Source organism: Haliotis asinina, chromosome 1 (assembly GCF_037392515.1).
Source record: "Haliotis asinina isolate JCU_RB_2024 chromosome 1, JCU_Hal_asi_v2, whole genome shotgun sequence".
NCBI classification, from domain to species: domain Eukaryota; kingdom Metazoa; phylum Mollusca; class Gastropoda; order Lepetellida; family Haliotidae; genus Haliotis; species Haliotis asinina.
The window spans coordinates 96,037,567-96,102,785 of NC_090280.1; the positions used below are offsets into that span (position 1 = coordinate 96,037,567).

The 65,219-nt window shown below is 39.6% G+C and overlaps 2 protein-coding genes across 2 annotated transcripts; one reads left to right on the forward strand and one right to left on the reverse strand.

Moving 5' to 3' along the window:
• Positions 1–21,032: 21,032 nt before the first annotated feature.
• Positions 21,033–30,679, reverse strand: LOC137255838 (neuferricin-like). Its single transcript, XM_067793411.1, has 4 exons — positions 30,159–30,679; positions 28,527–28,667; positions 27,661–27,847; positions 21,033–25,743 (listed from the first exon to the last, which is right to left on the reverse strand). The coding sequence occupies exons 1-4, from the start codon at positions 30,496–30,498 to the stop codon at positions 25,530–25,532; spliced, it is 882 nt and encodes a 293-aa protein (XP_067649512.1). The 5' UTR covers positions 30,499–30,679; the 3' UTR covers positions 21,033–25,529.
• Positions 30,680–34,285: 3,606 nt separating this feature from the next.
• LOC137255866 (amyloid protein-binding protein 2-like) lies at positions 34,286–60,622 on the forward strand. The gene is made up of 13 exons (XM_067793447.1): positions 34,286–34,445; positions 34,865–34,953; positions 35,805–35,956; positions 36,807–36,930; positions 38,326–38,494; positions 39,332–39,388; positions 39,925–40,025; positions 40,699–40,804; positions 41,750–41,874; positions 44,109–44,194; positions 44,517–44,707; positions 57,270–57,435; positions 58,149–60,622. Exons 1-13 carry the CDS (start codon positions 34,305–34,307, stop codon positions 58,367–58,369), a joined length of 1,728 nt encoding a protein of 575 aa, XP_067649548.1. The 5' UTR covers positions 34,286–34,304; the 3' UTR covers positions 58,370–60,622.
• The last annotated feature ends 4,597 nt before the right edge of the window (positions 60,623–65,219 follow it).

Genomic DNA, 65,219 nt, shown 5'->3' on the forward strand with positions numbered 1-65,219 from the left:
ACAGGTTGATCCGCTTGACCCGATCAAGTGAATACTGATATATTGCGTGACCGTCACAACTGGTTGGGTCTATTATTGTGAAGGGGTGCGCCTTGTCAGATGATTGTTAACATGTCCGAACAGCCGAGACACGGTTGGCATTTAACATGTCAGTGTCGAGAAATCGCCAGCAATATGCCGACTTTCTCTAAACAAACTATAGATGGTTTACTGTTTCCTATTCGGGCGTTTAGGCAGACAGCGCCCTCGATCAGCACGTTTGTACCGTTTGACCTCCAGGGTCATGCATATGTAGAGTAGCTCAGGTCAAGCTGAACACCTGTAAAGGACTGTCGCTTCAGTCTTAGTTGACAATGGAGTGGGTGGGCCATTACGCCATTGATGAGCATTGGGTAACAGTGTTGCAAACGTATTCCATTGTAGTGTGCTCAATTGAGACGGAGTTTTGTAAAATAACACAACACAATCAGCCTGAACAATTAAGCAGAGCACATGACGTTGGGAAACCACTCTTACTTTGAATATCATTATAGTTTTATTGCTTTTACACGCCACCCTAATTTCGACTGCCCTTATAACGACTTTGAAGTGATTTGTGTAAACATGTGAATTTTACAACACACTTGTTGACCTTTGCTTTGAGTTTGGCTGGTTTCACACCAAGGACTGATATCAGGCAACTACTGTATTCGTTTCCACTAGGGAATCAACAAGCAATAAGAACATTTAGGACTGATCGGCTTCTATGCCTGCAGCCTGTGAAGATGTTTTGGTGACGTATTAATTCGTAATAATTCACTTCAATCTGGAACAAGTATTTACGGATGGCAACTTCTATAATTCTGCAGCATGACATTTCGATACACGTTCTTGTATCGTTTCAAGTTTCATGCTCTAGAATTCAAGAAGTTTTCATCCATATATACTTGTTCCAGCTACTTCTAATATACAAATTCTAATATGTCACTCAAAGAAGTACTTCAATAAGTTTTATTGCAACTTTGGAGTGGGTGGATGTAATCAAATATCCGCGTACATCTTACATCATGACCATGGTGATCCATGAACATCTTCTGATGTAGTCTCGTTTGGACTGGTGCGTCGAATCCACGTAAACAGACCTTACAGACCTTACAGATATTAAGGCGTGCATGGGGTAGCGGGGTGCCCAGTGGTTAAAGCGTTCGCTCGTCACGCCGCAGATCCGCATTCGATTCCCCGCACGAGTGCGTGACTCATTTTTGGCATACCCCGCCGTGTCACTGCTGAAATATCGCTGAAAGTGGCATAAAACACAACTCACTCACTCACTCACTCTTGGTGCCTGCTCATTTGAAAGGGGTTTATGTGTGGAAATGGAATCTCCTTGTTCATTTTATCATTTGAATGGCAGATTGCGAAACTGCAAATACGCCTGAACCTAAGTATGTCTCTAAAACTTGAAAGCGTCTGGCTTTCGCAACTGTAATACGTTCAACTCTTCGGCCTTGGACTTTCTAAACTCACGGAGAATAGTTGCATAGCAGTTCTATCATGTGTATGTTAATGGTCTGACGTCAGAGGCATAGTGTACAGTTACACATTCGCCTAGTAGATTATTTTATTAATCTCTTCCATGACTTTAAGGTGCTTGACCCGGTATATCTATTCATACAGTTAACACTATCTGTCACCATACAACACACCTGGTTACCTAGTCTCTGTCACCATGACACACACCTGGTCACCTACTCTCTGTTACCATGTCACACATCTAGTCACCCACTCTCTGTTACCATGTCACACACCTGGTCACCCACTATCTGTCACCATGACACACATCAAGTCACCCACTCTCTGTAACCATACCATACACCTGGTCACCCACTATCTGTCACCATACCACACACCTGGTCACCCACTATCTGTCACCATACCACACACCTGGTCACCCAGTGTCTGTCACCATACCACACACCTGGTCACACAGTCTCTGTCACCATACCACACACCTGGTCACACAGTCTCTGCCACTATGACACACACCTAGTCACCCAGTCTCTGTCACCATGACACACACCTGGTCACCCACTCTCTGTCACCATGGCACACATCTAGTCACCCACTCTCTGTTACCAAGTCACACACCTGGTCATCCTGTCCCTGTCACCATAACACACACGTAATCACCCACTCTCTGTCACCATGACACACACCGGGTCACCCAGTCTCTGTCAGCATAACACGCACCTAGTCACCCAGTCTCTGTCACTATGACACACACCTGGTCAGCCAGTCTCTGTCACCATGACACACACCTAGTCAGCCAGGCTCTGCCATCACACCACACACCTAGTCACCCAGTCTATATCACCATACCACACACCTGGTCACCCAGTTTCTGTCACCATACCACAAAACTAGTCACCAAGTCTCTGTCACCTACCCCACACCTAGTCACCCAGTGTCTGTCACCATACCACGCTCCTGGTCACCCAGTCTCTATCTCTTTACCACACTCCTGGCCACCCAGTCTCTGACATCATACCATACACTTTGCAACTCAGTTACTCACCCCAGCAACTCACTATACCATCTTTACCAACTCGTGATCGGCCAAACCAGTACATTGTAGTTTCAAAACGTTCTGCCGAGGTCTTACTGAACACCAGATTACAAGTACTTACAAAGATTTAATGGGCAGCTGTTTTACGACCTTAGAAAAACACAATAAACCTCCAAGTCTCCAAGTAGGTCTCACCGCGGGGTTGTATCACCATGGACACGTCTGATAGTCAAGACGCATGCCTCTATATGGACAAGTCAGAACTGTGTCATGGAAACAACATGGGTTAAATTCAGGTAGTCAGCAGTTCTAGACGAACTGCTGGTGAAGATCATTCACGGCTGTTCTGAAACTGTCCTTCCACACAACTGCCGCGACAAAGTCAGTTTCCACCCACGTCTGCTGCAGAGTTGAAACCCAGCAAATGTACAGATCAACAGATTCATGCATATCCAATGACAATTTTGATTTTTAAAGACTATATTTTTGTTGATGAGTATCGAATCCACGGTGTTGACAATCTTTTGTACTTGTGTGAGTCCGCGCGTGTGTATGCTTTAGCGTGGGTTGATGAGCACGTGTTTTTATGCATACCTGTGTTCTGCTGATAACCTGTCGCTTGCTTTTCGTGACTTCTCCTGAAGTCAAAAGAAAATCTGTCTGACATGAATTTCACGAATTCGTCTGAGGTAAGCAAAGTTGACAGCTTAAAACAGTGCTGATTCAATGTTGTTTTTTTCCATAACATCGGTGATAACGTGCGGTAGATGATTTATTAATGGTGATGATCACTGAGTCACATTCCATACAAAAACATTACTACGTGACGATAAAACTCATTTCAGAGTTTATTTTTTATAACAGAACAGTTCGATCAGACTTTAAAAGATATATAGAATCGAGAGTCTCCACGAAAATAACATAATACAAGAAATATATTGATTCTGTTAGACTCATTTCAAATGAAGCTTATTTATCATCACGTGGATTGGTAATTTGTTGGTTTGGCTGTTTACACCGCCGGATGATAACTTGGATATGAAACTCCGGTACCTACGGTGCACATAACATACGATCTCTTAATGATCTTTGGACAGAGATGTCTAGCTGGTAGTGGCGCGCTTTAAAGGATGATAGAGTAGTGGTTCTGTCATAGCTTCAAGGCGACTGAAACTGACACCAGCACAACAACAGGATATTATTCTCACACAAGGCTACAAATAAAAGTAGGACAGGGCACCTTCATTCTGTAGTCCTGTTGATCTCTAGTCCGAAATGTTATGGAATGAGCCAGTATATATAGTGTACCCGATAAGAACATACAGTGAGTGGGTAATTATAGTTTTTTACAATATTCCAGCAATATCATGTCAAGTTCACCAGAAATGAGCTTCACACATTGCACCCATGTGGAGAATTGAACCCGACGCACCACTAGGCTACCCACATCCAGCACCTGGTGGTCTTCCGTTACCCATCCTTGTCGAAATATGCAACTAACGCGACCGGGTGGTCAGACTCGCTGACTTGGTTGAGACAGTACAGTAATTTTCTAGATCTGTGATCATGCTGTTGATCACTGGATTGTCTGGCCCAGACTCTATTATTTTCAGACTGCTGCTACATAGCTGGAGTATTGCTGAACGTGGTGTTAAACAACAAACACACAATCTATTGTAAACTACACCATATCATCAATTATTGTATTATATTGTACAGTGATATTAGGTCATTTCCAGTTCAAAGTGGACCCTCGGAAGGTAAAGGACCAGTGTGGTCGTGAAGCATTAAGTCTTGCAAATTCTGACATTACCGTTATGCTTGGAATGATAAATATACTTAGGGATAACCTTTCAGTCTGTCACCAATGTATACCGTTTATGAAGTGTGGAATGGTGGTGCGTGGTAGTGTGCATAGAGCTCAGCTCACAAATCAGTTAAAGTTAAGCAAGGCTGGACGAGGTGAGTGCTTGGATGGGTGACCGTGTCTGGCAGCTTGACTCGTGAGAATTTCTTGGACTTCATTCCTGCCCACAACGAAGTATATGTGACACTTGTAGTCTCACCTCAGGTAATTGAGTTTGTTCTAACATTGGCTCTGTTCTCCCAACAGAAAACCCGGCGGGATAAGTCATGCGAAGATTAACCTTCTAGCGCCTCACGGGCACAAGGATTATCCGGGGTAATAGCGTCTCTGCGCTGTAAGAATACTGTCGTTGTACATTTAGTGCAATATAAATGGACTAATTATTACTATTATAAATTGATTATGCTGTTGGTGTGTGCAAAATATTCTTGAGTCATGCTGTGTAAGCGAATGACGCAGCCAAAGCCACCAGCGTCAAACATTTGTCAGCGGTAACGTGTAAAATATCAACACAGAATTCGTTCTCTGGTTAACAACATACATCATCTTTGTAATTTAAAGCCCTAAAATGTAATACAAAGCATCGTCTCAGGCATATATAGCAGTCAAAAGGAAAGACACACCAGTGCAGCAAACTAAAAATATGTTGATATTAAACTGCTGGCTAGAATAAAAACTGACAAGGTTAAAAATTGACACAAAAATTAAGAATGCAGCGGAAAGTACAGCACGTAAAGGTAACAGGTACTGTTGTCAGGAAATAAAGCGTGTATGTTTTAGACTACGGATCTGTTTTCAAAAAGATATGGTCAGTTGTAAAATCTCTAATACTGCGTGGCAGTAAATGAACGGCGAGACAGCGTCCTGAAGGTAAATAGTCAAAATCGGAGAACAGAAATAAGAACTGTTAATCAAATCCTCTTTCAGCTGTTTTGACAATTTGCTGCTGATAAAGTAAGCTGTTGGAGAATTAGTCTGGAGAACCAGTGTTTTTGCGACCTCTTTAGTGTATGTTTTCTTGAAAAAATAGGCTGTCGAACCAACAAAGAAAATTTGAAAGTCAACATGCTTTGAATAACTGCTTAGTTAAGAAAGGCCAGTGAGAGCTGAATCAACTTTTGAACTGACGTAAATCATGAAAAAATACAACCTTTTAGACATTTGGGGGAAACGCATTCAGTAGCGTCCATCCAGGTTCATTGAGAGCCAGTTATAGTGCCCAGATAATTGTAGCTGCTAAAAATTTCAGTTTCTGTTTGTTTGTGGTTGTTTTGTTGTTGCTGGGTTTTTTTTCCAATTTCAACAGTTGTACCTGTGCATTCAGTAAGGTGCAGTGATGCATTTAGACTTATATTAAATAATAATGCCAATGATTTATCGCTCGATTCCACGCCATACCGACATGGTCTAAGCTCGTACAGCAAGATTTACATTATTACACGGATATCCCAATTTGTCTGTGAGGTACTAGAAGGTTAATAGTCGGTTAATAGACTTACCCCTCCGGGTACCCATTTTCTGGTTGGTGAACAGAGGCAATATTGAACAAACTCACAGAACTACCACCGTGGGTTGACCCACAGAATATCGTACAATGTTTCCAGTAACTCACTTTTGTGTATGTAAGCAGAGGTAGCTAATGCTTCTCATCTCACATTACATCTCAAGCCGCAAGAAAACCTGCTTTGTGTGTGATGATCATTCCTTGGGCACTTTCTGCGAATCTCGCGAGGCCCTAAATCCCGGCCCCCTTTGCGTGCGCCAACTTGTGATATCCGAGACTTTACCAGGTTTCCAGTGACAATCGTATGTTCAAAAACCAAATCCGGTTCAAAAGTGCACGAACGCCAAATATGACTTTATTAGACCGAACCAAGTGTAAACCCATGCTTGGCTGTCACCGCTGTCGACAGCCGTAGTAGCTGGAGGATTTGGGGATGGTTGAATCGGAAATGTAATTGTTATTCCTGAAAGGATTGTCGGATCTTTACTGTCAACTAACAACAATTCGAAAGGGTATAAAACGTTGTTTGCCACAGGAAGTTCTGGGGTCTCACGAAGTGCTGTGACCTACTTATGGGCTTGTAGCGCTTTCCTTCAGGTTGGAATACTGGTGTTAAACATACCCGACATTGTCTTCATTGCTGTAATCATACAATCATATATCTCTTATATTATATTACCTCGGAATTAGTACTACCACACACCTTTTGCAGGACATTGCTCTGTAATGTGTGATGTATTTTCCGTCCGTTTAGTATGCATTGTCCTGATGTTAATCGCAGAAGTTTGACAGCGGAAGCTGCGCACTTGTCTGCTCTGAGATTACGACCAGTAACACATGTCAAGCGATATTGTGGTATTGCTGAATTGTTCAGAATTGAAGGGCACACAACACTTTTGCACCACCGCAGTGATACCTTTGTATTGCTTTGTATTGATTTCTAAATAATATTAAATACAATTGTTGATTAAAGCACATTTCATTGTTGTCTGCTGGTTTCATACTCAGTTCTTCTACAGAGAGATTCTGGCTTCGGCATTTGTTTTGAGCACAGGAACCATCACGTAAGAGTGTAAAACCAGGGGAGGGGGGCTGGGGCTGGGGAGCTGTTGAAACAGTCTTTGAAAGTTTTTTAAACAAATGCTTACGACATCATTTAAGTGCATCACAGGGCCGAGAGATAGCACTATAATCCGTATGCTGGTCCGTTTGTGTATGAAACATCATCCCTTGTAGTCCATTGGCTGGAGGGGGTCCACATGCGGCCCCCCCACAGTTCTACTTCTTGGGTATTTTCTAGTAGCCATGGGTCTCTCCATCAGAAAAATGCATGTTAACATTTAATAAACTGGTTCCCGAGGTACCTATGGAGAGCATTTTTAATGCTACCCCACATGTTTTTCATACGCCATTTTTTGGGGGGAGGGGAAACAAATGCAACAATATCTTTTTGCCCTGTGAATTCACCGTAACAAACCACCACTCAAAATGTTGGTATTTGAATTCTCTTTCACATGGTACATAATATATGCAAATCAGGCGGACAAGTAGGTCACCAGAGGTCAAAAGGTCACACAATTTAGCAAAATCACAAAATCTTACTCTTGCTCCTATATGTCAATGTTCTGGTTCCAAATAGGGAATTTTACCGTTATAACACCCCAGGAAGTGAACTATGATGATGTTGTAACAAAACAGAAAGGCTAATGTTCCATTATTTAACCAATTTTCACTTCTACTGAATGTGAAATAAAGGGATAAATCTCAAACCGTAAAATAGGTTTTGAAACTGTCACATGGTCAAAGTCATTCATCATCAGAGCTGTCACTCTCCTCGCTAGACACGTATTCTTCATCTGGAGAGTTGTGGTTCTCCTTCCCATCATCATCATCATCATCATCATCATCATCATCATCATTTCCACCTAATTCACTGACAGTATCTTCTAAAATGTCAACCAACTGTTGAGGAAGGATGTCTCCATCAATCCATTGTGGCTGCATGACACCATTCTCGAATGTCCATCCGTGACCATCCATGGGATCAGGTAAAACTGGATCTGGAATATAGGCTTGCTTCCATATCAACACCTGATACTTCACTCGATTCACATGTTGTTTCAAACAGCTTTGACAGGGAGGTAGCGAACCCATCTCGAAGATCATTTTCAGATTCAATTTGGACTTGTTTCCAATGCCACATTTTGCTATCAATTTCTTGTACCACAGATTATCAAAATGCTTCTCACGTGTATCACCATACAAAGCACAGGTATATTCCTCAAGTGTTTCCATCACATGGCTGGATACGTCTGCACATTGTCCTAACTCACTGAATGCCTCTTCAAAGCGCAGGTTTTTTTTCAAAGTTTTAATGGGGTTTACCTTACCCTTGCCTTTGAAGGCGCTAGAGCTTTCACACCCAGTGAATGCGTGCAAGTTCAGTAGAGAAGAGCGGTAAATTGGTGACAGGGTGTTTGCTATAGCTGTGATATCTAGACAGGGCCTCTTGTTGCCCTTTTCAGTCTCAAATATCACATTAATGTTTTGAAGACGCTCTGCGTGGTGCAGTAAAATGAAAAATACATCTGTATCAGGACTCCGAACCCAGGCATACTTATACCCAGCCTCCTGTGCATGAAGACAATATAGGATAACCCTTGAATATGTTTCCTCCTGTGTGGACTTTAGAGTTACAATCTCCTCCTCCACGGATGTTGTCTTCCCATCAGACGTTAGCTTGAACGCTCTCCCCTCAACCACAAGTATCACACTTCGTTCTTTAAGTGAAGAGTTGTAGTCACCACTACGTATACTCCACGAAGACATCAACACTGCCACTAGTTGTTTCTTGTTCTCATCATTTGTTAAGAAGACTGGCCAACTCTGTGGTCTCCGTGTTTTTTCACTACTCACAATGAGCTTCTCACCACAACATCTCCTCTTCCTCTCGGCATCTTTTACAGAGTTGTTCTGGTACATGTCCCTGGTGCTACAGAACTGTTGAAACGTGGGGCAATAAGTGTAGCAAGATCTTTCATACCAGGGAACATCAGACACTTGAAGGTAAAACACTGAACCTTAGTCAGCTCATGACATACCCTCTGACAACTGTTCCATTCAGTTTGGCCGAAGCAAATGGTTTCATGGTGAAGACAGACAAGTCGAAAGGCTTACACTACCTGACCAAGCACATTGACGACACCCCCATATTTTTATCTGAAAATGTGAAGGGCACATTAGTCTTTGAAGATGGCAATGCCTGTTTCCATTACATCAAGGGGATACCAGCTACATTCCAAGGAATAGCACAGAAAATCTTCAACTGCATGAATAAAAGTTCAGATGTGGTCTTCAGCACGGACATGTACCAGATGAGAGCGTTCAAGCTAACGTCTGATGGGAAGACAACATCCGTGGAGGAGGAGATTGTAACTCTAAAGTCCACACAGGAGGAAACATATTCAAGGGTTATCCTATATTGTCTTCATGCACAGGAGGCTGGGTATAAGTATGCCTGGGTTCGGAGTCCTGATACAGATGTATTTTTCATTTTACTGCACCACGCAGAGCGTCTTCAAAACATTAATGTGATATTTGAGACTGGAAAGGGCAACAAGAGGCCCTGTCTAGATATCACAGCTATAGCAAACACCCTGTCACCAATTTACCGCTCTTCTCTACTGAACTTGCACGCATTCTCTGGGTGTGAAAGCTCTAGCGCCTTCAAAGGCAAGGGTAAGGTAAACCCCATTAAAACTTTGAAAAAAAACCTGCGCTTTGAAGAGGCATTCAGTGAGTTAGGACAATGTGCAGACGTATCCAGCCATGTGATGGAAACACTTGAGGAATATACCTGTGCTTTGTATGGTGATACACGTGAGAAGCATTTTGATAATCTGCGGTACAAGAAATTGATAGCAAAATGTGGCATTGGAAACAAGTCCAAATTGAATCTGAAAATGATCTTCGAGATGGGTTCGCTACCTCCCTGTCAAAGCTGTTTGAAACAACATGTGAATCGAGTGAAGTATCAGGTGTTGATATGGAAGCAAGCCTATATTCCAGATCCAGTTTTACCTGATCCCATGGATGGTCACGGATGGACATTCGAGAATGGTGTCATGCAGCCACAATGGATTGATGGAGACATCCTTCCTCAACAGTTGGTTGACATTTTAGAAGATACTGTCAGTGAATTAGGTGGAAATGATGATGATGATGATGATGATGATGGGAAGGAGAACCACAACTCTTCAGATGAAGAATACGTGTCTAGCGAGGAGAGTGACAGCTCTGATGATGAATGACTTTGACCATGTGACAGTTTCAAAACCTATTTTACGGTTTGAGATTTATCCCTTTATTTCACATTCAGTAGAAGTGAAAATTGGTTAAATAATGGAACATTAGCCTTTCTGTTTTGTTACAACATCATCATAGTTCACTTCCTGGGGTGTTATAACGGTAAAATTCCCTATTTGGAACCAGAACATTGACATATAGGAGCAAGAGTAAGATTTTGTGATTTTGCTAAATTGTGTGACCTTTTGACCTCTGGTGACCTACTTGTCCGCCTGATTTGCATATATTATGTACCATGTGAAAGAGAATTCAAATACCAACATTTTGAGTCACAGGGCAAAAAGATATTGTTGCATTTGTTTCCCCTCCCCCCAAAAAATGGCGTATGAAAAACATGTGGGGTAGCATTAAAAATGCTCTCCATAGGTACCTCGGGAACCAGTTTATTAAATGTTAACATGCATTTTTCTGATGGAGAGACCCATGGCTACTAGAAAATACCCAAGAAGTAGAACTGTGGGGGGGGGCGCATGTGGACCCCCTCCAGCCAATGGACTATTGTCATTTGTAATTTCATCTGTAGACAGACCTTCTAATATGCTATTTCTGCCCATTGAAAAGTCCAGTACATCAAAATGAGAATGGAAGACGTTAATAAGTCAATGACAATTGCAAATGTGAAACTGTCTTTAACATTATTATTTGATTTGTCTTCACTATTCCCTATGGTAGTCTTGACACAGTTCCATAATTGTCCTCTTGAATGATTCCTTAATTTTCTCAATTACCGAAATCCAGACTTTGAGTTTCCGACATCCTTGCGCACGTTCCCAACATCACCTTAGGTACAGTGAATATGCTCCTGAAACTGAATAGGTTTACCAGTGTAGTAGTAAATTGGCTCACAATGACACCTGCTTATTTGGGGCAACGAGGACATCAGCATCTGTCAAAAGGCACAGAAGCGGAGAACAGGTCTCTATAATCAGTCTGCTCTTCTTCTCTTGCTGCCCATGGTCCTGTAGTGCTCTTCTCTCGCAGCCAGTTAGCTGGCGCCTTGTGACAATTGATTACAAGCACTCATGTAACATTTGAATGTTGATGTTCATTTAAAGTTAAGAAAAGTAAACAACGGGCAGCGGTCTTACTAACGAAGTAAATCTGTCCCTCCAAAACAAAAACCTCAAATGCGGTTATTGTGGGAAAACAAGAGATGACCTAATATATAGTGGGAAGCGCACTTTAGGTTTGTATGCGGGAAGTAGAAGGGGGCTGGTACTCCCCCAAAGCCGGTTTTCATCCTGCAACCGGGAAGGGTTACGATCTTGAGGGGGATAAGGTCATCCTATCATGAAACCACTCCACAATATTCGGTCTCGGGAGTGACCTGACCCTCCTTTACCAGTAGTTGTGAGGACCACCTCACTAAATTGACCGCTTCCCAGGGACGGACGAAATTGCCAATTTTACCCCTTGTCGACTCAATATCTTTGTATAATGGTTATGTGTCCTCAGTTATGGAAACACAACTCAGTATCAGAACAATGTAGGTCTAAGGGAGGTGTGCCCTTCATTATGTTCATCAATCACGATAATTATCAACTCCCACAACCAACTGTGACTATCGAGTTTTCACTACAGGCGTTCTACAGGCAGTAATTAATTTAGCATCACCGGCCCTTGACGTTACTGACATGTCACAGTTTCTTTAATCAATACCATCCCGAATATAAGTAATAGTGACATTAAATGGTGTTTATCCTTAAAACTATAGTAGGTGTACAAAAGGCAGTAGATGTACAGACGCTGAAACTGCAGTTCCAAAAGGTACAGATCAAGGCTGAACCCCCAGTTCCAAGAGGTACAGATCAGTACTGAACCCTCAGTCCCACTGGGTACAGAAACTGAGCTTTCAGTTCCAGTGGATACAGAAATGGAACCTTCAGTCTCAAAAGGTACAGAAGCAGAACCTTCAGTCCCAGTGGGTGGAGAAAGTAAACATTCAGTTCCAACGGGACAGAAAGGTCGACCGTCAGTTACATCAGACACAGAGGCCAAACATGCAATCCAAGTGGATACAGAAGTTCAACATTCAGATCCAATGGCTACAGTCGAACAACATTCAAGTAGTTGATGTGAAAAAGCTTCTTTCTTGGGATAAATGCATTTATACAGTATGGTTCAAAATTATTGAGAATAGCTATAGCATTTCATATTATTAAACGAGAACAAATCAGATAAAATTGAATGTATTGTGAAAGTGAACTGACCTTTTCATGTTGTGTAGGTAACAATTTAATACTTTATCAAGTCTCCTTGAGCTTCACGGCACACTCTAAGACGGGTAGGCATACTTCCTATCAGAGAGGTTAGTGTCTCGTGAGTTATGCTGTCCCAGTATCGGACCACTTCTCTCTTCATGTCTTCAATGTTTGTCAACCCCTTTTGATTCACACATTCCTTCATCATCCCCCAAATGTTCTCAATGGGATTTAAGTCAGGACTATATGCAGGAAATGGTAATGCAGTCACATTTTTCTCCTGAAACCACTGCTTGGCATGTTTTGCGGTGTGTTTAGGATCATTATCTTGCTGCAAAATCCAGTCATTTCAATAAAACACGTGTGCACTTGGAAGGAGAAAATTATCTAATATGTTAGTGTAGCGTTGACTTGTCAGATTTCCCTCAAACACACACAGCGGGGTCGTTCCTAATAAGGATATCCCTCCCCATACATGAAACTTTGGGCTGTATTTAGGTCGTCGATACAACGGTGCTGACGCAGACTTTGTCCATATTTTCAAATTATTGGGATATACCCATATTGAGCTTTCATCAGTAAAAATCACATTTTCCCAGTCAAAGTTTTCATGTGCCAAACACCACTCAACACGCCTGTCTTTATGTTCTTGTTTCATGAGAGGAGAAGGAATTCCAGTCTTTTTCTCCCATCCAAGATCAATCAAATTTCTTCTAACTGTAGATTTTGATACAACTGTTGATCCCCTTTCTATCATTTCATACCTGATGTTGGAGATGCTTGCCCTTTGCTTTTTAGACGCTAAAATTCCCAGCCGGACGCGATCTGAGAAGTCCAATTTTCTGGGTCTCCCTGCTCCTTTCTGGTGCCCAAAATCCTTTCCCTCTTTAAAATTCTTCCTAATCCTATACACAGTAGAACGAGGAGTTCCTGTTCTCTCTGCCAATGTATTTACATCATCAATTCCTTGATTACACAACTCAAAAATCAACCTTCTTTTATCTTCAACAGACATTGTTGACAGAGCTGAAGAAAATGACGTCTGCTACAAATTCAGGGGAGGTAACTCTAATTGTACTATACTCAGTAGTCTAAGATGAGTTACCTCCCTTATACCATTACTTAGTTTTAAGTATCAGTGAATCAGTTGAGGTGTTAGGATAGCTCAAAGTAAGAAGAAAAATTCTCAATAATTATGAACCAGACTATACTAACTGACAAGTATGGTGGCTGATTTGGGCCATCGCTTCCTCGCCTTAAATTTTGGAGGGGAGAAAGCGATATCGCGAGACGAGAAAGCGATAACACGAGACGAGAAAGCAATATCGCGAGACGAGAAAGCGATAACACGAGACGAGAAAGCGATAGCACGAGACGAGAAAGCGATGTCATTGTGCGAGAAAGAGATAGAGCGAGAAAGCGAAAAAGCGAGAAAGCGATATTACCCACAATTCAGTCCTGTCTGGGCATTAATGACTACAAACTGGAGCTTAATCGCCATTCGTAGTTTCTCAACAGTATAAAATGGTTTTCAGTAATGTTCTTGGCATTGTTTGACTAATTTAAGATAGATGTAGACTTTCCTTTGGCATACTATTTGAATGTGAAATACCGGAAATATTCAGTTTGTGAAGTGACTGAAGGAATTACATATTTTATGCCATCACTGAACTAGAATTGTCTTAAACAACTTAATGACATCAACCATTTATTACTAGTGGGGAGGGGGTAATGACAAATAAGGCATTGTGATAGCACTAGCGCAACCTAAAACGGTGTATTCAACCACATCCAAATATTCATCCTAAAATAAAATCACTGCAACAACCCCATTAAGTGAGTGAGATTCGATTTACGTCGCTGTTAGCAAGAATAAAAAAAGCTGGAACCATTTATGTTTTTCATGGTTATCAAAAATTACAGCTGTACTTTCTTTGATTTCTTCAAGATGATAAAGTTTATTAACTGACGATCTTCACCTTTATGAACTCTACCTAAATCGCTCCTACCCAAGAAACGAAGAGGCGCGCTTGACAGTTAAGCACCTTAAATTCGTACCTAAATGTAAAAACAGAACCATTCCACGGACAGTGATGTAACCTAGGCAAAAGGATGCAGTCCAACGTTCGTCCAGTCAAACCTGAAAACATACAGTATACACTACGCAGATAAACGCTGGGCTAACTAACCAGAGTGAACGTCGAGAGGTATTTAGCAGTTGGTGTACTGAACAGTGGGGACAGTTCTGTGGGTATGCAGCTTCTTTATTATAATACAAGCAACGTTTTGGTGTAGACACTGTTATCAAGCACGTGATGTACAATACTGTAGGAAACGCTTAAGTGAGTGAGATTCGATCAAATTATGTCGCTCTTAGCAAACATCCAACCAACTGGAACCATTAACAATGATGCATGAAGCCAAGTGATCATGCAAATAACTCCTCTTTGCTCTGTAGCACATTTATCTGATATCATACATATCACCACTTGGAGTACGTTATGAACGTGTTATTGAGACAGAAAGTTGATGTCTAAAACATTCCCTTTGCCATATCTGACAGCGCCGTAACATAACTTACACTGTTTTATCTATCTCGGAATACATGTATTACATGTATATATCTAAAAGGGTACACCTGTCGTGGTCGCGCAGCATTTGATAAGCTGAATGGTGACGCATGTATCCAATTACCTTTTTTCAGTCTGTAACATTTTCGTTGTCAGACGAGGACTTGAAATTCGTTCAATATATGTAATGATCTACCTGTATTATCCTAGTATTTATAATCTGGTCAATTTATGTCAAAACTATTCGAATCTAATGACCGCAACAGATGACATTCACTGGGTCGGCGGCGGTCTGTAAATAATCGAGTCTGGATAAGACAATCCCGTGATCAACATCATGAGCATCGATCTACGTGATTGGGTTACGATGACGTGACAGCGAGCCTGACTACCTGATCCCTCCTATCACCTCTTACAACAAGCATAAGTTGCTGAAGACTAATGTAACCCCGATCTTGTTCCCTGGTAAATGGGGAGTACAGAAGGTACTGGTTGCTAAGGCTTTGCGGGGCATGATCTCATTTCCTAATACTCTTCTTTATGGCGTAACGTAAAGGTGTAGCTTAAGGATAGGGCATAAAAATCCTAGTAAAAAAACTAAAGAGAAATACTTCTGTATTTGTGGAACACGATGTTGCGGAGTATAATTTTATTGTTTTCATCAGGTGTATGAAGAAACTATGAAACGGAAAGCTATATACGAACATTTGAAACAACCGTGATAAGCTAACAAGGGAAGCCGTTTGTTAATTAGCGCTAAACTGGTAGAGTGGATGGGCAAATGGAATCCAGGGATTGTTCATCCAGGCATGAGTGATGAGATAACAATGGTGGCATTTAACAAGGGAAATGACAATAGAGAAGTGTAAACTAGGAATTAATCCAGGCCTTGTTAAACTTTTCGCAGGCTTTCAAAACACTCGTTTATGTTAACACAAACACTCTTGGTTTCTGGACTTATTGTTGGATTGGTTTATTCTCTTTCTGACGGCATCTTCATTGGCTATAAGCAGATAAGGATTAAAGGTCAGCAGAGGCTGTCCGGGGGTCGTCTCACACACCTGAGTTCACTCACATGCCATGTACTGTGATTAATCACCAGTAATCGAACATGACGCGGCGAGACCAGTTATGAGAGAGAATTTTGATTTTCAATGTCAAACTAAAGGTGGATTCATTTATCAATGGCTTGAAGGAACTCGTGACAGTAGATCATAGACCAGTGCCAACCATCTTCCAAGAAGAGAGAAACAGTAAGTCTTGTAATCATCATTTTAGATATTGATATTTTCAACTGCCAGTCACCAAAATACGTTCAAGTTGATTAACATCATCAAATCTGAACCAATGTTTCTCTTCGACCAAAAAAACAGAAAACATCGACAACTCTACGGGAGGATCGACATGCAGAAATATAGACTTTTAACTGGCACCATCTCACCACTTGTTTATGACACAGTGTCCCATCTGGTGGGATTGTAAATTGAAATGCGATTCATTAATACGTGATATATATGTAAATTTATGTGTGAGTGGTGTAAAGTTCATGAAATTGTCCGTGATATATTACATTTTAAAATGTGAGTGTGAAGTCTTCAAGCAAATTTTCTTTGTATGTGTAAATTTAAATGTGACTTTAAGTATGGTGTCAAGTGTGAGATGAACCCTGCCTAATCTGTTTGTTTTAATAACAATGCCTGCCGGCAAAAAGAGAACACGCCGTTGGATTATTGGCTAGACAAGTTAAAAGATTAATGACAAAATTGCCATAGAATTTGAAAGCATGTGCATTATATTCTATTTGACTAAAACAAATGGTGAATCAGCTTCCTGTTGGAATAAGTCATACGCAGGCAAGGCGACATGCACAGACAGGGCCGAATTAAGGTAAAAAACGCTCTATCGCTTTCTCGACTGGCTGTATCGGTTTCTCGCCTTGTTTTATCGCTTTCTCGTCTCGCGTTATCGCTTTCTCGTCTTGTGACATCGCTTTCTCGTCTTGTGACATCGCTTTCTCGCTTTCTCGCCTCCAAATTTTAAGGCGAGAAAGCGATGGCCCAAATCAGCCACCATAGAAAAGGCAGCTGGGTTCATAGGGGTTAAATGAAAAGACTATTTAGAACCAGTATAGTACTTGGTACTACAATAATTGATACATTGAATGTACAGTGACAACTTTATTTACAAAACCCATAGTACGGCCACATATAAAAATATTCTTGTTTCCCATTACCACTTGACTCAAAAATGCGAGCCAACCATAAGATTTATTTATTCTTTTTACACTAGAGAAAATTCAACTTGATTCTCAAAATATGCGTGAGTTTTTGACACTTCAAAGTTATCGGTGAAAAGGTGTACATCAAGGGGTTCGGGCTTTAAAAAATGTAAAAATAAAATACACCCGTCCGACGCATTTTGAAAAAAAAGAAACATGTGGCCTGTTAGGAGACGGGGCGACACACCGTGAAAGACAGGTGGTTTGAGAATTCATTTAACAGTGTCAGTTTGGTTGTGACCACCATTAACGTAGATACAGGATAGGCAGCACAACTCCCTGTGGATTCCAGAGGAGTCGTAACAGCCTCGGTGATGTTCCAGATGCCAGCACTGACACAGGTACTTTCAATCCAGTTGTGGGCGTTGATTAACTTCTTTCAAGACATGTTCTGTGTGAGAGGTCAGGAGACAGGACCGGTGTAATAAACTGTGTCATGTTGCTGTAAACATTGTGTTACAATACGGGTAGCATGAGGGTGGACATTGCCCCTCCCTGTGACAAGCTAGTCTGCTTGCTGCATGTACACACGCTGAAAAACGTGACAGCGTCCCTGTCACGTTATTTGTCTGATGGTTGGTTGGTTGGATGACTGATTGGTTGGTCGGTTGGTTGACTGGTTGCTTGGTTAGTGTAGCACCAAACGGTATTCGTGTGACTATTATTTCAGTTTTCATCTCAACATTAGAGACGAATTTTCAAGAGTGACAAAAACATGGAGTCAATTCTTTCTGTAGAAATTTCACTTTTCTGTACTTGTGTGTCATTGCTCTTCAAGGATGTCGACCTTCAGAATGCAAGGGTTTCGTCTTAACGCCTCCTTCTTAGAAGCAGTGATTGGACCGTGGGAGTCTGCAGGTTAACAGACATTTTCTTTTTTTTTCACAATTGGTTAAGTATTGAGGCGGCGTCGTCTTCCTGATCGTGGTGAGGTTCGATGTTGGAGATTCCCGATCGTCCTTCCCACGTAGCCGTGGTACCTAAACAAAAGCCTGTACAACCTAAGTGGCTTGATCAAGATTGTCAACGTGGTAAGAGAAAAAAATCTTTCTCTTAAACACGTTTCGGAGGTGTCGGTCCAGAGAAACTCTCACTTGCTATATTGACGCGAAGATGAATTTCAAAAGTGTATGCCGGGATAAATCTCGACAGCTTAATAACACGATTGTGCAGCAGCCGCAGAGGGTGATTGTAAGAAGTTTGGGTCTAAGGTAAAATCCCTTACAACTGGTTCGGGAGGAAGTAACTGTATTCACATGAGTGTCAAGCAGGATTTAGAGCTGACTATTCAACAGTCGTAACATATTTGTTCTTCAATCTCTATGAGAAAAAATTCTAAGAAAACCCAAACATTGATTTTATGCAGCTTTTATTGACTTTAGAAAAGCCTTTGATTGAATAAATATAGAAATAGGCTTTTATATGTTCTTCTCACCAAAGATTTCCATGGTAAAATGTTCAAGCTGCTGAAAGATATGTATCATAAGGTATCAACTTGTGTTAAATTTGGAAATAAGAGGGCTGAAATCTTTAACACATCATCTGGGGTAAAACAAGGTTGCATGCTTAGCCTAGCTCTATTTGTATGTTTCATCAAAGAGCTTGTGGGCTAAATGAATAATTGTGGATTAAGAGGAAATGTTGTCAAAGATCGTTTAAATGATATTTTGCTACTGCTTTTTGCAGACGATGTTGCCTTGTTTGATGACACTGTTATTGGTTTACAAAGAAAACTGGATACATTATATCGTTTTTGCTCAAAATGGGGTTTAGAAGTCAATCTCGACAAATCTTGTATAGTAGTATTTAGAAAAGGTGGATATCTTAAGAAATCAGAAAAATGGTTCTATAATGGAAACCAAATGAATGTCGTAGAACTAGGTGTTGTTTTTACCACAAAACTTATATGGTCGAAGTCTTCAAGCCAAAAAAGCCTCGTTTCCTATATTTAAAATATTTCAATATTTTCCAACCATATCTTTGAAAGTTGCTTCAGTAATATTTGACAGTAAGATATCCCCAATATTAATGTATGGTAGTGAAATCTGGGGACATTCATATCGTCCTCATATTGAGAAAATCCAGTGTTTCTTTTTCAAACATTTTCTGTGTGTTGATAAAAATGTTTCTTCCAATGCTGTACTTGGTGAAATTGGTAGAACCCAATTACGCGTTAAATATTACGGCAGATGTGTCAAATATTGGTGTAGAATATTACGTATGGAAGAAATTGGACATCCCAAATCATGTTATGAAATGTTAAAGCCGCAAGATGATAGTGGCGGTTGCAACTGGGTTACGCATGTTAGGCTACTTTTATTTCGAACCGGGTGTTCTTATGTTTGGATTACACATTAATGTGGGAATATAGAAACGTTTATGAGTGAATTTAGACAAAGATGTCCAGATACTGAAATTCAAAATTGGCTTTCTAGGATAACATCATCATCCTTTTTAAAAGACTATGGAGCAATCAAATCCGCCTTGGAACCTGAAAAGTACATACTGGAACTTTGTAATAATAAGGATCTTATACGCAGTTTATGCAGAGTCCGCTGTCTGAGCCATATGTTAAATGCCTGTATGAAATGAACTAATTTGTTTTCTGTCCATTCGCACATCATTGTTTTCTCCATTTGTACTCTTGGCCATGTGGTCTCTAATACTGAATACACCTCTTCTCATCAGATTAAAGGCGACTCCGCTATTTAGCAAAGTGTCTACAATGACAGATCCAAGACTGTCCTACCACCAGATTAACCCTGTGCAGCCTTTCTTCATCGTTTCAAACCTCACGGTAAACATTTACTTCCGTGAAAAGGTAAAGGTCATTAGATCGCTACCATTATTCAGTTAAAATTAGGGTCTTCAGAGGAATTTCAAAATGTCAAAAACATTTTTCGTGTGGTCAGTTTGGATTTAGTTGAGTGTTGTTAGTTTCTTGCTTAATGCCACAATCAGCAATATTCCAGCTATATGGCGGCGGTCTGTAAAAATCAAATCTGGATCAGGCAACTAAGTGATAAACATCATGAGCATAGATCTAAGCTGCTGGGATACGTTGACATGTCAACGACGCCAGCGAGCCTGACCAACCAACCACTTAGTCGCCTCTTACTAGCACGTGTTACTGACGCATTCAGGTATTAACTATTATAGCTTAACAAATACAAGAACTCCATCTGAAATTGTTCTTTATTAAATAAGAAAGGTAGAATGGCGATAAACCTACAGTGTTTTTAATCTAGAGGTAGTACAACGTACAACTGATGCAAAACGCATTCGATTCAAAAAACATTTAGAGCGATTTAAAACTACATTCAGTGAGTGAGTTTACTTTTACGCCGCACTCAGCAATATTCCAGCTATATGGCGGCGGTCTGTAATAAATCGACCCTGGACCAGACAACCCACCTCATGACAACATGAGCGTCGATCTGCGCAATTGCAAACCGATGACGTGTGTCAACCAAGTCAACGAGCCTGACCATCCGATCCCGTTAGTCGCCTTTCATGGCAAGCATGAGTTGCTGATGGCCTATTCTACCCCGGGACCTTCACGGGTCAAATTACAAACAGAGCTATTATGAATCCACTATACTGCATCGAATATCAAAACATAGTCCGTTCGTCTCCTAACTGAACCAAACCCACTCACCTTTACAACATGGCATTGTTAAGTTAACAATAAACAAGGCAGTATTTGTAATAAAATAATTATCTTTATTTGAACAAGCGATTGACTATTCACACGAGTCCGACTCATCTTTTTCACCGTCGTATTCTCATGTCGTTGTTCAAATCTTTTCGTATCAAGCGCATGAATATAAGCAACAGTGAACGGCTCAAATATCAACAGATATCAGACCTCAGCTTCAACACTCACGCGATGCACTAACGTCATAATCAATACTTCCAATACGAAATGCATGATACTGTCTGCCTTTTATTATACAATGTGTAACATTCTGTAACAACTGTAACCAAGTAAATAAGGGACAATGTATACAACCGATTAACAAACGATGAATGCTTGCGTATGAATTGAACTAGTGCTCTGTACATACTACACGAAAGAAGTTACATATCTTCAGATCTATTTCTATGTGACTATATGCGATCTGTCATGAACATTGCAACATCCACGCTTTAAGTAGTTGGCTGTAAACGTGACAACTCTGAAATCAAGCGCCAATTATTCGATGAAAACACTAGCATCAGTCATCATGTATGGTATTCACTGTGTTCGCGACAGAGTGTGAAACTTGCGTTTCTGGAAGACCTTAAAAGCTGTAGTGGTTTTCAGATCAATGGTTTTCGGATACCGTTGTTATGTTAGGGACGCTGGTTCAGCGGGATGTCTAGTCGATCTATTTGGTGTCAGGTCAATCACTGGGACCTGCAGAAATATGCCCAGTCACTCCCTGGACATCCAGGCAATCAATGGATTGACAGTCATTGATTGGGACCAAAGGACAATCATGGGTACCAACTTATAAACCTGCCCAGTCAATCCCTGGGACGCCAAGACAAAAACGAGTTGTACAATCACCGACTGTCTACCGTCCACACAATCATGGGACCTCCAATGACTGGTCGAGTCGGTCCACGTTGTGACCCGTCAGATAAGTTACTGTTCTGGGACAATGCTAGGCAAGTGTCAGTTTGCTTTAGAAAGGGACATAACTGTATTCACACTTCAAACGCTCATAAAATCATAATTATATAAATACTCTTAATATTTGTGACACTGAAGGGGTTATTTTTTCGGCACGGGTTAAACAACCATGTACCCCAGGAACTTTTCTTTATACTGGCCGTTGGTGTGAGCAAAAACGTACCACAACCAGAGTCCATTCCGCGCCGTTTTCATGACCGGAAGTGTCATTATGTTGCGTGAGATGCATTGAAACATATGAAACAAGCATACACAACCACGAATATTCCGTGATGCATAGGGTCACTTGGTTTCGGATTGAAGAAAATGGACTCGTTAGCCATTTAAAGTAATGGACATGTTTATGCATTGTGACTGTTTAGGGTACATTTCTGTGGTCTTGTAGTCTCAAATTCATGTCATGGTGTATTGATAATAGATAACACAATACATATCAAAAACAGTAGAAACATAAAACAATATAATGTGTCCAGTGACTAAAAACTTAGCACAGAGATAAAGAAGTTGGATATCCCACCAAGCCAAAATCATGTTTTATACTGATACTGATGACTAAATGATATCAACAAATGCATAACAATACTTACAGTATCACATGAAATATTCAGTATTAATAATACTTGGTTTAGATTACTCACCTACTTCACTGTAGTACTCGATAGTGGAAATACATAAGACTTAGTATTTGAAAAACAATACATCTCGGAGACTGCTCAAGGTGATGAAGCTGATAAGATATTTCAAAAGAGCAGTCACCAGGCAATGTTTTGTCTTAGCATTAATCTGCCAACATAGGCTGTGCACTGGTGATAAATGTTATAATAGCGTTATTAAAATGTCTTCAAGAAATTCAGATATACTCTCTTCTCTGTAGCAGGCCATAACCACCTACTGTATATTTGATTTGCATACTTGAATATACATTATGTGCTGACAAACCACAGACACAGCATTTTTTACAACGGGAAGAAACATGCATTCAAAACTTTGCAAATATTTCATTTAATTACATTGCTTGGCTTTGTAAACAAATTACCAAAATATACCATAACCCCAAAAACAACATCTGGCAGCACTATCACAGCTCTCAGTTGAGCACATGTATTTATTGTTTGTTGTTTAATGACACATTGAGCATCCGAATTAACTGAAATCCAGAAATCCAGAGATGAATATTGTATAGTAAAAATGACACACCATGAACCTTGGCCTAGAGCCAAGATAGTATGTTATTGTTAATGAATGGCACTTACCACTGTCTTAGCACAAGGAGTGCTTCGAAAATCTAGGCCCTGGTGTCTGCCTGACCATCCAGTGTCCTTGTCTCAAGCACAGATAACTAGTGACTTCAACAAAACCAGAATACCAGGTGTCATACATATGGAGCATAACACTGATCTTACTCTTGAAAGTTCTGGAAAATTGTAGAACAACTGTTCTGAGTGACCTTGGGCCATGTGATAGTGTAATCTTTTCAATGTAATCTTGTCAGTCACTTAGATTTCATTCCTCTTGGTTTACAATATGTATGAGACTCAGACATATTAACAATTGTTGGTTTCTTGAATTAAATTCAACATTAATATTAATAAAACTAAAAGTATCAATATCAATCAGAGCAGCATAAAAGTAAAATGAGAAAATCACCGTGTGTAAAATTATGATATGAACTTTGATGAGATGTTAACTATCTAATCACCCATACATTCCTCATAGCATAATTTGAGATGTAAAACATATACCATTATCTTATATATACAAAGCAGGGGAAATAATTCTGAATCAATGATTCACTGAACTGGAAGACTTCCATGAGAACAGTACTGTTAAGAATGTTCACATATACAAGATCTGAACACACAGGGTATAACATTCAATCTCAGTCTTTACTAATGTTACCATATTGTTAGAGTGAGTATAGTTTTATGCCACTTTTAGCAATATTCCAGCAATATCATGGCAGGGGCCATGAGAAATGGGCTTCACACCTTGTACCCAGGTGGAGAATCAAACCTGGATCTTCAGCATGATGAGTGAACACTTAAACCACAAGGCTAACGTCCCAACTCGTCAATACTGTTGTTTGAAAGAATAATCAAATATCATTCAAGATACAAGCCAGAAAGCAGGTATGATTTGGAGGTATGTTGGCTTACAAGCAAAGAAGGACAGCTGAAATATATTTTCAAAACAATGTCTTTAAAGCTTTTCTGAAAGATCATTCATTGGTCAGCACAAACATTTGTAAGATATAAATTTTGACAAAAGATCATCTTAATTTCTTTAATAGCAAAAACAAGATAAAAAGAACTAATGACACTCATCTCACAATCTTTGCTGAAACAGACTTGATCCCATTTCTGTCTTTCAAAACTTGATGTCTGATAAGCATTTCAAAGATTTATTGTCATAACAGACAAGTCCTTTGACAGCAGCTAGGGCTAAGATGACATTCAATGTTCACAATGATAATTGTAAACCGTTTTCTAAAACCTCAAGAACATCAGTGTTGAAGAGTGTCGGCCTGACAATGCTGGCATAGGCAATCTTAAACTTGTGGGAAACATTATATGTCAACAAAATTATTTGAATCATTGCCAGTCAGTCATCAGTTCTCTCATCTACAGTTCCATAATTACATGAGTACATCATGAAGAATGAAGCATGAAGCATCAGTATGACTCAGTACATCCAGGTCTCTCACAATTCCTACCTGTAAGGCAGATGGCAGGATGAGATCAAAAGCAGGGAGCAACTTAAAATCATACATGACAATTTTATGGATAGCAACTTCTTGGGTTTATTTTCACGACATTTCGGGGCTTCTCCTAGCCCCCTCATCAGGTTGAGCTGAACTGAGTTCCACAAAATTGTCATGTATTACTATGCCAACTTCTAAATGCCTCACAACTTAAAATTAGCCAAAATATTTGAACCAATCCTTGACATTGGTAAGTTACTGCCCTATCGTCTTCAGTATCGTTATTACACATGTACATCTTGTAGCGTATAAAGCCTATGTATCATACAATCTAAGTCTCACATAAGGACTACATAAAAGCCAGTGTAATTGAGATCTTAAAACAATGAGCAACTTATGAAGTCAGTAAAGACATTTGAAACTACACCGACAACCATTAGTTTTGTGTACAGCATCATAATCATAGAGGCATATCACATGCTGATCATCATAATACATCATCAATGTAAGTCAAGCAGTCCATGACACAGATCCTACCTTTCAACCAAACATTTACCATTTGTTGTGACCATTTTTCAGTATTTAAAGGTAGTTATGACTCAAATCACTTGATCATTATATTTGTTGTGACCATTTTTCAGTGGTTAAAGGTAGTTATGACTCAAATCACTTGATCATTATATTTCATTGAAGAAAAAGGGATATAATATCGTTTTTACAGTTCAGGAACTTGTCAGATATTACTTCGGGGGTGGTGGCATTAATTTTTAAATGAAATAATATTTTTATGATATCATTTTTCAAGCCCCAGCCCTACATATTACTGGATAATTTTACAAGACTCAGCTTTGGGATCACACCCAGCATAAACCTTGAAGCGGGGATTGTCAAGATCACCACGGTTTTTATGATCCTTGAGGTCAGGGTCATCTGAAGGTGGACCAGTTGTCCGGACACACGCACACCTCATGTGTTGTCGTCCAGGTTCGTGAAACTCTCGTGGAACGCCCACCCAATCTCTTTCAATGCCACCACTGAAATGTACAATAGTTCTTTAGTGACAACATCATTCCACAAGTTAAGCTTCGTAATACCATTAGCAACGTTGAAGTGTTGGTCTTCATGTCTTCATCATTGAAATGCCATTTCAGAATTAAAGAAACTTTATACACAACAACAAAACAAAAAGTAACTCAGAAATATTCCAGTAAATATTCAAGCTTGGGCCAGACAATTCAGTGATCAACATGAGCATAAATCTACCTAAATGGGTTATGATGACAATTAACCAATTGGATTAACCAATATGCCTGACCATCCGATCCTGTTCATGACTGATTATGACAAGCATGGTTTGCTGAAAACCAATTCTGACCCAGATCTTCAGGTCAAACAAAGTATATACTTAAGGCTAAAAAAAAAGTGTCAAAAAGGCTGATTGTTGTTTGGGGTTTATAATGTTGTTTAATATTTCTGAGACAGGCTTTATGCTGCCTCCAGAAATATTACAACAAGGGAAATAAGTTTCACACATTTTACTCATGTGATAAGCGAACACTTCAACAACTTTTCTACCCTTTCAACACCTTGTAATATAAATATAAAGGTAAATAAAGGTATATATAATATAAATTATTACAAAACAAACAAAAGTTTGTTATTGCCAATGGAATTCCTTCAGAACTGTATATAAATGCAACTCCAATATATTTTAGAATATCATCTAGGGACTATGTGAATGCACAAGCTCATTATCTCATCTGGATACTGCCATAGTTAGATCAAAGATTTGTTGCTATGTACCATAAGAAAAGATTTGTCACCATTGTCAGTAAGTGTAACTAATCTTGAGAGGTGAGTGAGTGAGTAGGTTGGGTTTTGTGCTGGTTTTAGCAGACTAAGTAAAGTTAGTCTCAGTGTATCTCGTTACACTCCACCACTGAGTCTAACAAAACCTAGGAGAAGGTCGCGTCAGGTAACCTTTGAGTGACCAATCACCGTTCAATCAAACACGAGACGGTTAAATAGATTTAACCAGTCAGACAACGGCTACTAGTTAGGGATCGGGGGGACTTTCAAAATATTCAGGTCACTGACACAGATTTCTCCACAAACAAAAATCCGCATAAAACACAGTTATTTGACCTGCAGTATATACGCTTTTGGGTTTCTGTTGACATGGTTACCATTAGCTAATATTTCCGCAAGATCACATCCTTGAATATTGCCAAAAACACTACTTTCAGCGACTGTTTACTCACCGTTGTCATGGTTGTACGCACGCCGTGTGCATCACCCGGAAGCAGGCGTACGCTAAATAGTATTTGGAATCGTTCGGAACGAACCTTTTCGAGATAAAATGTTCAAAAGGTATGTGCGGATGTCCACTTTCATGATTTGGTAAGCCGGGTTCTGATTGGTCAATCTCAAAGGTTAGCTGACGCAACCTCCCATGAGGTTTTGTTAGACTCAGTAGTGGAGTGTAACAAAAAGTACTGAGGATAAGTTTACTTAGACTGCTGGTTTTAGCAATATCCCAGCAATATAATTTCAGGAGACATCAGAAATCAGCTTCAAAATCACATATTGTACCCATGTGGAGAATCGAACCTGGGTCTTTGGTGTGGGCACAAGCTATAGGATACACCACCAACTCTACTTTTGAAGCATTAGTAAGAATATTGTTGAGGTCAGATTTTAGAAACACTTGGTGCAAACAACTTACAATCATCCTGTCTTGTATCAATAATGATGAGTAGGTCAAATTTATCATACCATCCTCCAAAACTATTTTGGATTACAAAACAGAGACAGCCATAATTTCAAACCATTCCGCAGTGAACTTTCTTGAGTGCTGATAATTTCTTTGAAATTTGGCACATTCTGTTTGCCATAATGGTCCCGAAACCTATTTATCCATCCTTGTCCATGGCATGCTGAGATCTTCCTACCTTTGATTGGTGCACCACAGCACTGTCCCTGTATCCTGGGCCCACTGGGAGTTGCAGGGGGGAAAGCGTCTTGTCTCAGCCTCTGTTTTCTTCTGGTTTTCTTTCGCTAACTTAAGCTGTTCCTGATAATATTTTAGGTTTTCTGTAGGCTGGCCATTCCAGTCATAGAACTCTCCCTCTACCTTCCCTGCCAACAGTTGCACAGGATAGATACCACAATATCTATACCATAAAAATATGTATGGCATATTCCACTTCTTAAATATAATATCAAGGTGATCTCTTGCAAATAAGGATTATAATTCCATACAGAAACACATTCACATACATGTACTCTGCACTCTAAATGGATTTTGCAAACCCTGTGTAACAACAGCTCTAATTCCCAGCTACTTTTGTTTTTTCAAAGACATTTAACACAAATCGTCATCAATATGTATCATTCTTTCATACATTAAGTCAACAAAAAAAAAGGCATAAAATGTGTAAAAACAGACTTTCACCTGATCTAAGTGAAGTCAAACAGAGAGAGGTTTCTAGTTTGTTGTTTCACACAGCACTAAGCAATATTCCAGCTATATTGCGGCAGCTTGTACATATTCGAGTCTGGACTTGACAATCCAGTGATCAACAACATAAGCATTGATCTATGTAGTTAAGATATGATGACATTTGTCAACAAAGTCAGCGAGCCTGCCACTGTATCACGCAAGTCACCTCTTACCACAAGCATGGTCACAGGGATCTTTACTGGTCAAAGAGAGTAACAAATTCCAAGATGTTGAAAAGACACTAGATATGAAGTCATCGAAATTGAAAACAAAGAAAATATATTCAAAGAAAACTGTCACCAGTGAAATGCTCACCTATACATTTGTAATCTTTTTCATAGAAAGTCTGCCATCCATCAAGTCCTAGCAAATCAGGAAGTTTAAGACCCTTTATGTCTTCCACTAGTCCTTCTTCATTGAATTGTCCTGTGATGAATGCCCTGGTTCCATCACGACCTGAGTAAACACATGGAAAATACATTACCTATTCCCCTATGCTGAAATGTTTAACAACACCTACATGATCTACCCCAAATTTTTAGGTTTGGCTCATCGTGGTATCATACCAAAAGTTTTTGAAAGGTACATGCTGTGACCCTGCCAGGTTAGGAGTTATTTGCAGAAATGCATATTTCTAAGCCACCTCACTCAAAAATATTACCAGCATATGATGGCAGTTTATATATAATCGAATTTACACCTGACCTTCCAGTGACTGACATCATGAGCACCAATCTAAACAACTTGCATTCAGACATGCATCAATGTAATCACCATACCACACTTTCAGTGACCTGTTTGGAACACATGGGTTGCTGAAGACCTATTCCAACCAAGATCTTTATATCTAATAACAATATATTAGTTGCCAAAGATGGTTATTACATTTAAAACAGAATAAGTCAGTTATACAATCATGCAGTGCACAAGGGGCTGTTTCTTCAGTCTTTGGAGTTAATAACACAAGCCCTATCCATTAGCTACCAATGAAGACTAAACAACCACAACTGCTTTGCAAGGCATTAGAGGGAAAACAGTGATATTACCCATGCATCCTGTCTGAGGCCCATGTTCATTGGAAGGTGAACTGAGGCATATTGAACAGTATACTTGGCTAAGGATACACTAGATCCTGAGTCAAGCGTCAAGCTGCCAACTGTCATCACCCTTACTGCAGCTCTATGTAACCAGTGGTGCATAATTTTATCTGATTGGTAACCTTTGCTGCTCAAGAGCCACATACCATCAGAGAGCTCTACAACCTTTAAGAATAGTCAGGATTTGAATTGGACTAACTATCAGCTATCTTTGCTCTTTAATCATCTAATTTCATTTAGGGCCACCAATGCATTTCAACTGATTTCAGCACAACAAAAATGGCTTATGCACATCAAGGTAAACAATCAAATGCCAATCACTTGGAACAAGCACTAAATCCTTGGGATGGCACCTGTGTCAGCCTTTTTAAAAAAAAACCCTGAATATCCTAGATCAGCTTGAAGGTGACAATGCAGATAAAGTGCAGTAATGTAACAGAATTTAACATGAGATACAACATTTACAAGAGGGTATATCAGTTGGATTGTTTGGCCAAATTAGGGGTTTGTTTTATTTGTGTTATCGCCATGTGCATATTCACAACATGGTCATGACAACTGAGTGAGTGAGTTTAGTTTTACGCCACACTCAGCAATGTTCCAGCTATGTGGCGACAGTCTATAAATGATCGAGTCTGGACCAGACAATCCAGTAATCAACAGCAAAAGCATCGATCTGAGCACTTGGGAACCATGACATGTTTCAGTCAAGTTAGCAAGCCTGACCACCCGATCCCTAGTGGTCGTCTCTAATGTCAAGCATAGTCGCCTTTATGGTAAGCATGGGTTGGTGAAGACCTTTTCTCCCCTGGATCTTCGCGGGTCTATGACAACTGATTTTAATGTTTACCAGCAAATCCATGATAGCCTCCATCTGGACCATAATGTTTCTTCCCTTTTGTAACATCATACACTTTTCCTAATACAGCCAAATAAATATCACTTCCGTCTTTTCCAATGTATTGAGACAATTCAGATTTTGAAAATATTCTTTCTGACGTTTTTGATTTTCCGCTGGAGAAAACTTTTGACCTTACAAAAAATATACCCGATTCTACCGCATTCCTTGCATATTTGGGAAGGTATGATTTAACTAATTCTTGATATGGCGTCAGACGTTCAACTTCAAGCATCAAAAATATACTGAGACAACAGGCCAACAACGAGAATATGAATACATATTTTCCCATTTTCTAAAGCAATCTGTCAGCAAATCAGATTGATTTGGGAGAAACACGCGTACAGTCCAAAACAGGTGTGAACCAGCAACAACTTAGCAACTTCCCACAGAGTTATATATGCCGTTTCTCAGATAAGCCTACTACATAAAGTTCATGGAGGCCGCCATGATGAAAATGTAAAAGTGTAACTTCCGCTCATTTGGATAATACGAAATAAGTCAAACAGAAAACGAATGCGGTATTTAATCCAGTAATACTGGCAAAAGGAGTGCAACAAATATGTGCAATAAAAACAGTGTTTGCTGGAACATGTAAGTAAGTTGTGTACTTTTAGCACATCAAAAGTATCCAGAAGTATCATGAACGATTTTGTTCAAAAAGGTTATTTCGTGGTAATTGCGTACACTCTTTGACACTTTTCTTTTGGAGAATATGCATCCTGTAAATATTGTGTATGATCATTTACAGCTTTTTATTGTTGTGCGAATGAATTGTGCATTTGAATTCATGTGGATCTGTTGCTGACAGAAAGGAGAAAATATTTCATTTTTAGACAAAACAAATCTTATGGACAGCAAGACTAGCCCAGTTCTAAAGGTTGTGAAAAAATACTAGATGTTGTTATCCATAAGATTTGTCCTGTATTTCTACATCAACTTCTAAATACTTTACAGAAATTTGATTTTAAGACCATTCAATGTCCGCACGCATAAACCCAATGTATTTTAGAGAACGATAATTTGTTAAACAACATTGTTTACATATTGAACAAAGGTACATATGCCGACAATAATTTCATATGCATCATGTATACATGCATGCAGTATGAGATATATACGCTGGTCTAATGTTCCATAGTCCCTTTCTAATGAATCATTTCAGAAACTTGTCCATCGCCTCTTCGTAGCTTAGCTTAGTTAGTGATAAAGATATTCCTAGATGCTAAGTATATGGTGCAAATGTTATAGATACGACATTTATCAGCCCTGTGTAAAAAAAGCTGGAGTGAGTGAGTTTAGTTTTACGCCACACTCAGGAATAAATGTATTCCAGTTGTAAACAATCGAGTCTGGACCTGACAATCCAGTGGTCAACAGCATGAGCATCGATCTGTGCAATTAGGAACCGATGACATGTGATTGCGTTAGTCGCCTCCCACGACAAGCACGGGAAATGTGTGGGAAGCACGGGTTGCTGAAGACCTGTTATATACCCGGATCTTCAGGGACCCCAAAAATTGGAAGATATTTGGGCAAAACATTATACTATCGTTCACGAAGAACGGATCCTGCAGTTGAATGGATGAAGAAGATATACGTGTCAATGATCTTCAGTCAGAAAAAACGTGTTGAAAGTAAAGAACGTATTTATTACACCTAATACCTAAAATCAAATAGGTTGGTCCAGAATGGGTTGGGGTGCACTTTTCAAGATTTCGCATTGGTTGCCATCTCATCTCCGGTGTCAAGGACCAACATAACACTTTTCCAACATATTTCTAGGATCATGCCATTCACTCTAAGCTAGTACAATCTCTTCGATCACAACGTCTGAACATTGTGCCCAAAACATATACTGCAGTGTATGGTGCCAGGTGCTTTGACAAATTTGCATCAGAGTGCGGAGCGATCAACCACCTACCCTGAGCAACTCAACATCTTGTGACAGTTTTAAGAAGGGCCTAAAAATATATCTATTTAAATTAACCTATAGTCAGTAGCTTTTGTGACTCTCTCTGTAAACCGCCTTAGAGTGTTTTAGTTGCCAATTTTGTATACTCATTATTATTAAGGACTGTGGAGCAATCTTCGATTACTTCTTTCTTGTGTGTGTGTGCATGTCACACCACTCAGTGCGCACAGCCATGATTTCCATGATTTTACATTTCCCCAGCAGCTGATCACGATCTGCTGGAATGATCATAATTAGGTAGTAGTAGTGCTCGTGGTAGTAGTAGTAGTAGTAGCAGTCGTCGTAGAAGTAGCAGTAGTAGTAGTCGTCGTCGTCGTCGTCGTAGCAGTAGTAGTAGTAGTAATCGCCGTCGTCGTAGCAGTAGTAGTAGTAGAAGTAGTCGTCGTTGTCGTCGTCGTCGTCGTCGTCGTCGTCGTCGTAGTAGTAGTAGTAGTAGTAGTAGTAGTAGTAGTAGTAGTAGTAGTGGAATATCTACGGGAGAACCCCGAGATGATTGTCTTTCTTCGGCAATCATCTCTATGATAATTGGGTGAATGCCTATAACCTCGGTGCCCTCAATCTGTGGCGTTCGTTTCTGTCACCTAGTGGCCCCGATCCAGGAATGTCCAAGTTGTAAATACGGCATTGTCCGAATATGGTCTGGGGTTCATCTTCAGCTAGGGTGTTTCATTGCATAAGCGTTGATAACGGTCAAAAAATGTGGGTTATAAATTGTCCTCAGCAGCCGATGCTTGAAGTAAAAGGGGTCTAAAAGGTATCGGAGGGTCAGATTCGCTCACTTGGTCGACACATATCATCGCATCCCAATTATAGAGATCGATGCAGATGGGATTGTATTGCTGAAAATGATGCATGTTTATATGTTGGAGGCAATCAGTGCATGAATAAGTGAGCGGGTGTTAGACCGAGGTTGTATTGTTTTCAGCAATGCAAGCCCCTGTGAATCGATGCTGATGCTGCTGATCACCAGATTGTCTGGTCCAGACTCGATTATTTACAGAGCGCCGCCGTATAACTGGAATATTGCTGAGTGCGACGTATGTTCCTTTGTTGAGTTTTCTCGGTTACTTTTTGTATGAGTATATTTCAGTGCGGCTATACTTACCTGCAATCAGTCCTGTATGTGACTATGACAGTAGTATATCTTCATTATCTTGTAGCTGTTATATATGTTGCATTAAGACTTTTCCGTTCTGCTTTCTTTTAGGATAGTTTTGAACCATCAGATGATAACACAACGAATTATTACTTTTCCTCACCCACAACACTAACAAACACAAAAGTATACATTTCTCTATAAATTCACGCGAAGAAAACGTACGTGCGCCTGTAATTTGTTGGGCTTGTTGATTCTGAACCTGAATAAATTAGTAACTAATTTGAAACTATATGACCAGTCTATACATTTGCCATGTCTGTCGTGTGCGTTTTGACGCGACTAATGAATAGATACATCTTTTTCTTTTGCGCGAACCCCAATTAACTCGAGTCACATATTCAACTCACTGGGGCGGCGAGGTTGCTAAGTGGTTAACACTCGTTCGTTTATCATGCCGTAGACCCGGGTTCAATTCCCCACATAGATACAAGAGTGAAGCCTATATCTGGCGTCCTCCGATGTCATATGGCTAGACTACAGATAAAAGCAGCGTAAAACTACACTCATCACGTACTCTTTTATATATGTCCTGCTTATGTTGCTACTTATTCACGTATTTTCAGTATATATATTTATGAAGGTAGGAGTGAGGGAAAATTTCAGTGACTTTGTAAAGGTTATTTACAACTTGAGTTATTTATCTTCGATATTTCAATCAAAATTTGACCAACTGGTTCGTCCAGAGAACTACGTAAAATTGATGAAACAATTAACTCCTATAGACCTAAGTGTAATAGGACTCTCAGTCGTCTCGCATAAGGTCGCTTAATTTCCAGATACTACTTGGTGGTAAAGTTAAACCAGACATGAACATTGTCCATATGAAGCAAGTTTTAATGCGCATCGAGAAAAAGCCATATTCCTGTACTTTCAAAGTAAGAATGTTTGAGCCTGGGGCGACATAGCGGTATTTGAAACAGGACTTACCTCCCTTTCAGTGACGTCACTGGTCAAGGTATCCATCATGGCGTCTGCCTGTGCGTTGCATTGGGTACCTGATTCGTTGTATAACACAGCCGTTTCAGCTATCGTAGCTTCATATCCAAGGGGCAGAAGGGATTTAAAGGTTCTACCAGAAAATGTGCAGTTTGATATTTATTATAAGGTAAGGCATATTTTGGTAAATATAAACTGTAAAGTGGGAGCGCACATTCAGTTTCCTACCTGAATTTCCTGGTATCAGGTGTCAGTTAAAGTCAACTCATTCATCAACTATGAGCCAGTTTGTTAAATGTTTATTCAGATACTATCCGATTCGTGAATTACATCGACATCTCTCGTTAACGCAGAGTTAGCATAAGAACCTTCAAAGCTCCCGATTACCAAGATCGCAGTTCGTAACTAGTAATGCAAGAGAAGTAGACAGTCACTGAGTAACACTACTTGATTACTTACAGTTTAATGGCAGTAACATTAACACAATTTTGTCCAATGGTCTAACACCAACAGGTACACTATAACTGCATTTAGATACTAGCTATGATGCAGTTTGATTGATGTAACTGTATAACTTATATTTTTCAGCTCTACAGTAAGGGGAGGCTATGTCAGTTGGGAATGGAGTTCAGCGATTTAGATACATTTGCCAAAGTTTTAAAGGTCAATGACAAAAGGTTTGTATCATTGTTTTCATATTTTTTATAAATGAAATAGTATACTGCAATGCAACAGGAAGTATACTTGATTTCAGTGTTAATTAGTGTCTGTTTATGAATAAATATGATTGTGTATCCTTTTTTCCATGTAAGTTCTGTGGTTTGGTTTACGATTAAAATCGTTCAATAATCGATTACTGAGCTTTGAGGATCAACCTGCAGATTGTGAGCAATGACCAGCACAGGTATGAATGCAGATTGACCTTGGTACTTGAAATCAGTCAGTGACGTATGCTTAGTCTTCCTCTGCTGCACATAAATATCACCATGATTGCATCACATGTATTGAATCAACTCCTAGTCACTAAACCAGGGATTGGGAAAGGCAGGGGCCATGAGCCATTTTGCACATTAGAATGAAAAAATAGCCCATTAAAAGAATTTTGAAGTTTACTATTGAAACAAGGGGAGTGTCCCATTCTAAAGTCAGGAAATGGCTAATAGTAAAAATCTTGGACATGGCCCATTGTCAAAGTTCTGTTTCCCAATCCCTGCTAAATACACTTGCCACTTATCAAGTCTTCTTTTGGTTAGAAAGCCTGCAGATCCGCATTAGAAACAGAAAAGTGTCTCCAGTACTCATGGTTCACCCTGTAAATTTCTGTGGGATTTTTTTCTTTGTCCCAGCGTGACTGATGGAAAATACATTTTCTTGTATTGATGGGGAATATAATTTATGGTGTCCTTGTCACAAACCTCAAACATTGGCACCAGGTACCCCCTTTGAACCATGTGTATGTAAGATTGGAGGCGAGTCCCAAATCAAATGATTTTGCCTTTTTACTGTAGGTTTTCTCCTTGTTTTACAGGCACCTACTACACCACTGTTTTCAAGCTTTGATGGATCATGGTTTACGGGCATCAGGAATACTGGCTGATTCTTTTGTTGTCCGTTTGTCAGAAATAATGAAGAAAGATCAATACACTAAAATAAGATATCTACAGCTTGGATTTAACTTAGGTAAGTTTGTTTATGCTGTCTATTTGTATTTAGTCAGGCTTCACGTACACTACCAAATATCAAATGATAACGGTTGGGTTGAGATCTAAATAAAAGTTGTTGACCACATGTTTGTAGAAATATCAAAATGGCTGTTCAAATATCTGGTCACATCTTTACCACCTGACCTCATCATTTCCTCTGTTTTAGGGAACAGCTTCACCATTAATATCACTGGTCGTTAACAGAATTAGTGGGCTAGTTGTCTATGAGTTGTGTCTCTTTAGACATGCCACATGGTGCGGGAAATCTGAAATCATGGGTTAGATCTCAAAGTTCACCATGGTTATTTTCTGATGTTTGCACCATACACACATTTGTATGTTTCATTAAGTTGATAAGTAGTAGATGACCAGATTACCCTTTTAGTCTTTCCTCTTGCGTGCATGAAGTTATGGGTTACAATTGATCTTCAGCAACCCATGGTCAGAGGCGTCTAACGGGATTGGGTAGTCAGACTCCTTGGCTTGGTTGACACACATAATCATATCTCAGTTGCTTAGATCGATGCCCAGGGCATTTGTTACTGGATTGTCCAGTCCACTCCAGACTCGGATACATTCAGACTGCTACCATATAGCTTCAGTATTACTAAGTTGGTGTTAAACAGCAAACCAAAAACTTTCCTCCCTCATCGAACTGGCACACCATCATGTCACTGAAATATTGTTCAGACCAGCATTTAACCCCGCTCATGGTTTTACATTTCATGTCAAAATGAAATAAAGAATATGTTAAGATCAACTCTGTGTTTTCACCAATGTTGTCATCATGTTCTCTATTGTTAGTCACTGATATTTTCTGCTTTCAGGTGGTTTTCTCAGTGATGCAGGCTGGTTTCAAGACAGTGAACGTGTGTACAAAGCATGTGCAGAAGTGTGTCAGGCAGAGACTGATACTGGCAGTCTATGTAGAGCCCTTGAATGCAGTGTCAGGTTTGTTGCAACAGAATAACAGTTTCTTGTTTATGTATGGAGTGATGGGGTAGTTGTGTGGTCACTTGTCCCCTGTAGACTTGGGTTCGATTCTCCATGTGCGAATAATGTGTGACGCTCATTTTCGATCTCATAGATGCTCAAGTAACTTGTGGCACCATTTTTCGAGTTATCCTTGAACATGTTAAACTTGTTTACCATGCTACTGTATATGTGTGTTCCTACTACTGCTTATACAAGCATGTTGTAAATCTTTGAAATAATGTTATACTAAACTAATAACTACTACTAGCACTGAGTACTAGCCTTGGGTTTCTAAACACTGATAAGCCAATCATCTGCAATGAAAACTAGTGCAAGAAATATGTTTCTTAAACAATTCTTTTGACATTAACCACAGTTCTGGGTTTCAATTGAAAAGATCATACGACATTCCTTCTAAATGCTCAAGGTCACATTCATGCATTCATTCCAAGTGACAAAGTCAACAGTCAGATATGGGAAAATACTAATTTTGGTTGTTTGACACTTCCACTCCACTTCCTCTGAATATGAACAATTGACCAGGATGTGATGTACTGCTATTTTTTGAATGGCCAGGACCATAAACAAACAGGATAACTTTTCATGGTGCTTTTTATGTAGAAACTTTTCACATTAATCAGGGATTAAAATAGAGAACTTTGACAATGGGTCATTTTCTGGATTATCAGTGATATTCTGAATTTAGAATGGACCACTGCCCTTGTATGAATAGTAAACTTCAAAATTCTAATGGGCCATTTTTTATTCTAATGTGCAAAATGGCCCATGGCCTCTGCCTTTGCCAATCCCAGCATTTCAATGATTTTTCATGTTCATTCACAGAATAGATTTTGACTGATAAGAACATTTCTGTTAAATTTGAAGTCCATTGGCCTGGTACATTTAATGTCTTGTTTGCCCATATAAACAACAATCACATTGGGATGACAAGCAAGTGTAAAGATTGATCCCCGAACTTTAAAGTCCAGGGTTAAAAAATTCTTGTCCTGACTAATTTTCCACTAGCCTTGATTTTATGACACAAAGTTTGATGTTAATGTTTTCTGGACTATTTATCGAAGAGTGATATATTTCAAAGAACCGTTGCTCTTCTTTGTTATTATTGTGAAATTTAATAGCTACATTATATACAGATGAAATGAAATCCAAGATTATTTGCAGTTTGAAACCATAAGTGGAAATTATCTAGTAGTCCACTGACAAGTAAGATACCAGTATTTGATTGCCTGACATGAAAACTGACTTGTCCCAGGCGTCGGGTGATGGGACCCCTGAAGTTGCTTAGCTCAGAAGGACTGTTGTAGTAAATACTAAGTCTGTGGTGTCAGGTAATGTTTTCTGTTGTTACAGATTATTGCATGTACAGAATGCCAACTGTAAGTACAGAGAGGCAGACCAGACATGCAGGGAAGCATTCCGACTGATGGAGATACTGGCCCAGCATGGAATAACAGTCAGCAAGTCGGCTCTCTACACAGAATGCTGTGCTTTGCTATTTGCTGAAAGTCAGTATGATGAGGTCAGTAATGGTTATGTGTCGAGCGAGTGGTTTAATGCTGCTTTCTGTAAATTTGCATGTCAAGAAATATCTTGTTTGGGAATTTTAGTAATGGGTTTCACACATTGTATCTGTATTGGGAACTGAACGGAAGCATTCAGGATCAAGGTATATTATTACCACAAGGCTTCTTTAATGCCTCCTGTGAAGATCCAGGTGAAATTGGTCTTCAGGAACCCATGCTTATTGTAAGAGGCTGGATTGGTTGATACATGTGACTGCATCCCGATTGGTGCTCATGCTGTTTATCACTGGATTGTCTGGTCCAGACTCAATCATTTACAGACTGGCGTCATAGCTGGAACGTCACTGAGTGGAGTGTTAAACATTTAAAAAAGATTAAACAAATCTAAACTTCGGTTCTTCTCCTTGTTTGCAACTGGGAGAATAATAACAATTCCTTACTCTACAAAAGAATACACATGTGATGATAAAACATTTGATGAAAGAGTCATGTTTCTTGTGTCTATGTAAAGCACTTGCATATATACAGTCAGATCCCAATGAGTCAAACGCCAGTGTCCTGAATGTTATGCAAAGCCCAAAGGTCCTTGCAGTCCCGACCATATAATCTACCATTATAGACATACCTACGTCGCAAATACATTGAAAAGTCAAATTTACTACTTGCTTCCCAGTGATTCGACTCATCAGTATTTGACTGTATGTGTCACTGCTTCAGTGTTATTTTATCTTCAGCTGATAATGGCTCAACACTTTATGTGGCTGAGAAAATCTCTGATCAATGTTGCCATATGTGTATCAACATTGTCGTTTGACTGTGCATTTCATTTCCAGGCTTACAAGTATTGTACACTTGCTCTGCATGAACTAGCTCCCTCTTTGTCTCATAAGGTAAGCATACATATATCATCAGTAATCTTTAATGGAGTAATATTAACTGACTGACATGTTGGAATTGCTTTTCCAAGTCCAGTTTTTTTTTCAGTTTTGCTGCCCCAAATAGCACTGTTTTATAGGAAATAATAAAAAGTTTGTTGTTATAATTAAGCAATGGGCACATAACTGGCATTATTATCCTAGTTTTGATAAAGTTAGTATTTTTATTTTAAATTTTGACTTTTACAGGAAACATGATGGTTCTGATAGTAATGAAATGATATGTAACTGCTTTTGTAATTGATTTGGTTTCATTGCAGGAGTGTTACATATCTTGTCAGGAATTTGGTACAACAAGTATTACAGTGCATCCATTGGGATAATATGTTTGTGCATTGCGCCATTTGTGCGTATAGGATGATCATTTCTGAGTCATGTTTAACCCTGCTGTGTCTTTTCGAAGTGATTCTTTGCAACATATTTTATGTTCTGTATATATATATCATGTACATATATATATCAGTATATATGTCTCCCTGTTTGTGTCCCAGGCTGTGGTGGATGTGTTACGGCAGTGTTCCAAGGCATGTGTTGTAAAGAGAGAGTTTGAAAAGGCGGAAGTGCTTATCAAACAAGCAGTTGCATATGCAAGGTAACTTGTACATTCTGCTCTCTAGTAACATTTCTGATGTACTACAGTGTACCAGTACAATTAGCTGGAGTCCTATGTAGATGTTATTTCATCAGCGTGTGTGTCACACTGACATTGCACAGTGAGTGTTTGAGTTCTTATGTTTCCTCTGCATGAAAGCAGAGTGGTTCAGTTACTTTGACTACATGTGCGTGCAAATCCCTGATGGAATTCCACCCCATGAAGTACAAGTATTTCAATTTTTACTCCCTTGAGTGTCATGAAATGTTGATGTGACGAACAAGGGGGTTAGTTACATGGATATAACATCTTTTTCACAATAAATGCATTATTTTGGTGTAGATTGCTTGCTTGAAAATGGTTTTGGTATCAACACCAAATCCTTGCATATGTTGCTGTAATCCAGTTGTATGTACATTGAACTATCCCCTTTGTTTATTTCAGCTTTGTTAGTGTACCATTCATTACATTTAACAACTTTCAAAAGGCAGTGTGGTATTCAGCACTTTCTAGTATGATGTCATTCCCACATTGTGACAAGAATATTGAAACATGTCAGCATCGGCATGTGTATCACCTAGTTGGTATGGTATGGCCATTAGAGACTGTTCTTTGGCATGTAACTTTAGTCGTGTTTTTCCATAATTAAAAAAATGTTCTTTTAATTTTCCAGGGAGCATTTTGGAAGCCATCACCCGAAGTATTCTGATGCTCTTCTGGACTATGGGTTTTATCTCCTCAATGTAGATTCAATACCAGGGTCTGTGTGTGTATACCAGGTAAGAGCTGTTTCTTGTGTTGAATTTATTTCCAGAGTTAGTGTTAGTGGGACACATGTAAACCTATGAGTATGACCCAGCATTTGAAATAATCACCAACCCAGTGCTGGTTGTTATTGTATCAGGCCGGAAGTTGTAAGTATTAGCAGGCCCTGGTGGCCTGCAGTAAATTATCTGTCTTTTATTTTATTTTTTTTAACGAGAATCTTTCTCACAATTTTTTTCTTTATCAGCATTTGTGAATCATCCATGATCCACCATGTTACAAAGACTTACAGTTTCACTACCTGCTATTTCATCAGTGCTCATGATGTTGAACACTGGATAGTCTGGTCCCGACTTGAATATTTTCAAGCCACTGCCATATAGCTAGAATATTGCTGAATGTGTCATTGAAAACAAACCAACAAGAAAATACACTATAATGTAACTGAAATTCTCCCTACAAACATTCTACTATTACTTTAATAATACTTTATGATTGGTGAATTATCAGCTGTGTATAATCAGGTCTCTGATTTTCTGCTGCTAATTAAATCTCTTTTCATGCACTATTTTCATTTGCTCACCAACATGGTGGACACATAAAGACTATTTAGAGATGGCAACAATATAGTGGCATTAAACAACAAACAAACAAGGTGCACTGATCATGACAGCAATTTGTATGTTTGTATCTCTGTGAAGGTTCTTGTGCATTTGTGGTAATGTAAGGTCACTAGGATTAGGACCCCTCACCTGCCATGTCACCTCTAGTAGAAGCACTGGTTCCCCTTTGAACATGTTCTTACCCAATGGTTGTCTTGCTTGTCTGCATGCTCATCTTGAATGCTATCTCAGAAATCAATATAATACTGGTAATGGTGTTATTTCTTTATTTCTGGACAACTTCATTCACTTGCAAAGATTTATGACATTTGATATATGTGTTTTTTTTGTGGCTAGATTGCCCTGGACATCCGTCAGGCTGTGTTTGGAGGTAATAATCTGTATGTGGCCATTGCCCATGAAGACCTAGCATATGCATCGTATGTGGAGCAGTACAGTTCAGGCAGATTCCAGAAGGCCAAGTGAGTATAGCTGTAATTCATGTTTACCATTTACCATTACTGGGATTACAAAAAGTAAAATTTAATGCAGGAATGTCATTCTGACAGTCTAACTCTAAGTAAACTTAGCCGCAGTACTTTTCGTTACACTCCACTACTGAGTGTAACAAAACCTTAATGGGAGGTCGCGTCAGGTAACCTTTGAGATTGACCAATCAGAACACAGCTTACCAAATCACGAAAGTGGGCATTCGCATATACCTTTTGAACATATTATTCTCGGAAAGGTTCATTCCCGAACGATTCTGAATGCTATTTAGCGTACATTCGCTTCTGGGTGATGCACAGAGCGCACATTACAACCATGACAACGGGTAGTAAATAGTCACTGAAAATAGTGTTTTTGGAATATTCAAGTATGTCATTTTGCGGATATTTTCGCTAATGGTAACCATGTCAACAGAAACCCCAAATCGTATAAACTGCAGGTCAGATAACTGTGAATATTTGTTTGTGGAGAGATCTGTGTCAGTGACCTGAATATTTTGAAAGTCCCTCCAATCCCTAACTAGTAGCCGTCTGATTGGTTAAATCTATTTAACCGTCTCTCTATTGATTGGATGGTCGTAGTAGCTGTTATCTGATTAGTTAAACCCGTTCGTCCTTCTCGCGTTTGATTGGACGTTCATAGGTCACTCTAAGGTTACCTTATGCAACCTTCTACTAGGGTTTGTTAGAGTAAGTTTACTTAGACTGGTCATTCTGAGCATTTCACGATTTTGGTTCCTTCCTGAGTGGAATATGTTTGAGATGTTTCTAGTTTACAATTCAATTCAATTCAGTTTATTGTATTCACGGCCACAGGCCCATATACAAATAAACATTGTGTCATACATATATACGTTTGAAATGGAAATATAACACACTTGGCATATATAGTTTACATTTGCTCTTTCATCTTTTCGTATCTAATGGAAATGGCATGTTTACAAAATTTACATAAGTTCCACACAGTTTCACTTTTACAATCAGACATAAGTGTCAATCAGACATAAGATTGCAATTCTTGATGTATTTCTGAGGAATATATTGTTGTCTAATTTCATTATACAGTGAGCATTTTAAAATAACAAGGAATTCATCTTCCTTTTCATTTAAGTTACAAAGTTTTCAAATCCTATCCTCTTTAGGTATGTTATTTCTACATCCTATATATACCTGTAATTGGGCGCCTCCAATTCTTAGTAAAGCTAAGTATGGCCTCATAGCTGAAAGTTGAAAATTTGTAACATATTTTTCTGGGAACATATTGTGTTTATATAAAGAATAATTGTCGTATCTAGTACTATCGGTTAAAACTGAATGCCGCTCTTGTATGGAGACATCTTTAAGCCTCATCTTTATCATATTCAAAAATAGTTAGCAATGGCCAACCTCTTGGTAAATCCATGCATATCCAAAACCCAGCTTGAATAGTGATTCTCTAATAAACGATACCCAGCTAACTCTTTTCTGTATATCTAAACAAAAACATATTGTAAGCTTTTTTGGGAAGTCTATTATCTGACATGTGGAGTAGTGATAACCAATATCTAATGCATCTAGTAAACGTTTCTACATGGACTGGGAATCTTCCACAATCACCAGTAACCATTGCATTTGGTGTATTATTTGGAACTCCCAAGAATCTTTTGCAGGCTGTTATTTGTATTCGTTCTAAAACATGAAACTTCTGGTAGCCCCACAATTCTGCACCATACACACAAATAGGTTTTATCTTCGTATCGAATATTTTAAAATACAGCTCATAAGATAGATTGCCTAGGGGTTTCATTGACCTCAGTAGCTCATATAGCACAGCTTTACCCTTAATACAGACACTTTGTACAGATTTCTGCATGTTTAGATTATATTCACGAAAACACTCCACTCAAACACATCCCAGCTGTCACCTGTTAACCATTGTTTTACGGGTAACACAGCAAGTGCTAGGGTATGTGCAGCCTTTGTCTCCCTGGCTTGCTTTAATTAGGGTCCCTTTAGCATGTTTAGTAGTCATGCTCCTTTTCACTATATATATAATTTCAGTTGCCCATGAGTGGAACCCTTTTAGATTTTGAGTTGATCTTTTTTTAAATCACAGTTGTGAAAAAAAGGTGTATTGTTCCTTGAGTTGAAGTGAGTTGATACAGTGATGTGAAATTTATAATCTCTTCAAGTGTACTGTGTAATTGTGCAGTTTTCCTTTTTTGCAGGGATCATGCAGAAAAGGCGATAGAAATTTTGTGCAATATTCTTCCAGTAGATCATTTATTACTTTCCTCTTCAAAAAGAGTCAAAGGTTAGTATTATTAGATCAGTATATTGTCCTCAGGAGTTGTTTCTCTGCTACGTGTTGTTTCCCTGCCTGGTATTTGTCATTACAGAGATACGTGTGGATGACTCTATTGGCACCATAATTGATTCTGAGGTGGATTTGAAAAGTAACTGTCTTGTTCCATTTTTCAATTAATTATCAAACCTGACCTTGCTTTCTTCTTGGTAAGAAGTGAGGTATGGGACATTGTAAGTTCTTGAGCACATATATGCCTTAAAAAGGTTCACATTGAAAATATGTTTTTGTGTTAAATGTCCACAAGACATCATATATGTTTTTTTGTCAGCTCTTATCCTGGAGGAGATAGCCATTGACAGCCATAACAAGAAGATGGAGGACCAGCTACTGCATGAGGCCCAGGACCTTCACCTTCAGTCCCTAGAACTGGCCAAGAAGGCCTTCGGGGAGAACAATGTCCAGACGGCCAAACACTATGGCAACCTTGGCAGACTGTATCAGTCCATGCACAGATACAAGGTGAGTGGATGCATATATCGGTGCAAGTGATCTGTGCGTGTTGTCAGCAGCAACTTAATGGATTGTACGCTCATTGGTTCCTTATCATTTGAAAGTGTGTTATTTGTTCATATTATCAATCACTGAATTCTCCTATGTAGACTCAAATGTTTTGTGGGGAGGGAGGGTTTGCTGTCTAATGCTGTACTCAGGAATATTGCAGCTGTATGGCTACTTCCTGTAAATAATTGACTCTGGACCAGAGAATCAAGTGATCAACAACAAGAGCATTGATCTACACAACTGGGATATGGTGGTATGTGTCAACCAAGACTGTGAGTCTGATCACGAGATCTTATTTGTGGCTCTTTCAAGGCGACAAGCATGATTTGTTGAAGACCAGTGGTAACATGGATCTTCTCGAGTATTCAAACGTTTTCAGACTGCCTTCATTACCAAGCAATGCATCAATAAAACAAGATATGCCACTGCGGAATTAAATTTCGATCAATCCTTCTATTCCATAAAACATCACTATCATTTAGAAAAATATATTTTCCGTGAACATCACCCAGATTTCCAAAGAAAATATTTACAGTCAGGCCGCGTTAATCCAGACACTTCTGTTTCTCATCAAAAACGTTCGGATAGTGAAACGTACGGACTACTGAAACAAACTTTTATGAACACAACTACAGTAGAGTTACTTCCCTTTGACATGGCAATTCAAAAACATATACGAACGTATACAAGTTTCAAAAGGCTTTATTACAGTTTGTAGACAACAACTTGAATATTCATATAACAACTAATCAATGCATGCAATCATGTCTGGATAGATTATACATACATGTAACAAAACTCACTTGTGAAAGAAATTTACATGACGATAACAGTTCTGAATGGTGGAGCTTTTTACTTCGGACCAGGCAGTTTTCACAAATCGAAGTGCTTCTCGGAGATTAAGCGTTTATGGCACTCTTGTGACTGGCAGCATTGTCACAAAGTAAGATCACATGTCAACCATGTGATTGCATCTGTCTGTCGAATGATCGTAGCCAATCACAAAACATATCCGATGTCCGAAATTGTACGCTTGCCGATAGAATGTCCGAATTCTTGACCACAGTGTTTACACATAAGATTGAAACTGGCTTTAGGGTTTTCTCTCTTTCGTGCAGCAGTAATTTCACATCTTTTACGCTTAGGGGCGGGACTTGCCATTATGACTGACAAGCGTCATGTGCAGCTGATCTCAATTTTGACACGATCTGTGTTTTATACAGCAAATAAGCATGACAGGCATTACTCAAACTAACCAAAAGTGAGACCTTCTAATTGATCAAAATCACAAACTAATGACATGTTCATCTCGGAAGTGTCACTTAACAATTACCACATGAATGGGGCGCACGGGGTGAAGGGATTATCCGAACCTTTTTGATGTACAGCCCGAGTAGTGAAGCAAAACTGTGTGTAATTAGCTAACCTGTTACTGCTGATTAACGTCTGGATATGGAGAGTGGAGCAGCGGATTATTGAATCAACAGGTAATAAGTTTACGTAGTAATCAAGATTGGTTACAACTAGTTATTTTTTGGATATCGCAGGAATCAGATTGTCGGGGTCCGAACTTACTCGGCCTGACTGTATGTCTTTTTCAAAATGATTAAACCAACATATTGATATTGTGAGTTTTCCCATTCTGCACTCTCTCATCTTTCCTACCTCTCTTTGCCTAACCCTCCTTTCCTCCTCATGTTATAAATTCTGTATGTTGTACATTGTAATTCATAGTCTGTAATTTGTTTGTGTTCAAACGAATACTTGTACAACATTGCTTTTGCTTTAATAAAATAAAAACCCAGTTACTTTAAAAGCCAACGCAATGTTCTGTGAGGACAAGCCAATTCTTGTAAATGATCCTCATTTCAGTCTGATTCGAAAAAAATGAAGCAGTTTGTATTGTTCTGTCATGGAATCATCATGATATAATATGTATTTTCAAATGATAGTGATGTTATATGGAAAAGTTGATTGAAATTTAATTCTGCAGGGGCATGTCTTGTTTCATTGATGTATTGCTTGGTAATGATAAAAATGTGGTTTCCTAATACACTTGCCTCAGGGTCCCCCAGTAAAAACTTTGTAACAGCAATTTTGAAACGAGTGCCAGTCTTCAAATTGTACCAGTTTACTAACTGAGAGATGAAATGTTTAGTTTTCTCACATATAGAGAATAAGTGCTCTAGTGTTTCTATTTCTCTGCCACATAGAGTGCAAAGGTCATCCTGATTAATTCCTATTCTACAAAGAAATGACTTCACTTGAGACTTATTCTGTTCATTATTTTGTGTTGAAAAATGGTGACAGCGTTTATTATTGTAAAACAGTCAGCAAGATAAGTGTCTGATAAAACAGCATCAAGCTTAGATTCCCACTTGATTTGAAGATTATCCAATGATATTGTCAGCTGAGTTACATATTTGTTTAATAATAGGACAGTCAGTATCGGATAATTCATCATAATGAGGTATTGCCTTAGCAAGATCAAGATACTGTTCAGGTATATACTTAAAAAATCTGAAATATAGGAGATATGTTTCATGAAGTTTAAATGCCACTTTAGAAAGTAAAAAAAGGTTTCACATCACCAGTATCTTGCTTAGTTTTCATTCCTTTTTTATACCATGCAGCAAGCAGACCTATATCAGTACATGGTATAAAATTCAAGATTGGTAGACATAAAAAGTCTCTAATGCATTCAGTCTGTGTTTTATTAGAACATGTGTAGCATACTACAACATCTCTCCAAAACAAATTTTTAACATTTCTGGCGTAAGGTAAAAGTTTTTCTCTTTCAAAGTTAGAGATCGATATCCCCGAAAGAATGATATAATATTTATCATTCTTTTTTCAGAAGAAGTCCTCTTAGGGGTAGATATATAGCATTAAAATGGCCATTTAAAATGCCTACGACAGTTGTAACAATATTGAATAAATATTTTACAAAACAAAAACTCTTTTTCATTCATTAAATGGAACTTTGAGTGGTGGCTGTGGTCTCCGAATTCGGCTTTCATGGGAATCCCCAGCCACGCCTATGGCGTAGGTGTGGGGATTTCCCTAGGGACTGTGCAGGTACCGACTTCAGCGTTGGTTACCATCCACTCCAAGGTCGCCAGTGTCGGTCATGTGGGTTCCATTCCTACGGCTATGGGAGCGTTGCCGGCGATCCGCCACCTAGCGAGTCCATAGCTTCGGGCCATTCAGCTCTGCTGGGGCCTCTCTTTCTTACAGATGTTCTCCCGACCGATCCCCCGGAGCTATCCTTAGATGAAAGATCTGAGGTGTCGTTCATGGGGGGTCGCGTCGAGGAGATCATGGAGGAAGGGGAGGACCGGGATGGGCCGAGCGAGTTTTCCTTTTCGCTCGGTGCTTCATTGAGGCAGGTTCAGGAACGCATAGCTTCCGACACCTGACCCCGAGGAGTTCCATCTACCGGGTGAGGCATTGGCCCCAGCCAAGGTGGCGGATTCTCGGCTTCGCATCCTCCCGTCCATTTTGGCAGAGGTTGTTAACCCTCTTCTCACAAGTGAGCAGTCGCGTTTTGTTTTACCGGAACTAGACCGGGTGATCTCAGCTTGTATAACCCTCCAGTGGTCGACTACTGTATCTATGCATCGGTCACCCTGGGGGGTTCGTCGGGCCGCTCTTTAGCCTCGGCTAGACAAGGGCGGCGCCTACCACCATTTACGTCTTACGTTACTGCCTTCAAATCGGCATACCATTCGTTTGAGGAGCAGTACCGTAACGCAGCTCCATGTCTTAAGGTGACAATACGCGCTGCTTACACCTCGGTGTTGCAGCGTCAGCTTGTGGACGGCGGCGGTGTTGAGGAGGAGTGTACTTCTCCTACATTCGCACAGCAACTTACGGAGGTGCGGTCTCATCTGGCACAGGATTCTAGCCCTTGCTAGAACAGCCTCACACATGTTGTGCACGGCCCTCGGTGCTTACCTCTGCTTTCCCCCCGGCTCCGGCCAAGGACTCTGCTAAGTGGGCACAGCCCTTGCAGGCGCGGAAGGGTAAGGGTAAGGGTAGGGGCAAGGGCAAGGGCAAGGGCAAGGCTGCGACGCCCCAGCAGCCTTTTCCGAGGAACGGGAAGTCTTCCCCGGCTTTCCAGTAAGTCATCCTCCAGAGCCCTTGCAAGTGAACCCGAACCAAGCAGTCAGAGTACTGCCGAAGTCGGGTATTCATTGTCTCCTGCCAAACCTCCCTGTGGGTGGCCACCTTTCTCACTTCCTGTGGGAATGGGAAAAGGTAACCTCCAACCCCTGGGTCCTATCCACACTCAGGGATGGCCACTTACCACAGTGGAAGAGAGACCCACCTCCTTTTTCCAGGATCCGTGCCAGTAGTTCTGGAGAAAGCTGAGGTTCTCCGCACCGAGTTCCAGTCTTTACTGGACAAGGCGGCAATCGAGGTGGTTCCGGGGGGTCAGGAACAAGAGGGATTGTATTCCACTTATTTCCTGGTCACCAAAAAGGACGGATGGTTCAGGCCGATTCTCAATCTAAAAGGTCTGAACAGTATGCTGCAGGTACCGTCATTCAAGATGGAGACACTACGGTTGGTGATCTCATCTGTAGAAAGAGGTGACTGGCTTACGTCCATCGACCTCAAGGACGCGTACCTGCATGTCCCGATGCATCCCGAGTTCAGGAAGTACCTGCAGTTTTCCTTCGACGGGGTATGCTATCAGTTTCAGGTGCTTCCCTTCGGCATCGCTACGGCTCCGAGGGTATTCACCAAGCTTGTGTTAATCCCAGCTACCAGCTGGACAAACGTTCACGTGAACATGCTCGGTTTTGCCATACAGTTCTCACCAGTGGGCAGAGTCGTGATTCCCCTAGCTGAATGAGCTTATGAGATCTTGATTTTGTTTAACATGAAATGTTCCTGGTGATGGGTTTTCATGAAACCATTCTTTTTTATTGGTGACGGGTACCCTCTGGTGGTGGTATTTTTTAAAAAAAAAAAAAAAGAACTACCTATAGACGGTTTTTCACTTTAGCGTTGACATGTGCTCTTATTCACCTTTGCACTGTTATTCCTGGCACTACTTTGCTGGTTTGGGGGAATAATGACAGTGTATGGCATGAGGTGTTGTCATATGTCCATCACCTTTGGGGTTCGTTGTCGATTTGCTCTTTCGACCCTATATTTACCACGCCCCTGCGTGATTGACATCAGCGGTTTGGTGATTGGGTAAGTGTATTTCTCTATCTCTCGCAGCTTCGGCAGTGTATGAGAGTGTGTGCAGGGTACACATTAGCAGACAGAATGCTGCTCCTGACTCACGTTCATTGGGAGTCTGTCTTATGCTATATATGTACCCCAAGGAGGACTTCTTCTGAAAAAGAATTATACAAACCTGTAGAGGTTATGAATTCTTTGAAGAATGTCCTCCTTGGGGTACGGCCACCCACCTCCCCACATTCATGAAAAGTGAGGTATGAGATACACGACGAGAGTTACCTGCTCTTGGCTGTTAAGGGGCCCAGGTAGAGGCCCTGTAGGGATGGTCTCACAAGACAAAAATGAGTTTTTTGTTTTGTAAAATATTTATTCAATATTGTTACAACTGTCGTAGGCATTTTAAATGAACATTTTAATGCTATATATGTACCCCAAGGAGGACATTCTTCAAAGAATTCATAACCTCTACAGGTTTGTATAATTTTCAAACCCCTCTTTTCATAATCACTTATTAAGATATTTCTTTTTATTTTGTCACATTTGCCGCCCCAAGTAAACTTGAAAAGCGTGGTATTCAAACGTTTAAAGAAACATGGAGATGGGTTGGGAAGTGCCATATAAAGGTGTGTGAAAAGGGGGATAATCTGTGATTTGATAATCATAATTCTACCTCTCAAAGTTAAAGATCTACTTGACTATGAAAATAATCACTAATAAAAGGCACCCGTGGCGAGCCACCTCCTCGTGGTGGGTGCTGGGTAACGCCAAGAGCTCGCCGACATCCCCGTAGTGGACCCGGGAGGATATTTGGTCCACCAACCCGTTTGCCGTGGGTTGCAGCCCTGTGTCGGCGGAGGAGGGGATCCTGGTGGTTGAGAGCAATAGGAGCTTGCAACCGTGTTCCTGTTGCTCAATACACCACTTCGGCCCTGACTTCGCCTAGACGGGTGGTCGAATAGGCCCGGTTCGACCAATCGGCTGGTCATGCCAAGCCCTGTGCATGGGGCATTATTATATTTATCAATGCACATATATCATTTGGAATCGTTGTAAATTTGGACTTGACTATATAATCTAAAACATTTTGAATTTGAAGTATGTTGTTCTGTAATTTGCCTAGAGTCCTATGCCAGAAGGCGGTGGCTCATGGGCCAATCTGGTAGAATTATTAATCTCTTAATTCTTCTGCTGGAGTATATCATCCGGGTATCCTTGGTGCTGCAAGCTGGAGGCCCGCTTGCTTTAGCATTGTCCTTGTGATACTCCATGGTGGGTGGGGAGCTCGGATGATGAATCATATGACACCAATCATGGCTTATGAAATACCCCCCCAAAAAACCAAACGTCCACTTGAAATTGATCCCGTTGATACTTCTCATAGACCGTCTCTATCGATTGAGTATTGGCCACGTTTCCTCGTTATTGAGACTCCGGACAAGACACCATTGAAGTTGAACCCTTTCGCAGTATCTAAGGGCATTCAAGGTATTGCTGGGGATGTCAAGAACATTAGACGCTTGCGTTCGGGTGCATTACTAATAGAGTGTGGCAAGAAACAGCAGACAACCAATCTGATGAACATTGAATCTTTTGTGGGCATTCCGGTCACGGTCTCTGCTCACAAGACCTTGAACACAAGTAAAGGTATCGTCAGAGATCGTGATCGGTTGTTTGCTGACATGTCCGAGCTTGATATAGCATGCGAAATGAAGGATCAAGGTGTGCTGTATGTGAAGCGCTTTTCCACCCGAAAAAACAATGAAACAATCCAAACAAATACCTATCTGTTTTCTTTTTCATTGCCAAATGCTCCCAAATCAGTAAAGGCGGGTTACTGCAATATCCAAGTTGAAACCTACATCCCCAACCCGCTCAGGTGTTTTAAATGTCAGAAATATGGACACGGTGTATCTACCTGCACATTGTCTGTTGTGTGTGCTCACTGTGGTGAGAAGACACACACAACAGAAGATTGTGACAGTGACTTTAAAAAATGCACTAACTGCTCTGGCGACCATTCATCTTCGTCAAAACAGTGTCCAATATGGAAAGAGCAAATGGCGATTAACAAAATAAAGTTCACCCAAAATATCTCTTTTTCTGAGGCAAAGAAACTGGTGAAGAGATCTGACCTTCTAGAAAGTTATGCTACAGTAGCAAAATCATCATCTGAATCCAACTCTAAAATAACAAAATCATCCACAGGATGCCAAACTACCTTGACTTGGGTCAGTTCCGACTCCCCACAGGTGTTATACCCTGCTATATCATCCCAGACTGAGGAATCACTTCCTACTACATCAGAGTCCTCTGATCATAAGTCATCTTCACAGTCACGCTCTGAGTCTCATTCAACAGCTGATAGACAACAAATTGTTAAAACTAAACCCAAACCTAAGTCTGATGCTTCAAAGCAACAAAGTGGCAGAGCTCCTAAGGGGTCACAAAATAAAATTCAATTGTTTAATAAATATGGGTATCTTGAAGATATGGACGTTTCTGAAAACGTCCATTCTAGGGCTTGTCACCCTCCAAAAGAGTGCGGGGTAGATCCCCAAAAAATCCCCCCAAAAGATAGTTTATTCCAACAATATTGTACAATGGAACTGCAGAGGTTTGAGGACTAATTTACATGAATTACAGCTATTAGTCCAAGATTTCACACCTTCAGCGTTATGTCTCCAAGAGACATATTTAAAACAGACAGATGCATTTGACCTTCGCCATTTTAATGCATATCATTCTTTTTCACCTCCGGGTGATAGAGGTGGCGGGTCATCCGTTCTAGTCAGACAAAACGTTATTCAAAGCCCTGTATCACTTAATACTAATATGCAGGCTGTTGCTGTGAGAATTACTTTACATGTAGCGTTTACGCTATGCTCGCTGTATATTTCGCCGTCTTCGACGTTTGCCAAAACTGATCTGCAAGCTCTCTATGACCAACTCCCGAAGCCCTGTATTATAATGGGAGATTTAAATGGGCACAACCCTCTCTGGGGTAGTGTAAATATAAACGCTAAAGGTAAGTTGTTGGAGGACTTCTGTTCTGACAACAATTTATGTATTTATAATGATGGCTCCAATATGTATTTACACCCTGGGACAGGGACCTATTCTGCTCTTGACCTGTCACTCACAAATTCAGAACTACTTAATGAATTCGAATGGTCAGTCCATGATGACCTCTGTGGAAGTGACCATTTTCCTACTATATTAAAAGCTGTAACCCCATCCGATGTTCCTCCATCATCAAGACGGAATTTTAAAGAGGCTAACTGGACTTTATATGAAACACTGTGTGCTGAAAAGCTTAAACCTGAACGTTTTACTGACGTTCCTGATGCTATTAAATGTGATGATGAATTGAACTCCATAGCTGATGAGTGTATACCAAAGTCCTCTGCAGTTCCACACATAAGAAAACCATGGTTCAACGATGAATGCAAACAAGCTAGGAAGGCAAGGAAAAAAGCAGAACATTATTTCCGTCGCCATCCTATGGTGCATAATTTGAATAAATTTAAAATTTTAAATGCTAAAGCACGGCGTACTTTTAAACAGAACAAACGCCAATCTTGGCAAAATTATGTATCTAAAATAAATTCTCGGACACCCATGTCCAAGGTATGGAATATGGTCCAGAAACTTAAAGGTAAAGGTACTAAATCTACTGTCAATCATCTTAAACATGGAGATCAAGTACTTACCGATAAATCAGATATCGCAAATAAACTGGGTGAAACCCTTGCTAAACACTCTTCCTCTTCTAATTATTTACCTAAATTCCAGCAGTATCAAAAACAACAAGAAAAGAAAACTATTAATTTCAACTCAGATAATGGGGAAGATTATAATGAAACTTTTTCTATTCATGAGCTCCATACTGCTCTTGATCAAGCTCATGATACTGCTACAGGAGCTGATAACATACATTATCAACTCCTGAAGCACTTACCAGAATCCTGCCTAGAAACTCTCCTAAATATTTTTGATGATATTTGGACATCGGGTAACTTTCCTTCATCATGGCGTGACGCCATAGTAGTACCCATACCTAAACCTGGACGTGATTATACCGATCCATCCAATTATCGTCCGATTTCGTTAACTAGCTGTGTTTGCAAGACCATGGAACGCATGATAAATAATCGACTTGTTTGGTACTTGGAAACAAATAACCTTATAACTGATATACAGTGTGGTTTCCGTAAAAACAGAAGTACTGTCGATCACTTAGTGCGACTGGAATCATTTGTTAAAAATGCACTGATTAATAATCAACATGCTGTGTCTATCTTTTTTGATCTTGAGAAGGCATATGACACAACCTGGAAATATGGTATTTTAAGAGATTTACATGACTTCGGCTTGCGAGGTCATTTGCCTCAATTTATTGCCAACTTTTTAAATAACAGACAGTTTCAAGTTCGAGTGGGTTCTACCCTGTCTGATCATTACAATCAGGATCAGGGTGTTCCACAAGGCAGTATTCTGTCTGTCACACTTTTTAGCATCAAGATAAATAGTTTATCAAAAGTTTTAAACGATTCAATTGATGGATCGTTATTTGTGGATGATTTTAATATTTCTTGTCGTGGGAAAAATATGCATACCATTGAACGGCAACTGCAGCTTTGTTTAAACAAAATAAATAAATGGTGTCTTGAAAACGGCTTCAAATTTTCTAAATCGAAAACTAACTGCATACATTTTTGTCGTAGATATAAACCCCATAAAGATCCTGAACTGTCTCTAGATGGGACGCCCATTAAAGTTGTGAAGGAAGCCAAGTTCTTGGGTCTAATCTTTGATTCACATTTAACTTTTTTACCACATATTAAATCACTTAAAACTAAATGCCTGAAAGCACTTGACTTGTTGAAAGTTGTTTCAAATTCAAAATGGGGAGGGGATCAAGCTACCCTTCTCCATCTCTATCGATCACTAGTTCGTTCTAAACTTGATTATGGCTCAATCGTTTACGGGGGAGCCTGCAAAAGCAATCTTAAACTTCTTGATCCTGTCCATCATCAAGGTCTGAGACTTTGTCTTGGATCTTTTAGAACTTCACCTATTGACAGTCTCTATGTTGAAGCTGATGAACCTTCTCTTGAGCAGCGCCGTATAAAGTTAGCTTTACAATACATTACTAAATTATACTCTAATCATTCTAACCCTGCATATAACTGTGTTTTCAATCCCCTTTATGAGGATTTATACAACAAAAAGTCTTCTCTTGTCCCGCCTCTGGGACATAGAATTACACCTTTTCTTTCTGCTGCTGGGATTCAGCTGGAAAACATAGCTCCCTCCCGTCTTCTTTCTTCTACTCCCTGGCAGTTGGTCAGGCCTCAAGTAGACCTAACATTGACCACATTTAAAAAATCAGAGACTAATGAATTACAATATAAGCAAAAATATAATCAATTAAAACATAAATATAGCAATTATAAATCCTTATTTACAGATGGGTCCAAGGATGGTGGCGCTGTGGCTTGTGCCACTGTCATTGGATCCAGAACAATATCTTCTAGATTACCAGTTAGTAGTTCTATTTTTACAGCTGAAGCTAACGCCATATTAACAGCTCTCAAATATATTCAAAGACACCCTAAACGTAAACAATATATAATCTATTCAGACTCTCTTTCTTGTCTCCAGGCGATTAAAAATTTATCATGTAAACATCCACTTTTAATTGACATTATTGAATTGTATAATAATCTTGCTACTGGCCAATACGACATCGTCTTCTGTTGGTTACCCAGCCATGTAGGCATTTCAGGGAACACAATGGCCGATCTTGCTGCCAAGGCAGCACTCAACAAATCTGTGACACCGCTTCTTATTCCCTACAGTGATTACAAAGCCACCATTAGATCTTACATCCGTGATCTGATGCAAAAGAAGTGGGACACCCAAGTGGGTATAAATAAATTACATGAGATAAAACCTTACATTGGTTATACCCACTTGGGTTGTCAATCCAGATTTGAAGAGGTCATACTACGACGATGTCGTGTTGGCCACACTAGATATACTCATGCATACCTGTTGAAAGGTGAGGATCCTCGATTTTGCATCCCTTGTGATGAGAGAGTCACGGTCAAGCATATTCTGCTTGACTGTGTTGAATTCTCCATCACAAGGGATAAATATTTTACAGTTAAAACAATGAAGGATCTTTTTACCAACGTTAATTCTCATTTTATTATAGGTTTTTTAAAAGAAATTGATTTTTTGGGTGAATTTTGAATAGTATGTTTCTGTAAATAGATGTATTTTAATGATTGGTAGTTTGAATTAGTAACTTGAATTGTTGGTGGCTGTACCCTCAAAGGGGGTTGAAGTATTGTAAAATTATTGTCCTCCTGAGAGGGTACGTAAGTCCACAAACATTCACAGTAAATTTAAGTCTGCCAGGTTTTTAATCGTAGTATTCATGTTGTTTTAATTTTGGCTAACCTTTCGTACAATCGCCAGCAGCTGAGGGGATGATGTAAATCCAACTAGGGTCCATGCAGGTAGCAAAGGTACTGTAAGTCCCCATGGTCCCTAGTGTGGTGATCTACCTTCAGTTGTTGGCGATCTATAGTCTGTTTTTATTATGTATTGTCTAAATAGTGCTATTAGTTTTAACTTTCCATACTAGTTTTACTTAAAACTGTGATATGCTAGTTGTTTTACTGTCCTCCGTTGACAGATTTTTCCATATGCATATATTTAATTTAAATGTTCTCGTCACGATATGGCTGAGATATTGCCGATGTGACGTTAAACATTAACTCACTCACTCACTCACTAATCAATATTGAAAATCTGGCTTCCATTTCATATATTTCACTTTCCAGCATTTTCTCTTCTTTTTCATTTTGTTTTTTTGCTTAATTGAATACCCTACAGTTTTAGTTCTTATATTCATTTTAAGTATGTCAAAAAATAATTGGTCATTCACTGATAATTCAATATTTTCTAAGTTATCCAAATCTTCGGAGGTATGGTATTCAAGTATAGTATCGTGCATAGTTTCTTTAACCTGTTAGCAAGATGAACATAGTCACGGTCATGGAGTAGTGATGATGTGAATATCCAGTAGCCCGGTTGCTGCTCTATGGGACTCAATGCAAGCTCAAGTGGAGCGATTGAATGATCAGACCTGCAACTGACATCTGTGGATATGCAAGAGTTGACGTTCACATGTGCATACACCTAGCCATTCAGGGGAGGCAAAATCAAGTAGCTGCTAAACTAGTCAAATTCATTTTTAGTCTATTTCTTGCCAGTGTTTACCAACACTTGTCATGTTGTGGTGTTGCAGGAAGCTGAAGAGATGCATTTGAAGGCGATAGAGATCAAAGAACGACTGCTAGGGCCTGAGGATTACGAAGTGGCTCTGTCTGTCGGACATCTTGCCTCATTGTACAACTATGATATGGAGAAATTTGATGAGGCAGAAAAACTTTATCTACGTTCAATAGCAATAGGTAGGAACTGTTTGATAAAAAGTGACACAACTGTGCATGGTTATTGTTACTCTCAATTTGTGAGTTTACATTGATTTATTCATTTAACCTATGAGTAATGTTTCCACCAAGTTATCGGTAGGGACTCAACACCAAAAAGTACAAGAATTGGACTACTTCAATGAGAAAGTGTGTCCCAAATATTACTTACACTTGGCCACTTTCTTAAAGGCATTATGAAGTAGTAGCTTTCAGACATAGGAGCCATGCCAGTTTACTCTTGGTTGAGAGGTACAGAATGTACGTGATCTTGCTACCAGTTGTCCAACTTCAATTTTTGTGGAAGTCTAGGTGGTTGAGCAGGATATATGGCCTGCTTTGGCTGGCTTATGATTCAGTGCGAGTTTGGATCCCAGTACTGGAATCTGTAATAACTTAGAGAGTGTAGTCCCATGTATAATGAGCAGTAAACCGAAATTTAGTTTACACTGGTGTTAAACCCAAATTACTGAGTATTACTAGTGGACACTGATACTGTTGAATTTTTCTGTTTGCAGTGATTTGATAAACACTTGCCTTTCTACTCATTTATGTATTCTTTGGGATTATTTCTGTTTTAGGCATGAGATTTGCCAGGTGAAATATTCATTAGTAATGATACCCACTCAGTAAGTCAATATTGTAATCACAGTCCAGATTGTTTGCAGCTAACTGGATGTTTTCTATGCTTGTAGGTCAGAAACTATTCGGTGAGGGCTACAGTGGTTTGGAATACGACTACCGTGGGCTGCTGCGCTTGTACCACAATGTAGGTAAACAACAGCTGGCTTTACACTATAGCAACATTCTACAGCGATGGAACCACATAAGAGACTCACACAACATGGAGGAAGTGAAACCTCTGGACTACACTGTCACACAGTCTATACACCAGATTATCGATGCCTACTTCTGATGTGGTGTGTTGTTGATGTTTTCTGTCAGTCACTGCCAAGACTCAAACAATGTTAGTTACAGGAATCAATGAGCTGGCAGCATGTTTCTGTGATATACAGGATGGTGAGAAAAGATTTCTTTCTGAACCCTCACCCACATAACTCATAGCAAAGTGGGAGACCTTGTGATAGACAACATACAGAGGATCAGAAATCTGGAGGCTGATTTCTTTGCAGTCTGTCAGTTGGAACTGAGTGGATGAAGAATCACTGTAGCTATGAATTCTATATTGGTAATGGTGGGCTGTGGTAGTAGCTGCAGTTTATCAGTGAGACACAAGGTGGCAGGACCCCTTTATCAGCCTCGTCAGTGATGCTGTGTGTTGTAGAGCTCACGAACCGTGATTCTAGTTACAACGAATGGAAGTCGTGAGGGTGCAACATCATGATGTTGACACTGCCGGAATTACAGGATCTTGTTACTTGGGACATACATTGTGGTATGACACATGTATTTATTGACTGCCGTGTTCCATGTTACGTACATTATCACAGAACTGAAGAAGATGAAGCTCAAGGGGAGATAATTCATGACACTGAGGTATGGACAATGGAGACAACCTTATCGGATATATTTGTCAAAGTGACAAGGGCATTGATATGTTTTAAATTTCAAAATGTAATTGCAGCTATGTGTGTTTGTGTGGAAACTGTTAGAAAGACAATTTTGATATGTTCTCATTCTGAGCATATTTCAGCTATTTTTTCTAATGGTGGACAGTCATGGGCGATGTATTAAAATCATAATATGATGATCATTTACAGAAGACAGGATGTGAGAAATGTGTTACAACATGTCACTTGAATCATGTACATTGCGATCACAAAGAATCAAATATTGCCAATGAATGGCCTGCATGAAACCTGTCATTGCTTCATACATTATTTTAATGTAATGTTCACATGTATTTTCTCTTGTCTATTCTCTTTATTTATAATTTATTCTTTGTTTTATGTTACTTATGATTTAGCATGCAATCTGCGCATTGTTTTGTGCTGAGGTTTTGACGACATCAAAACTGCTGAGTAGTCAAAAATTTGGGTGTGAGAATGGCTGCAGGCCATCCTTAGTAGTGCTGTAGATTTTGTTGATTATCATATTTTCCAGTGTTTATACCATAGTGTCGAGACATCAGTCATTTTCACCATGTTGACACTTGTCATTCATCATGGTCATGTTCTTGTATTATTTACTTGTCCTGACTGTATATTCAGTTAATACTGCATTTGAGTCATAGCAGCATTGATTATACTGAAGTGTTTAGAACAGCATCTGGGCATGCTATGTAAGTCTGTTCTTAGGATAATACATGCATCAGAGGCAATATCAATATTTTGATTACAGCTGTTTCTTGATTAATACTGAGGAACTTTAAACCATGGGGACTTGCCTGTCATAATTTGTCAATGGTCATCACAGGCATTGCAACTCGTATCCTTATAATCATAAATTGCAGTTTACAGCTGAATAGAATTGTTGGCTTGACAGAACAGTACCATTGAATTTCAGTTCCCCAAATGTAACCATGGTCTTTCCCAGACATACACCACCATGATGGCTTTCACACAGATGAATGTGATGTGATGTAAATTAAAGCTGTTCATAGGGCTCTTAAACCAGTCTCACTGACAGACACTGTGTCAGTAACCTGTTCAGGAGCAGTGGGGTAGCCTAGTGGTTAAAGTGATTGCTTGCAACAAAAAGTCATGGGTTTGATTCCCACATAGGTAAAGAAGGCAAAGTCTGTTTTCAGGTGTCCCCTGTTCAAGTACTGCTTGGGTGGTGGGGTAGTCTAGTGGTAAAAGCATTCGCTCGAGTTCATGAAAACTCAATTTGATTCCCTACATGGGCAAAATGTGTGAAGCCTGTTTTTGGTGTCACCTGCCATGATATTGCTGGAATATTGCTGAAAGAGGCATAAAACTAAACTCACTCACTCTCTCAAACACTGCTCTTCACACCAAAATTAAACCATCTGGAAACCTTGAATAAGATTCCATATATGCTCCCAGGCTTCTCCACCAATTTTCCTGAGAGTCCCTCTTTTATATGAACTCTCACAAGACTAAATCCATGTTTGTTTTACAGACTGAAAACTGACCAAGTCTGATTCCAAATGATGTATGTTTTGTTTAGCCTTGGAATGTTACAAGTTGAAGCAAGAAACTGTTGAAACAACACGCTAAAATAAAGTTGTCCCCAAGTCATGCAACTAATTCTTATGTTGTACTTATTATCCAAAGAGAATTTCATGATTACATTACTAGTTTTCCAATCAGAAAAGACTGAATATGTTGTTGACAGCATTTGACTAGGACCTTTTGAACAATATTTATTTAAAATGGCGTTTTCTTCAAGATAATTTCACAATTTTCTGTGACAACTGGAGCCACTTCCACCAGTGTCAGATATTTATTTAAGAAGTTCCTGTAGGCTTTAAGCTTCATGTTGTATCACCAGTCAATTTCCAGAAGGCTGCAGTTTTGTTCCAGTACCTCAAAAAATCTGCTGAACATCTCGGAAGTGAGAAATCTGGACCTTGCAATATCTTCTACAGGCTTTCAATAATCCTGTTTAGAGCTGGCTAAAAAAAATGGTAATCAGAAATATTATCGATTGGAAGGTATAGTGTCATTGATTTTATCATACAATGCAGTTGCAATGATATAGTGTGCTAATTCATGGACACAATTCACTTATGTTCAGGATATAGTTTTGTTCATAATCCATACATGAATATGTAAATGTGAAGTATGGTGATTTCTTTCAGACATGATTACCATTTTTGTCCAAAAAGTTATTGCCATGATATTTATAGATAATCGATCAATATTTAGTTAATCATTATCGAACTCTTGATCTATATGACTACTTAGCTGTAATCCTCTCTACACATTCGATCGACCCATGTCAGTTTCTAATTGATCAGTCATGTTGTTTACATGCTTTCCTAAAGGGAGGTAATTATCAGGGATGACAACAACCCACCTTGAACCTGTACTGTGTAATTTTAAGGTTTGCACAAAGCTTACAAATTGTATAGTACATTTCTTCCACAAGTTTGAAGCAGCCTCATTTTATTGCTTGACGAGATTGCATCTACAACTCATATCAACTGTAGATTCTATGCATTGAGGTGAGTGTATGAATACAAATCTGTTACTCAGTTACAGTGATGTTTAGTCCCTTATGTGTACAGAACAGATTGTGATGCTGGTACTCACCAAAGGTACCAGTAACCAGAATAGCAGTCTAAGGTCAACTCACCTTGATGAGTGCTTGTTCATTGTCTGAGTAACAACTAGACTTATCATAATCCTGCAAAATATAACCTGTCATAAACTGATGAGTTGTCTTGGAAGTTAACATTGGATGTACAAGGTTGTAATATGTGTCACTGAATTCAGCTCCATGGTAACTGTTAACATGAGAATTTTCACCAGTTGCTTCAGAAAATTAAAATGTATGTTTCCTTTTCATGGTGACGACAGGTTTTCAGAGTTAAAAATAAGTGGTTTGAGATCCTTTAATTCTTATGGTTCAATGTTACGGGTTTTGAATTTCAGGACCTCAAATTTGGATTATGTATGTCAAGATTATCACAGGGCTCCCTTCATTTTAATTTCAAGAGTTTTGAAATTTGTAACATAACATACATAGTGCTACCAAACATGTGTAGACCTCACAAAGGGCAAACCATTCATGATTCCAGTGATAGGGTCGGTCAGTTCCTCAAAACAATGCCATGGGAGAACAGTAAGCAGAAACGTTGGTTGCTGAGAGTAAAGTAACATTTTCACCCAAACCTATGATGAGGTAGCAGAACCAGTCCCAGACCTCTGGTATTCATGTTCACTGCCTTGGTGTCTCTACCAACATATGTTCAATGAAATTTTTTATGCACTTAACCAGAATTTCTGCAGGAACTGAATTAAAGAATTATAAATATTTCATGTTTCAAAAACCTGATTGTACTTGTACATAAGATATTTTTTTGCCAGTGGAGAGTGGAACAAAAGGCATTTCTTCTTTCTGTGGGCTTGTGGTTCTAAAGTGGAATAACATCTCAGGGCAAGAATTGACATATCATCTGAAAGAATTAGTTTGTTCAATAACAAGAATCTAAGTGTTTGTATGGCTTCCAGTACAGAGCTTACAGTGTCAACTTGTAAGATGCAATGCTTCCAAGGTGTTTTGTATGAAGTATTATTTTCTCTAGTTATACCCTCTTTAATAAAATGAAAAAACAGGCATATACATTTCTCACCTCAAGTGGTTTTGTGTTTGTGTGTTTACTTATTCAGCACTGATTATGTCATGTGATGTGTTGGTTTTTCTTTGCTTGATTTTCCATCCTAAACCAACTGTCTGTGTTTATGTATTGTGTTACTGATTCAGTGTCATTGAATCTTAAGGCAACTAGTCTCTATACAAGTATCAGCTAATATCAGTCCATACTTCTGTCATGATCCTGTTGAACTTCATTTGTTGAAGATTGTTGGGTGCAGTCACGATACGCATTATCATTACATTATCTCATGTTCTCAGAAGACATGTGTATGAAAATGATCACTTGTCATATAAGACTGAAGGTAAATAAGGGATACACAAGAACAGTATGTGAAATGAGTTAATTTTACAAGTATGCTATTAGAAATATACAAACCTTCAGAAAATCTGTACTTTACCTCTCAGAGTATGCTCAAATTTGAGTGAATACATGCCACCATATACAAAACATACCATTGTACTGCAAGATTTCTACTGTGCAGCTGTGTTAATGTGGGTGTGATCATACACCCCTGTTGTCAAGGTTAGTAAAGTTGTAGTATTGTGATGAGGGGCATGCATGGTTTTATATGTTTCTGGCTCAGTGTGTAAGACCTAATTAAGGACTCCCCAAAACTCTGACTACCCTGAATCATAATGCTACAACAAATCTTTCTTGCGAAGTGTTTATATTTCTCATTAATATAAACTTAAAACAAACTGAAATTCAATTGCATATTTTACTAACATGGTACTGACTAGTCCATCTGATGCATTGGTGCATGGTTCACTGACTGCCGGGGAGGCATTTGTTTTCCATTGGGAGGGGTATTCTCCCTCACAAAGATTTGAGGGTGGTATACAGCAATGCACCGGGTATACATGGTAATTTGTTCACAGTCATGTGAACCAATCTGAGATGAACCTTCTTACTTGAGGTAGGATAAAGCTACTTGCCATGAGGCTGTTGAGACGCCTGTTGTCAGAGGTTACAGGTGCTTATTACAAGTGTAAAGACAGTTCAGACACCTATTGTCAGAGTTTACAGGTGCTTAATTGCCTTAAGTGTAAAGACTGTTCAGACACCTGTTGGCAGAGGTTACAGTTGCTTTCATGAGTTTTAAGGCAGTTTGTGTTCAGACACCTTTTGTCAGATATTTTAGGCTTGGTGCACATATGAAGGAGTTTTCTGAAGTGTTGCAGGTAGTTGTCTTGGGTGTGAAGGTAGATTTGGTGTTGGGACAGGTGTTACAGGTGGTTGCCTTGGGTGTGAAGGCAGACTTTGTGTTGAGACAGGTGTTGCAGGTATTTGTCTGGGGTGTGAAGGCAGACTTGGTGTTGAGACAAGTGTTGCAGGTGGTTATCCTTCATGTGGGGGAACCTATGTTCACTTGGCTGTTAAAAGTTTTTGCCATTAGTAAGGAGGCAACTAGGGTGTTGCAGGAGGCTGCCATTACTTCAGTGAACAGGCAGATGTCATAAGCATGGGAGAAACCTGAGGGGAGACACATCTGTTGTAGATAGTCTTCCTCAGTTATCAGTGAAGGGGCTCAAGTGTGTACTGCATACAGGAACCTTTGATTTTAGGTTCATAATGGAATGAAAGAAAGCCAGCAAGTTCTTTTGAAAAATGGAGAAGCTAGGAGTAAAGGTGGTCACATGTTCTTGAGAATGCATTTTCACTGTAACATTAACATTATATATTGTAAACTGAGGTATGAACAGACACTTGTGATCACAACAAATGTCAGGCAAGAACTGACTGACAAAGCAGGCTCTGGACATCCAGAAACTGTGCCGTTCTCTCAGCAGTGGTGACCAGTTCTAATGGGATATCAAACTTGTTTTGCACAGTCTCAACCTTTGTGTCAGTTCCATGACTTCCTATCAGCTACCAGACAACTGGTTTGTCTGAATGTCTACTTTGACAAATCACATCAAAACTACAGGACACACAGCTTGCTTATGCAGCCATTTTGTCTCCACAGAGTATACAGGCAAGCATGCAATCTGCCAAAGGTGAGATCTTCTTGTTCTACTATCCTGAGCGTTGATGTTAGTGAAATGCCATGTGTAACAAGTTACAGAAGTGGAATGTTCACTGTTGCCCTTTCTGTAATAAAAGTGTCATGGAATTATTAAGTGTTGTGTTGATATTAAAAGAGCCTTTCATGAATTTTCTTAATCATTTGTCACTGATGACAATAGGAGGCAAAAGAGTGAGTAAGGCTTTACAGTGCTTTTAGTAAATATTCCAGTAATACTATGGTGGGGGAGCACCAGAAACAGACCCAAATAAAATATGTGTGTGTGTATATATACATATGTATTTATATACAGAGTGAGTTTAGTTTTACTCCGCTTTTTAGCAATATTCCAGCAATTTCACGATGGGGGACACCAGAAAATGGGCTTCACATATTGTACCCATGTGGGGAATCGAACCTGGGTCTTCGGCGTGGCGAGCGAACGCTATAACCACTAGGCTACCCCACCGCCCTACAGAGAGAGAGTGAGGTATATATTGATGTATGACATTC

Excerpts from the sequence above, each read along its gene's own strand:
- LOC137255866 (XM_067793447.1), top strand. The coding sequence starts at position 34,305 with ATGGCGTCTGCCTGTGCGTTGCATTGGGTACCTGATTCGTTGTATAAC. Across the intron at positions 34,954-35,804 it reads TTAAAGGTCAATGACAAAAG|GCACCTACTACACCACTGTT; the intron begins GTTTGTATCATT and ends CTTGTTTTACAG. Across the intron at positions 35,957-36,806 it reads ACAGCTTGGATTTAACTTAG|GTGGTTTTCTCAGTGATGCA; the intron begins GTAAGTTTGTTT and ends TTCTGCTTTCAG.
- LOC137255838 (XM_067793411.1), bottom strand. The coding sequence starts at position 30,498 with ATGGGAAAATATGTATTCATATTCTCGTTGTTGGCCTGTTGTCTCAGT. Across the intron at positions 27,848-28,526 it reads AAAAGATTACAAATGTATAG|GGAAGGTAGAGGGAGAGTTC; the intron begins GTGAGCATTTCA and ends AACTGTTGGCAG. Across the intron at positions 25,744-27,660 it reads CTGTGGTGCACCAATCAAAG|TGGTGGCATTGAAAGAGATT; the intron begins GTAGGAAGATCT and ends TGTACATTTCAG.